This window comes from Triticum aestivum, chromosome 1B, assembly GCF_018294505.1.
Source record: "Triticum aestivum cultivar Chinese Spring chromosome 1B, IWGSC CS RefSeq v2.1, whole genome shotgun sequence".
Lineage (NCBI taxonomy): Eukaryota > Viridiplantae > Streptophyta > Magnoliopsida > Poales > Poaceae > Triticum > Triticum aestivum.
The window spans coordinates 109,471,015-109,543,103 of record NC_057795.1 but is presented as its reverse complement, the minus strand read 5'-3'; the positions used below and the strand labels follow the sequence as shown (position 1 = coordinate 109,543,103).

At 48.0% G+C, this 72,089-nt stretch overlaps 1 long non-coding RNA gene across 6 annotated transcripts; it reads right to left on the bottom strand.

Annotated features, from left to right (window-relative positions):
- Positions 1-63,662: 63,662 nt before the first annotated feature.
- Positions 63,663-67,636, bottom strand: LOC123110754 (uncharacterized). 6 transcript variants are annotated; one of them, XR_006453696.1, is made up of 4 exons: positions 67,154-67,636; positions 67,016-67,065; positions 65,829-65,976; positions 63,663-65,720 (listed from the first exon to the last, which is right to left on the bottom strand). It is a non-coding gene; the product is annotated as an uncharacterized lncRNA (long non-coding RNA). The 6 variants fall into 6 exon arrangements; XR_006453690.1 differs by having other exon boundaries at positions 63,663-63,919; positions 64,290-65,720; positions 65,829-67,636; XR_006453685.1 differs by having other exon boundaries at positions 67,016-67,636.
- Between the last annotated feature and the right edge of the window lie 4,453 nt (positions 67,637-72,089).

Below are 72,089 nucleotides of genomic sequence, written 5' to 3'. Positions count from 1 at the left end.
TACGTGCCTTGCTGCCCCTGCTGTCACTAGGAAAGGACACCGCAAGATTGAACCCAAAGCTAAGCACTTCTCCTATTGCAAGAAAGATCAATCTAGTAGGCCAAACCAAACTGATAATTCGAAGAGAATTGCAAAGATATCAAATCATACATATAAGAATTCGGAGAAGAATCAAATATTGTTCATAGATAATCTTGATAATAAACCCACAATTCATCGGATCTCGACAAACACACCGCAAAAAGTATTACATCGAATAGATCTCCAAGAAGATCGAGGAGAACTTTGTATTGAGAATCAAAGAGAGAGAAGAAGCCATCTAGCTAATAACTATGGACCCGAAGGTCTGTGGTAAACTACTCACACATCAATGGAGAGGCTATGGTGTTGATGTAGAAGCCCTCCATGATCGATTCCCCGTCCGGCGGAGCGCCGAAAAAGGCCCCAAGATGGGATCTCGCGGGTACAGAAGGTTGCGGCGCTGGAAATAGGGTTTCGTGGTGCTCCTGGATGTTTTCGGGGTAAATGAGTATATATAGGCGAAAGAAGTAGGTCGGTGGAGCCACGAGGGGCCCACAAGGGTGGGGGCGCGCCCTCCTACCTCATGGCTGCCTCGTTGCTTCCTTGACGTCCACTCCAAGTCTCCTGGATTGCGTTTGTTCCAAAAACAATTCTCCCGAAGGTTTCATTCCGTTTGGACTTCGTTTGATATTCCTTTTCTGCGAAACACTGAAATAGGCAAAAAACAACAATTTGCACTGGGCCTCCGGTTAATAGGTTAGTCCCAAAAATAATATAAGAGTGCATAATAAAGCCCATTAAACATCCAAAACAGATAATATAATAGCATGGAACAATAAAAAATTATAGATACGTTGGAGACGTATCAAGCATGCCCAAGCTTAATTCATGCTCGTCCTCGAGTAGGTAAATGATAAAAATAGAATTTTTGATGTGGAATGCTACCTAACATAATTTTCAATGTAATTCTTATTATTGTGGCATGAATGTTCAGATCCAAAAGATTCAAGATAAAAGTTTAATATTGACATAGAAATAGTAATACTTCAAGCATGCTAACCAAGCAGTTTATGTCTTATCAAAATAACATAGCCAAAGAAAGCTTATCCCTACAAAATCATATAGTCTGGTTATGCTCTATCTTCATCACACAAAATAGTTAAATCATGCACAACCCCAATGACAAGCCAAGCAATTGTTTCATACTTTTGATGTTCTCAAACTTTTTCAATCTTCACACAATACATGAGCATGAGTCATGGACATAGCACTATATGTCACATGGGTGACCCGGGTTCGTTCCCCAGCAACGGCGCCAGAAAAAAGCTTGATGTCTACTACGCAACCTTCTTGTTGTAGACGTTGTTGGGCCTCCAAGTGCAGAGGTATGTAGGATAGTAGCAAATTTACCTCAAGTGGTTGACCTAAGGTTTATCAATCCGTGGGAGGCGTAGGATGAATATGGTCTCTCTCAAACAACCATGTAACCAAATAACAAAGAGTCTCTTGTGTCCCCAACACACCCAATACAATGGTAAATTGTATAGGTGCACTAGTTCAGCAAAGAGATGGTGATACAAGTGCAATATGGACGGTAGATATAGGTTTTTGTAATCTGAAAATATAAGAACAGCAAGTAAACTAATGATAAAAGTGAGCGAAAACGGTATTGCAATGGTAGAAAACAAGGCCTAGGGTTCATACTTTCACTAGTGCAAGTTCTCTCAACAATAATAACATAATTGGATCATATAAAAATCCCTCAACATGTAACAAAGAGTTACTCCAAAGTCACTAATAGCAGAGAACAAGCGAAGAGATTATTGTAGGGTACGAAACCACCTCAAAGTTATCCTTTCTGATCGATCTATTCAAGAGTCAGTAGTAAAATAACATGAAGCTATTCATTCCGTTCGATCTATCATAGAGTTTGTACTAGAATAACACCTTAAGACACAAATCAACCAAAACCCTAATGTCACCTATGTCGTGGAATTGTCAGGGCAGATGTCCTAGTGTGAGGACTTAGTCGTGAGGCCAACATATCTATGTGATAGCTTGAGGGGGGTTGATCAGGACGAGACACGCAACACACAAGACAAGGATTTAGACAGCTTTGGGCCCCGGGAAACATCATCCGGTAATAACCCTACATACTGTTTGTGGCTAGGTCTCATTATGCTCATGAGGGAGACACTGTAAATCCGGCTCTCCTCTACTTGTGTCTAGCCTTAACAATTATTTTCTTTCTCTCTCCTCTTGGTGTGCCCCGCCCCTCCTTATATAAGTTGAAGGGGCGGGTTACATGTAGAGTCAAACTCGGATTAGGACTTAACCTATTTTGACGTCTTACCATGGGCTTCTCACCATGGGCTTCGTAACATATTGGGCTTCTTAACATCTTGGGCTTCTTAACGTAAGCTGGTTTACAATCCAGACTTACAATCTGACTTACAATCTGGCTTAACTTTCTGGCTTAACTGTCAGCTAGCTTACATGACTGTTTCTGCCGGCTTACATGACGGTGTCTACCGGCTTACATGATTGTGTCTGCCGGCTTACATGACTGTGTCTTCCGGCTTACAATGCTTAACTGTCTCCGCCGGCTTACAATGCTTGACTGTGTCTGCCGGCTTACAATGCTTCACTGTGTCTGCCGGGTTACACGACTGTGTCTGCCCGGTTACATGACTGTGTCTACCAGGTTACATGACTGTGTCTGCCGGCTTACATGATTGTGTCTGCCAGCTTAACCTGCTTAACTGTTCCCGCCGGCTTATAGTCTATCGGGTCACCAATGTAACATCAAATCCCTGCCGGGTCATATCTCCGGCCGGGTCAAACTGCGGGGTATATCCCCGACATTATCCCCCAGTTTAATTTGGATGCATCCATCTTAAACTGATCCTGTAAAACAAACACAAGAACAATTTTGACAGATTATGCTCCGGGTTAAGAGCTCTTGTAAACCGACACCTGATCATCCTTAACTCCTTGGTATTTCCTTCTTCTAGAAAATCCAGGTTAATATGACAGCTTCATAATCTATTTGCTGACGTTGGTTTCTCACAGAAAAAATATTGGTCATGAAATACTCATCTGATTTTCAACCAGCTTGAAGATGTAGAACTTGCCAGTTTATCATTGCCAAAATATCCTGTTTGTAAGTATTGATGGCACCGGGTCATAATTGTTGCTAACATAAAACTTGAAAATGTACCTCCCTTATATGCATATCACTTGTAGCCCCCAAGTACCGGGTCATTATGAAATAATGAGCAGGGACTTTGTATATAATTCATTGATAATAACATCATATGATGTAATCTCCACCATGGGGCTTGAACCTTGAATTTTTGATAGGAGAAATTGGTAGCCCCCAAGGGTCGGCTCATTACAATGTGATGAGTCGGATCTTCAATAAATTGAGCAAAAAATGACTTTGCATTAGCCCCCAAGTGTCATGGTGCATGCTGGTAGTGACATGGGACTTACATATTTGACATAATCTTAATTTGAATAACGTAGCCCCCAAGTGCCGGGTGGTAAGCCTACAGCGACTCGGGACTATTACCTCCATTGTAAAATAAATCATGTCCATTAATAAGATAATAACCATTGCGCTGCAGCGACTTTGAAGACCTCCATCATAATATTGGCTATTGCTAACCATAATAAAAATCCAGCCATGTTGGCTATTAAAGATTTGAATAGTATAACCCAGTTTGAAAACCAGCTCCTAATGCAGTAAGGGTGATAACCCAATCTTTAGAAGCCAAAACTTCCAAATATTTTTGATTGTCATATGCTGGCGACTTATCATCCAAAGTCAAGCCGAGTTAATCGAGACCATGGGTATGCTTCAGATATGAACAAAATGGTCTCAAAACCCAAAAGATTGTTTTCAAAAAACTTAAGTCAAACATAGAGAAAAAAGTGAGGCTTCTAATTCGAATACGACCAGTAAGCGGGACCAAAAGGGGTTAAGCTATGATTCGAATATGATCAAGAAGCCCCCTAGTGGGTTTTGCATTGCGCCGATCAAGAGGGTACCGACAACTATGTTCTCTTTGGTTCGAATACGACCTATGTTTGAACAGGAAGCCCCCAGATGACCTTGAGCCTTTTTTAACGACTCTGATTCGAATACGATCAAAGTCGGACCCGAAAAGGGGTTAAGCTATGATTCGAATACGATCAAGAAGCCCCCTAGTGGGTTTTGCATTGCGCCGATCAAGAGGGTACCGACAGCTATGTTCTCTTTGGTTCGAATACGACCTATGTTTGAACAGGAAGCCCGCAAATGACCTTGAAGCGGGGTACCTATGTTTGAGTTGTGCTTTGCAACAGACTCTCTTTGGCCCCTTTAATTTTTCTGAGAACTCAAACTTGTGAGTAATGAATTCTTCTTGAACCGGGCGTTGAGCCGGATATTGAAAGCTTCAGAGCTTTGTGGGAGACAGATTTCCCTTGAGCTGGATTTTAAACCAGATATTGAGAGATTCAAAGCTTTGTGAGAGACATATTTCTCTTGAACCGGATTTTAAACTGGATATTCTTCATTTTGAGCCGGAAATTTTTCTGACGGCCTTTAAACTGGCAACATTTACTGAGCCATGTTCATGGAGCCCCCGAGTCTTAAGATGACTTAAGGAGTTGGCTTGAGATTCTCCATAATTGACCGTGATAAAAACCGGTTTGAATCCTGTATGGGAGAACTTGCAAGCCAAAATAATTTCTTTTTAAAGAAAATAATATGTAATATAAAATATACTGGATGGATTTCACCTGATACATTAGACTAGTAATTATCCACTGCGGAGTTGATGATCACTAGGTGAAGCTGAAGTCAATTGTGGGCGGGTCGGCCGTGGGAGCACACAGATGAATCAACCACAACGTTTTAAACCGGTGCGAACGAGAGAGTCGGCTGCGGTGTTGTAAGTCGGTGCGGTCGCAAGAGATGGCCACAGTGTTGTAAGCCGGTGCGATCGCAAGAGTCGGCTACGACATTGTAAGCCGGTGCGGTCGCGAGAAACGGCAACAGCGTTTAAGCCGGTGCGGGAATCCGTTGAGTAACAACGACCATCTGTGCTGAATGATGTTGGCGCACCTCCATCTCCGCGGTATAATGCCATTTTGTAATGAATAATTCTCCTGCATATAAAATACAGCAGGGCAAAGTAGTTTTGCTCGGATGAATTAATATGTACTTACAAATAAATAGGGTAAATAGCACCTGGTATTTTTTTATTAGATGAACACAGACATCGGTGCTGGATAATGCTGGACATATTCAAATCAAAAGATAGCCAGACAGACGCACGCCTGATGTAGTACCAACACCAATGACGGGTCTTTATTTGTCTTTTCCACTTTTGTTTCTGAGTAACAATTGCTTTTGAATACCTTGCTATCCCTACGGATGTGCCAGCATTATCCACACCCATAATTCCTACTACTCCCCTTTCTCCTCTGCCGCACGGGAGTTGACCATGGCCACAAAATCTGGTGACAGGGGAAGGGAAGCATCGGGCATGAAAAAACCATCAGCAAAAGTGAAGGCAGCTCGGCCATGCAATAGTCTAGCGGAGATGGCTCAGGGGCACAATGGCCTAGTGCAAACGGCTCAGAGGCGCAGTGGAAGAGGTGGAGAGCAGCAGTGGCTCAGCAGGGCGCCAGCGGGTCACGGCAGAGGCAAGGCCGTGGGATGGCGACTCGTGGTGGCGGAGGCACGGGCGGCTCATCATCAGGTTCGTCGAGGTAACAACAGCGGCCTGCGGCGGGCCGTGGGGACGATGGCTCGACGGTGGCCGGCTCGCGAGCAAGGCCGCGGCCATAGGAACAACTTTTGTCCTGGGGCACAGCGACTCGGAAGCCCCCCAATAGAGGCACGGACGACGGCAGCTTGGCCGGGGTGGGGGGTGGCTCACCAGCCGCCGATTCGACAGGCAGCTCGACGGTGACTGTGTCGGCCTGCAGTAGCAGAGGCGGACGACGGAGGCTCGTCGGAGGCTCGACGACTGCTCAGGATGGAGGTGGCGCGGTGAGGCTCGGCAGTGAAACGGTGGCTCAGAGCAGCAGCTCGGAGGCGGCATGCAGTGAAGGCGGCTCACGGTGGTGTGGCGGCGGAGACAAAGCGCAACGCAAGCGGTCGGGTGGCTCGAAGCGGGGACCGGCCCCGCACAATTGTGTCGATGAAGGCGGCTTGAAGGGCGAGTGAGGCCAGGTGCGGTCGACGGCAGGCTCGACGTAGCGGTCCAGAGCCGCGGGCACTAGCTCATGCGAGGACGGCTCAAAGACGACTCGCTAGGACGGCGGCTCGATGGAATCTGGCTTAGCATGAAGGTCGCGGGGTGGCGTGAAGCCGCAGTGGCAGCAGCCTGGGTCAACGCACGATGGCAGTGTGAAGCGACGGAGACCGCGGCCCAGCGTAAGGTCGCGAAGCGAGACATGCCGATGACGCGGTAGAGGCCCGGCAGCGGCCGGTGGCTCGCGGCGGCAGCAGGCATAGCTTGCTGTAGTAGTGATGCAGAGGCGAAGAGATGCTGAGGCGACAGGTCACGACATTGAGGTGAGCCGCGGACGGAGCGCCTGTTGCGCGGGAGCGGGGACTCGCACGGGCGGGCGAGCGTGATAATCCAGCAAACAGCCGGCGAAGAGAAACAACAACGCCGGAGGCAAGCCCGTGTATGCATCTCCTCTTCTTCTTTTTTTTCCAGCACTTGGACCCTTGATCCCTTTGGGTATGCCCGGTTGACCCAGAGATTACACGGGGCTGAAGCAACTGTCTTGATCGCCGCTGTACTGTATTGAGATGCATCACACCGAATCGGTCAACGTGATTGAGTAGAAAACAGATTACCCCTATTCCCTTGATTTCGACTCCATACGGATGGAAAGAACAAACTATGGGTCCTCCGACAGAAGGATTTTGCGAGGTCGTCACGTGATTTTTTTGTTCCGTCGGGTTATCCTCGAGATCCATTCTGCCAGGTTTTTCCACTGGTTTGTCCGGCGAGATTATTCTTGATGAAATCCTTTGCAGCAAATTCATGATCGGACCCTAGTCAGATCTGACTATGAGATACTTCCGTGGCGGCTCTTTCTTCGTCTAACCAACCGCGATTTTCTTGAACCCTAGAAAAGCTCCCTTCAAGAACTCAACACCACCATGTGCGAGCCCCACTATGGGTGCCAACTGTCGTGGAATTGTCACATCAGATGTCCTAGTGTGAGGACTTAGTCATGAGGCCAACGCATCTATGTGGTAGCTTGAGAGGGGTTGATCGGGACGAGAGACACAACACACAAGACAAGTATTTAGACAGCTTCGGGCCCTGGAAAACATCATCTGGTAATAACCCTACATGCTGTTTGTGGCTAGGTCTCATTATGCTCATGAGGGAGACGTCGTAAATTCGGCTCTCCTCTAGTTGTGTCAGCCTTAACGATTATTTTCTTTCTCTCATCTCTTGGGCTGCCCCGCCCCTCCTTATATAAGTTGAAGGGGAGGGTTACATATAGAGTCAAACTCGGATTAGGACTTAACCTATTTTGACGTCTTACCATGGGCTTCTCACCATGGGCTTCTTAACGTCTTGGGCTTCTTAACGTAAGCTAGTTTACAATCCGGAGTTACAATCTGGCTTACCATCTGGCTTAACTTTCTGGCTTAACTGTCTGCCAGCTTACATGACTGTGTCTGCCGGCTTACATGACTGTGTCTGCCGGCTTACAATGCTTAACTGTCTCCGCTGACTTACAATGCTTGATTGTGTCTGCCGGCTTACAATGCTCGACTATGTCTGCCGGGTTAAACGACTGTGTCTGTCAGGTTACATGACTGTGTCTACCGGGTTACATGACTGTGTCGCCGGCTTACATGACTGTGTCTGCCAGCTTAACCTGCTTAACTGTTCCCGCCGGCTTATAGTCTGCGAGGTCACTAATGTAACATCAAATCCCTGCTAGGTCATATCTCCGGCCGGGTCATACTGTGGGGTATATCCCCAACAACCTAGATACTCCAATGTCACCTCAATTATCTGTGGGCATGATTATACGATATGCATCACACAATATCAGATTCATCTATTCAACCAACACAAAGAACTTCAAAGAGTGCCCCAAAGTTTCTACCGGAGAGTCAAGACGAAAATGTGTGCCAACCCCTATGCATAGATTCCCAAAGTCACGGAACCCGCAAGTTGATCAACAAAACATACATCATGTGGATAAATAGAATACCCCATTGTCACCACGGGTATCCCACGCAAGACATACATCAAGTGTTCTCAAATCCTTAAAGACTCAATCTGATAAGATAACTTCAAAGGGAAAACTCAATTCATTACAAGAGAGTAGAGGGGGAGAAACATCACAAAATCCAACTATAATAGCAAAGCTCGCGATACATCAATATTGTGCCAAAACATGAACACGGGAGAGAGAGAGAGAGAGAGAGATCAAACACATAGCTACTGGTACATACCCTCAGCCCCGAGGGTGAACTACTCCCTCCTCGTCATGGAGAGCGCCGGGATGATGAAGATGGCCACCGGTGAGGGATCCCCCCCTCCGGCAGGGTGCCATAACGGGGTCCCGATTGGTTTTTGGTGGCTACAGAGGCTTGCGGCGGCGGAACTCCCGATCTAGGTTTCTTTTCGGGGGTCTGTATTTATAGAAATTTTTGATGTCGGTCTCACGTCAGGGGGTCTGCGAGTCGTCCACGAGGCAGGGGGGCGGTCCTAGGGGGTAGGGCGCACCCTCCACCCTCGTGGACGGCTCGGGGCTCTTCTGCCCAACTCGTTTACTCCAGGGGCTTCTTTTGGTCCATAAAAAATCGTGAAAAATTGGCACGTCAATTGGACTCCCTTTGGTATTCCTTTATGTAAAACTCAAAAAACAAGGAAAAAACAGAAACTGGCACTTGGCTCTAGGTTAATAGGTTAGTCCCAAAAATCATATAAAAGAGCATATTAAAGCCTATTAAACATCCAAAACAGATAATATAATAGCATGGAACAATCAAAAATTATAGATACATTGGAGACGTATCAGTGGCACGGCCCGCAACGCCAGTCATGGAGGCCGACCGCCCCTTGGGCCGCGAGCGGGGCGGAAGCGGTCGGCGGCAGCTAGGGTTGGATCGATTAGGGTGATACCATGTTGAAGTGCATGCTCTAGCCAATACAATCAAAAGACTGATCTGATGAAAGAGACTAGACAATACATTTATACGTCAACACTACCCCACACGTATGGCTCCCTTAGGACTAACATGGATTGAAAGGGGGTTGCAATTTAATTGCGCCAGCCGGGCCTTGAACTCAAGACCTCTTGGCTCTAATACCAAGTTAGGAGGGATATAAAGGGATTGGTGTAATATGATGGATGTATTATTGAGTCTCTAGGCGAGTATATATTGAGTACAAAACATAAAGGGCAAGAAGCCTCTCATGGAGATAAGGTAGGAGACGGATTACAAATCCTAGACTAACAAATACATGTAACCCAAATATATCTCTAACAAGCATGAATTGGCATGTTAACTGACCTGTAGTTATCGGCCGTTAGTTGCCATTATTCCATTGTGATTTACATCCTCGATCGCCAGTGAATGGATTCCAATCGATAGTGGACGCTTCGCTTCCTCCACCACCGCCCCATGGCGTCACCCAGCGAGATGAAGCTATCACTCTCGTCGGTCGGATAGATGTGCAATCGCTATGGGAGCCCTGCCCGGTGAGGCAAACATCAGTTGCGAGGCTGCTGTTTTTTCTGAGAAGATCACGGGGATGTTGTGTGTGGACAGGGAGTCTAATCAACCAACTGATTTAGCCCATATGTCCCAATTCATAATAGATCTCGGAAATTGTTGCTGGAGTAGTGGCCCAATAACATGGAGCACTAGGTGGTAAAAAAATGCCCATGTACTGGACCAGGACGGAACCAAATAGTTAGAAACTCCCAAAGCAGCACATCCTACGATTAAAAGGGCTAATGGCCTCAGAGGACAGGATTAGCGCATAGTTATAATGTATCTAAATTGCACCTCCCTGGTGACCTATCTGGGTGAATGAAATAGCTTGATGTGGATATTCTATGTTCCATTCCCAACGGCGAGCACTATTTGCTGGTATTTCGTCCGGATCGTTTGTTAGTCTATCATGGTTGCTGGTGTGAATTATCATGTTGGCGAAGCACGAAGGAGTGTGCCATATATGTACAGCTGCTCAGTTGCTGTTCTAAGGGCGCATTTCAGTTATTTAACAAGCAGTTGTATCTTCATGCAGTGTGTAAGAGTATTCAATCAGAACTCCTAGATAAAGAAATACAACGGTTGCAACCATTTATTATAGGCTCTGTTAGGAGTCTATAAATTGAGCTCCCTCTGTTCCATAATATAGTGCGTATAGATTTTTTGATAAGTCAAAATTTGCAAACTTTGACCAAGTTTGTGGAGAAAAACATTTACATCTAGAATGTCAAAACATATGTCATTAGATTCACCACAAGATGTAGTTTCATAGCTTATATTTTTTATGTTGTAGATATAAATAGTGTTCTCTATAAACTTGATCAAAGTTTGCCAGGTTTGATGTTTCAAAAAATATATACGCACTAATTTCTCAAAAAATATATATACGCACTACAATATGGTACAGAGGGAGTACTATGTAAACCTATACCCCGCATCGAATATCACAAGTTGTGATTATTCCAAACTTACATGGTACTATCAGATTATCGTTGCTAGGGCATGGCCCGTCCACCTAAGCGGCCGCTGCCGCCTTCGGGCTACTCCGCCCAACAAGCCGCCGTCGCCACATCACAAAACTCCTCCACCTCCATTGCTCCAACGTCAACCTTCATAACTGCTCCAATGTCTCTTACCGACACCTTAGCTGATGTAGCCTCACGCCATAGCTGATGTTAGCCTCTATATACCCATTGTTCTTGACCTAGCCTTCCACAACTATTACCATTGGCGACATCTTTTTAATCTCCATCTTGGCCGATGCAATCTTCGTTCTCATGTGGCTGCCAATAGCGTTCCTCGTCCAGATGAACCTCAATGGGTCAAGGATGTTCTTGCCATCGTTCAATGGTTCTATACCTGGATCTCCACTGAAATCTTCAACATGCTTGGCCATCAAGGTGCCACTGCTGCTGCCAATATCTTGGCTGCTCTGCACCAGATTTTTCAGAGCAACAACGACGCCCAAAAGAATGCCCTCCACACCAAGCTCCGCAATATGGTTCAAGGCGATGCTCCGGTCAACCTCTTCTGCCAACTCATCAAAGCTATCGGTATCTGAAGAAAGCATAATGGAGTTGGAATCTTTGTTTTGATGAATTAATCAAATAATATGATTTCATGGGTAGAAACAAATATGCTTGTATATACAAGAAATTAAGTGGGATCATGATTCTAAACACTGTGTGTGCATGACACATTGTTGATTGGAAATAATATAAATTTCTTGACATGGATTAAGATTTTAGTGAAAATAGTTTTCCAGTATAGTATGTTGGCGCCGCCTCCTCGCAGCGCCGCTTCTTCCACCTCTTGCTGCCTCTCACAGCTCAACCTTCTCTCTTTGTCTCATAAGAACACACACAGACATGGTTGTAAACTCACACGCACACACACTAGCCAAAGAAAAGAACAAAAGCTTCGTTGAGACTCTCTCCTTTGGCAGCCACAAGTGCTACATTTTCTATCTTCTCATTGATTCAACCAAACGGGATTACACTGCTTAAATAGACTCACACACGTATTGCCCAGCGGCCACTCTCGGCCACTAACATCACGTACAGACTAATCTCTAACAAACTGACCCACTCACGCCACTTCACATGCACCCATCTAATCTTATCTTGACCACTTCTTCCTCCTAGAATCACTCTAGGCACACGACCCTCACGCAGCTAACAAACTAACTGACTCTCTCAGCTCGGCTAGACAAGATTAATCCTAACATTCACCTCCCTAATCTTGTCATGTCAACTCCTCTAATCTTGATGCAGATCACCTGCAAACCTCTTGCCATGAACTTTGCCTTCGCAGCACCAAGACCACACAGGGCATCTCGCTGTGGATGACGCCGTCACAGCGCCTGTCACCGCGGCATGGATCTCCACTTGCACCGGCAACGCACCTGGTCATGTACGTCTTGCCGCCGGCGTCACAGCGACTCATCTTGGGGATGGCATCACACCACCGAGGATAACTTCATGACGACGATGGCATCACACCACCGTCGACTAGCTTTGCGCTGATCCTCATGACGACCTCGCGCCGCCGTACATCTTCTCAGCAGCATCTCACTGCCGTCTTCTTGGAACGGCATCTCACCATCGTCTTCTCGTGGCAGCATCACACTGCCGTTGCTAGCGCCCAACGGCATCCTGCCGCTGCCGCACCGAGAAGCATCGCACCGTCTCCTTCTTGTGGCGGCATCACACCGCCGCCTCCTCCTCGCGGCATCGCACCGCAGTCTCCTTGTCGCCACAGCATCACGTCGTGGCCTCCTCTTGATGTGGACGACGCCTTCGCTACGCCGATCACCATGTCGTGTTGCCGCACGCAGCGACCACCTCTTGACGTGCACGACACTTCTCGACGCAGATCATCACGCCGGCTGAATCTAGCGGCATCACACCGCAACCGGCCACCAGCGGCACCACGCCGCCGCCGATCTCCACCTCGCGCCATCGACCTCCGCGTCACATGGAGTCCACCGCGCCACCACGCAGGAGCTCCATGGCCTCCATGCCGCCGTGCAGCGCCGCCGCGCTCGCCGCGGTGCCGCGCACCTCCATAGGCCGACACACGGCCCGGAACTTCATCGCGCGCCGCCGACGGACGCCGCCATCGTCGGCACGCCTCCGGCCGGCAAGAGCAACGACGCCCAAGACAACCTGGCTCTGATACCAATTGTTGGCGCCGCCTCCTCGCAGCGCCGCTTGTTCCACCTCTTGCTGCCTCTCACAGCTCAACCTTCTCTCTTTGTCTCATAAGAACACACGCAGACATGGTTGTAAACTCACACGCACACACACTAGCCAAAGAAAAGAACAAAAGCTTCGTTGAGACTCTCTCCTTTGGCAGCCACAAGTGCTACATTTTCTATCTTCTCATTGATTCAACCAAACGGGATTACACTGCTTAAATAGACTCACACACGTATTGCCCAGCGGCCACTCTCGGCCACTAACATCACGTACAGACTAATCTCTAACAAACTGACCCACTCACGCCACTTCACATGCACCCATCTAATCTTATCTTGACCACTTCTTCCTCCTAGAATCACTCTAGGCACACGACCCTCACGCAGCTAACAAACTAACTGACTCTCTCAGCTCGGCTAGACAAGATTAATCCTAACATAGTACTTAGGCAATATAGCCCTTGGATTAGACATAATAATCTATGGAGGTAGTAGTGTCTAATTGGGATTAGCCAAAATACATTTGACAAAGTACTAGACAAGTTTAGTATATGAAAAGACGCCAATAAGAGTTTCTTGTCAAAGTCACATGGAAGGAGTTCTTAGCAAGAATCGATATCTTCAAATACTGATGAATGAAAGACATGATTTCAGTCAGACTTGTGTTAATTCCATGGTAGGTAAATAACCAGATATGTGCAGTACTCCAAGTAAGTTGTGAGTAAAGTTACTCGAATGGTCAAATTTTGATCATATGACAACAGTGAAAATGTCATTGAGTACCGACGACATGTTTCTCGCATACAGAGAAAATGAAGAGATTGCTATAAGGAGTTACATCAATACATGCTTGAAGTAGGTAGTACATCGACAAAATCTTCAATTGGTGCTCTAAGCGAATTTCAATTTAAATAATTTATGGTGGCACGGTAAATTGGAATTGATCCAAGAAAGTTACTGTGGTGAATTCTATAACGGAAGGCCGAGTATATTGTTGTTTTAGAAGAAACAATAGAGGGTAGTGAATCAAGGTTTCATTTATGAAATTGGTATGGTTTCTAGATAATTGCGCAAATAGAACATTGTTCTCAAATAGTGGTTCTATAGCTCAATCTAAGGAATCAAAGGTCTTACCAGCGATTCAATATTTAATTATTTACTAATCTTGTTTCACACAAATTATGAATTTATGTGAAAGCATGACGTATGGGTTGAAATGCAAATGATACAGACTCAAATCTGAAGTTGTCAGATTTGATAAGACAAAGTCTATACACTGCAAAAAATAGACACATCCTTGACATTTTGGGCCGAACGAAATTTTTTCTGTCATACTTATGACACTTGTATGACGATAATTGTGATGAAACCCAGTATCATCATAGATGTGGTGGGTCCTACTTCTATGACAAACAATCATGACAGAAAATGGGCTTTTCGTCCTGGGCGGGCCGGAGATGCAGCTGCATGACATTCTTTGGGCCGTCCATGATGGAAAAAACTGTGGTAGAAGCGAGGGCGAGGAAAATATCGAGGTGTTCTCGGTTACGGTGGGTGGTCGGGGCCGAGCGATGCACAAAGGTTTGCGTGTTTTTCTTGTACACGCACGTTCGTGGGTGCGAGGCGTGGGGCCCCTAACTGAACCTGAGCGAGCCGTTCGCCTACTGAACCCGAGCGATTGCACTGGAGGCTACGCGTTACTAAACCTGAGCGATCGATCGATGGCTGTTAACTGAACCCGATCGAGCGATTCCTTAACTACTGCTGCTAACTGAAGCCGATCGATGTTGCCTCTGGATGAACAGTGAGCATTGCTGGGGGGGGGGTGAATGAACAGTTCCCAGTGGGGGTGGATAAAGAGGACCCCGTGGTGTTGCCTCTAGATGAATAGGACCCCGATCGATTGAGCCGGTTGGGGCTGGATGAACAGGACCCCATGGAGGGCTGGATGAACAGGACAACCCCGTGGAGGGCTGGATGAACAGTACACGATGGAGGGCTGGATGAATAGTAGCTCGTGGAGGGGTGGTTGAACATGAGCCCGTGGAGAGATCTGGTTGAACAGTAGCCGGTGGAGTAGCGCGCGGTGGAGGTTGGATGAACAAGAGCCCGTGGATGAACAGTCGCAGGCGGAGGCTGGAGGAGGTCGACGGTGGAGATGAACAATATCCCGTGGAGTCCTATTTTGCGGTACGCCACACCCTTCCCGATGAACAAGACCCCCGTTTCGACTGTAGCGCTCCACCACAAGTCCGTTTCCTCGATTTTGCGGTATGCCACACCCCTCCCGATCAACAGGACCCCATTTCGACCGTAGAAGGTCCAACACAAGTCCGTTTCCTCCATTTTGCGGTACGCCAGACCCCTCCCGATGAACAGGACCTGTTTCGAACGTGGCCAGTCGAACACAAGGACGTTTCCTCCGTTCTGCGGTATGCCAGGCCTCGTTTCCATCGGCTGTTCCGTCCAAGCCAGTTGGCTCCCATGTGTTCCGTTGCCTCCCGATGAACACGACGCGATCCGTTGCCTCCCCATGAACACGACGACGATGCAGTTTGTCCGTTCTGACCCAACCATGTACACGAACCCTGGCTGTACGTATGCACGAGTAGGCGTTCGAGACCCCGCCCGTATGTACGTATGTGGCCGTATTTACTTTCTTGCACCCTGGCTACTGTATGTACATGTACATGCTATGTGCACGCCTCTACTACAACACGTGCGCGCCTCTACATCGACCAGTATGTACGTACACATTCGCGACCAGAATGACAACGCTATGTACGCTTCGACCAGGTGGGTCCCGACTGTCAGGCACTTCCTTGTGTGCGAAGATGTAGCTAGTGGGTCCTTACAGTCAAGGGGGCGAATCATTTTGTTCCCGGATGCACTTCCTTGTGTGCGAAGATGTAGCTTGTGGGTCCCAGCAGTCAGGGGGAAACATTTTTTCGTGAAATACGGTTGCCCATCCAGTGGGTCCCTGCTGTCAGGTGGAGGAATCATTATTTTCCATGTAATAAGAAGGCACTTTCTTGCTGCGACCGTGGACCTAGCTGTCAGCCTCTCCACGTACAGTACTCTTCTGATGGAAGTCGGTCGTTGACCACATTGACCACGCCGCGCCGAGAGCAATAAGGCGGTGGACGGCGGCGAGTCCTAGTAAGGGGACGACGCGGAGCCAGGGAAGATGTGGCAGTGGATGCCCACGCGGAGAGGAGTACAAGGGTTAACTGGTTCGGCTATGGTGTGAGGCTGCCGTCACCGCAGAATAACAGGGGCTGTGGGTGAGTAGAGGGATGGCCTGGCCATCGGTAGGAGTAGTAGGGGGCGGTGAGGCCTCCGCGGCATCATAGCCGGCCATCAGAGGCAGGAGCATGCGGCATGACCGGCACTGGTTTGGGTGGCTGGAGCAAGAAGACTAGAGGTTGAAGAAACACTACGGCCGTTGGATGAACATCGTACGATAACTGGAGTGAGAGTCATTCATATTGACTAAGTTGACAAAGCCCTCTGTCCCCGTCAACTTGGTAGGCCCATAAATCAGCCTCCCACTATGCTGGGTTCCAGCTGGCAGGGGGAGTATTAATTTTTTTGTGCGTAATAAGGATGCACTTCCTTGCGTGCGAAGATAGCTGGTGGGTCCGACCTGTTAGCGGGGGCATGTTTTTTTCACGAAGCACAGAGGCCCTTCCGGTGGGTCCTAGATGTCAGGTGGAGGAATTATTATTTTGCGCGTAATAAGGAGGCATTTCCTTGTGTGCGACCATGGACCCAGCTGCCAGCCTCTCCACGTACAATCCACGTCCGATGGATGTCTTTCGTTGACCATGTTGACCAGGCCGTGCCGAGAGCACCATGGTGGTGGACGACGATGAGGCCTAAGAAGGGAACGACATGGAGCTGGGAAAGACTCGGCAATGGTTGCCCACGCGGTGGGGAGTACGAGGGTTTACTAGTCTGGTTGCCGTCGCCGGAAAATAACAAGAGGTGTGAGTGAGTAGAGGAATGGCCTGGCTAGCAATGGAGTAGGGTGGGGCGGTGCGGCCTGTGCAGCACCACAACCGACCATGGGAGGTGGGAGCAGGCAGTCCCACCGGCGCTGGTTTGGGCGGCTGGAGCAAGAAGATCAGATATTGAAGAAGCAGCACGGCCGTTGGACTAACATCCAATGGTCACTGCCGCTAGAATCGTTTGTGGACTAAGTTGACAAAGCCTTTCGTACACGTCAACCTAGTGGACCCACAAGTCAGCCTCCAAATCTGTCCCAAACAGCATACAGCCCGAAACTTCTAGCCAGATTAAAATTAATTTTAAAACTAAATATACCTTAATTTAAATTCAATGAAATTTTACCCACACAAAAACAATGAAATTTGAAATATCAAAATCCAAAAGAAAAAAGTATTTTGATTGCCTGTTTGCTGTATTTTTTCATTTTACAGCCCATTTATTATCACTTATAGCCCATTTCTTATTACTCATAGACCATTTTCTTGGCAAAATGCATCCCTCCTCGTCTTGAAAGATTTCCGGCCCGGCAGGGCGTAGAAAAGCAAGTAGGCCTACGTTGGTTATTATACAAAAAACAAAATAGCTGGCTAGCCATTTTCAGAAAGGAAAAAAACAAACTGGGCTGGTCATGTGCTAAATATATGAAATAAAAGCCTGGGCTAGACAGGCCATAGCCCCCGCACAACCCAGTTGATACCCTTCTCCGCCCCGAAAAAATGAAATTACTGCGCGCGCTGCTGGGTACCTACTGTCATCCTCACCATGTACAACCATCTCCTTATTCCTCTCGGTTGTTGACCATGTTGACAACACCGGAGGGCGGTGCCTGTAACGCCCCGGATTCGATGTGCCAGGTGTCTGCCAGTTATTCGCCGTAGTTGCCATGTCATTTGCTTACGTGTTGCATGATGCCATGTCATCATGTGCATTTCATTTTGCATACGTGTTCGTTTCATGCATCTGAGCATTTTTCCCCGTTGTCCGTTTTGCAATCCGGCACTCCTATGCCCTCCGGCGTTCCCCTTTTGTCTCTCGTTGTGAGCGGGTGTTAAACTTTCTCGGAATGTCCCGAGGTTTGCCAAGCGGCCTTGGTATAGCACCGGTAGACCGCCTGTCAAGTTTTGTGCCATTTGGACGTTGTTTAATACTCCAACGGTTAACCGGGTAACCGTAAAAGCCCTCTTTGTGTTGCAGCCCAACAACCCTCCAAAGTGGCCCAAAACCAATCTTAACCCCCTCCATGCTCTCGGTCGTTCGATCACAATCGTGTGGGCGAAAACCGCTCTCCATTTGGAGTCTCCTAGCTCCCTCTACCTATATATTAGCCCTCCCCCATGCAAATCGCAGTCCAAACCCTAGATCCATCCCTTCTGCGCCGCCGGACATGTCCGCCGACGGCCGGACACATCCAGCCGCCGCCCCCAGCGAATCCCGTGCCGCCAAGTGGCGCGCCGGCCTTCTCTCTCCTCCAGCTCCCGCCGCGGCCCGCCGCGGCCCTGATCGGGCCCTCCCGGCCCGCGCGCCGCCCGCCGCCGCCCGGGCACCTCGCCCCCGCGCGCCGCCTCCGCGCTTCGCCAGATCCCCGCCGGCGCCTCCCCGCTCACCGCCCCCGCGGCCTGGCGCCCGCCGGCTGGCCTGTTTGCCGCCCTCCAGCCTCGCCGGCGGCGCCCAGCGCGCCCGACTTCCACCGTTGTCCTTCGCTCGCCGCTGCGCTTCCTCGCCGGAGGTCGCGACCGCCCTGCCTCTCTGGTCACCCACGCCGCCGCCGGAGCCCATTCCAGCCCCGGCTCCCTCTGTGCCAAGCTCCAGGGAGAGGAGCTCCCTAGCCCGCGGCGCCACCGCCCGCAACTCCGGTCGCCGCCCTCCGCGTCGGTGCCCCATCCCCGCCGCCTCGGCCTCCCTCCGGCCGGATCCATCCTCCCCGTCTTTCCTCGCCGGTGTCGGAGTAATAGGCCACGGGTAGGCTAACCCGAGCCCCAGGACATTTCAAGACATCGGGGGAGGTCGCGCCCCTCAGGCCGAGTCCCAGGAGCGACTCCAAAATATGCCGAGTCCCAGACGGCGACTCCAACATAAGCCGACTCCAGGCTGGCGACCTCCAGAAGGGCCGACTATGGAGAGTCGGCCCAAGACTCCTCCCTCATCTCGAAGTACGATGCGGGGTACGGTCACGACATGGCCGTTTCCCCCTGCTTACGTAGGACCGGCATGGCTACAGTGAGCCGTATCGCTGGAAGATCTCCGGCAAGATGCGGCACTGTTGCCATGCCTGCCCTGACCTCAGCCACAGTGCGCAGTACACTGTGCCCACGACGCCGGCCTGAACGGCCCGAAGACGGCGGGGCCGCCTGTCAGTGGGTGGGCCGAAGGCGGCCTGGGCACCCCGAAGACGGACCTTTGGGAGTTGGCCCCCCAGGAGTCGGCTGACTCCTCCCCAGGGCCCCGTGAGCCATTAACCAGATAGGATGGGAAATGGCGACGGTGATCGCCCGATAGACGGCGGCACTGTTGCCACGACCCAATGACCGAGCCTGTGTCATCAAGGGTGCCGCTACAGTATCAAGCCTGTCCACGGGACCCGCCAGTCGGTGGGCCCCAGAAGCCGGCGGGAAAGACGGCGGCCTGAGAGACAGACGGCTGGGACCCGCGCCCAGCCGGATTACTATTGTACCCCGGGGGGTAGGCCTATATAAACCCCCCGAGGCACCCATGCAAAGGGTTCGGACCTAGATAGAGATAGACCAGATAGCACAGGGAGGAGAGAGCTAGCCTTGCCCTCTCCTGCCTCCCGAAACAGCTCCAGGAGCACCATTGTAGCTACTTTGCCTTAGTGATCATGCGGAGACCCCGCAGAGCAGCAGTAGGGGTGTTATCTCCTAGGAGAGCCTTGAAGCTGGGTAAGTTCCACCGGCGTGCATGTCTTCGCCTCATCCCGCTTCCAGGCACCGGCGACGTTCTACTCGCTCCCACCATGATAAGCCATCCTTTGGCATATGTCGTACCCAACCCCCGACATTTGGCGCCCACCGTGGGACAAGGTGCACCGTCGTCGAAGATCTGCTCTGGACGGGAACCCTGTTCCTCCCCGGCGAGCACAGCCAGCCCGGCACGCCGGATGGCGTCTGTGCCGATGCGCTGCACGGCGCTGAGATCGCCTGTGCGGCCAGCTGCCTCGCCGATCTTATCGGCGAGGTTCGCCTCTCTGATGAGCCTGCGTCCGATGTAGGCACGCGTGTTCTCGAGAGCCTCCTCGCGGGCCTCCTCGACCAACTCCACGTCGCCGGCGAGCCTGCCGTGGACCTGGAGTCCATAGGATCCACCAACCCGATGCTGGTCGACTCCGACACGGTGTCGCTCGACGCGTTCCCCACCAACGTGGTGGTCTACGACGAGCCGCTCCCTTGCGCGGGGAGCGGCGGAAGCACCATCACTGAGGTCCTCGTCCTCAAGCACGGCGAGCACTCCGGCAAAGGAGCGCACGACCCGCTTGACACGGCCCTGCGAGGCCTTGCAGCGCCGATTCCGGAAGACGCCGACGTCGAGACACTGGAGGCGCTCCGCCTTCAGCTCGTCGAAGGCGCGAAGAAGCTGGCAAGCATGAGGCGCTTGTCAGAAGCTTACCAACGCGAGATGGATCGCGCCGTAGGCGGCTCGCCGGCTCCGACCGGGCCTAGCCACCTAGGCGCGGTCCGACAGCGCGGCGCGGCGATCGCCAACCTCTTCGGGGCCGATCGCCCTGTGTATGCCACGCCCGCAGAGAATATCCGCGCCGCCCAGGCGGCGGCAGACGAGCTCGACAACTTCGAAGGCGAAGAGCGCTGCGTAATGACAGAGTGAGTTCAGCAGCTCCTCGACGCGGCCGCCACGCAGAATGATGTCGGCTGCCGTACCAAGGCGCCGCAGCGCCAAAACGACGACCCACCGCCTCGCCGAGATCAAGGTGCGACATCTCGGACGCTGACTGGCGGGGCCCGCGGGAAGAAGGACAAGGAGCCGGCTGTCAGCCACAGTCGGACTCACATCACCATCAAGCGCGACCAAGACGGCCGCCCCAAAGCGGTGGAACGGCGGGATGACTACCTGCCTCCCCCCCCCCCCTCGCAGAGAAAGGCGAGTCTCCCCACCGCCCGTAGAACATCCGACTCTCGGCGACCGCCTTGGCCACCGAGAGGGAGTCGGAGAGAACGACGCCACCACCGGATCGACCGACTCCACCGATCCCTGGCGCTGGAAGAAGAAGACGAGTTGGGTCCCCCCTGCTTTGGACCCCGCATCCGAGATGAGCCCTTCCCCAAAGGGTTCACGTTCCCCCGAGACACGCCCAAATATACCGGCACCGTGAAGCCGGAAGATTGGCTGATTGACTACTCCACCGCCGTCAACATAGCGAACGGCAACAAGCGTGTCGCCGTAAGATACGTCCCGCTCATGCTCCAGGGCTCGGCCCGGACGTGGTTGAACAGTCTGAAGCCTCGCAGCATCAACAGCTGGGTCGACTTCACCGAGGCTTTCGTCCACAACTTCACCAGCACATACAAGCGACCTCCCAAGCCGCGCCAACTCTCCTTGTGCGTGCAAGGCCCTGACGAGTCTACTCGCGACTACCTTCGCGTTGGGGTGAACTCCGGAACTCCTGCGAGGGCGTGCACGAGGTGCAGGCCATTGAGTATTTTACTGCCGGGTGCAGAGAAGGCACCCTCCTCAAGCACAAGCTCCTCTGCGATGAGCCGGAGACCCTCGATGAGCTGCTGATCACAGCGGACAAATACGCCACGGCCGACTCCTCCATGAAGGCGGAGATTCGGGTCAGCACGACTAGCAAAGTCGCCCCTCAGGCTCCAAGAACTCCGGCTGGAGACACCAGTCGGCGGCAACAGCAGAATGACCAAAAGCGCAAAACCCCGCAGCCGACTTCCAACAGTCGGCAGGTGGCAACAGCAGAAGACCAGCAGTTGGAGGGACCGCCCCCGGCAAGGCGACAGAAGGGCGGCAAGTCCAACTGGCTGTCGGCCTTCTCCTATGAGCAGACTCTAGACGGTCCCTGCAAGTTCCACAGCGGCGCGAAGCCGTCAAACCACGCCACCAGGAAATGCCACTGGCTGACCAGAATCGCCAAGGGGGACGGCCTGCTACCTCCCCCTCCTGCTGGGCCGCCTCCTCCACAGCCGCCCCAGCAGCCGGCCGTCAGGCCAGTCGGCGCAATACAAGACGAGTTCCCGGATGAGCACGGAGCCTATGTGGTGTTCACCAGTGTAGCAGATGACCGAGGCAGCAGGCGCCGGCAGCAGCAAGAAGTGAATGCGATTGCATCAAGTCCCCCAGAGTTCATGCATTGGTCCAAAAGGCCTATCAGTTGGAGCAGAGCTGATCACCCAGAGGTGATGCCGAGTCCGGGCTCCTATGCCTTGGTCTTAGGCGCCACACTCGCCACTGATAGGCGGGCCGCTCGCTTCTCGCGAGTACTGATAGACGGAGGCAGCAGTATCAACATCCTGTATAAGGATACAATGGAGAAATTAGGAATCAAGCGAAGACAGCTTCAGAGCAGCCGGACTGTGTTCCACGGAATCGGCAAGATCCTGATAGATGTCCTCTTCGGAGACAAGGATCATTTCCGCCGAGAGCCAATTTGGTTTGAGGTGGTGGACCTTGAAAGCCCATACCATGCATTGCTTGGCCGACCCGCCTTGGCCAAGTTCATGGCGGTCCCCCACTACGCCTACCTCAAGATGAAGATGCCGAGCTCCAAGGGAATCCTAACCGTAACCGGCGACTACAAGAAGTCGTCCGCTTGCGCGGCCGAAAGTAGTCGGCTGGCCGAGTCCTTGGTGATCGCGGCTGAGAAACGGCTTCTTGATCGGGTCGTGGCAATGGCCGGCAAGCAGCCCGAGTTATCGCCCGACCCCAAGGAGTCGGAAGTAGAAGGATCATTCAAGCCGGCCAGAGAAACAAAGAAGATACCGTTGGACCCAGAGCACCCGGAGAGGTACGCTGTCATGGGCACAGGCCTTGACAGCAAATAGGAAGGCGAGCTCATCGATTTCCTCCGTGAGAATCGCGACATCCTCGCATGGTCCCCCAAGGACATGTCTGGTGTCCTGACGGAATTCGCCGAGCACAAATTACACGTCCGGTCTGATATGAAGCCCGTCAGGCAGCCCTTGCGTCGCGTGTCAGAAGAAAAAAGAAGAGTTGTTGGAGAAGAGTTGAGGAGCTGCCAGCCGTCCTCTGGAGTCTGCGCACGACTCCAAACAAGTCAACCGGCTTCACACCTTTCTTCCTCGTCTATGGCGCCAAAGCCGTCATCCCAACGGACATAGAATTTGACTCCCTGCGAGTCACCATGTACACCGAGGAAGAAGCAAAAGAAGCACGTCAAGACGGCGTCGATCTGCTGGAAGAAGGCCGGCTGTTGGCACTCAGCCGGTCCGGCATCTACCAGCAGAGCCTGCGTCGATACTACAACAGGAAGGTCAGGCCAAGATCTTTCCAAGAAGGCAACCTTGTGCTCCGGCTGATCCAGCGAACAGCCGGCCAGCACAAGCTGTCGGCACCTTGGGAAGGCCCCTTTATCATCAGCAAGGTGCTAGGGAACGATGCCTACTATCTGATTGATGCTCAGAAGCCCCGAGCGCGCAAGAGGGACGACTCCGGCAAAGAGACAGAGCGCCCGTGGAATGCAAATCTTCTTCAAAGATTTTACAGTTGATGCAGTATGTATCGCACTACCCCTTTTTGTATTAAAGTACTAAGACTTTGGGCCCCCGAGACGAGCTCGGGGACTGCCCTTTTTGTTATCTGTATGATAAGAATTATGCCTCCGAGTACATTACTTTCATTGCAAGCCGCTTGGCACCGGGCCAGACTAGTCGGCCCGGGGACTCGCCGCCTTGCGCTATGAGAGCTTCCCGCAGTCAGAAAAGTAGTGTGCGGTGCCCAATCCGCCTCCCGGCAGAGCCACAGTTCGCAGAGCGACTGTGAGGCGGGCGGAAGCGAGGAAGAACGGGCGCCCACACGAAAAATGGCTAAGGACCTAAAGCACGAACATAGCTAAGACCGCCTCCAGCATTTCCGAAGCGGAAAGCCGACTCATGGGTAGCCGGCTCGCCGTCTTTATTAGCCCCTATTAAGAACGGCCGACTCTTGGGTAGTCGGCCTGTCGCTTTCTATCCGACTTGCTAAAGAAACTCTAAACGGCAAAGTACTTGCCTTCCCGAAGTAGCCAAGCACTTGACCCAGCGACAGTCCGCAGAGCGGCTGCCCGACTGGCAAGGCAGCGACTAAAGGAAGGCGGCAAAAGGAAAAGCCTAAAGAGCAGTAAGCAAGGAAAGACGGAAAGCAGATTAATATTTACATAGGCCCTTGGCCGAATCTTTGAATAGAAGTTCAAGATACACCCCGCGGGTGGAATTGTTCAAATCTAACAAAGTCCTCAAAAGATTACTTAAGACAGACAAGCAGAGGCGGAAACAGCAGCCTAGGAGGCGGCATCTGGGATTGGAGGATCGGAGGAGATGGCGGTGTCAGGCGCCGGGGCAGTCGGCTGGGCGGTCTCGGTTTGATCGCCTCCGGCGGCAGTCGCCTTCTCTTGACGCGGCTCGTTGCTGGAGGCGCAGTCAAGCTGAGGCTGGCCGCCTGCTCCGTCTTCTGGCACCTCTGCCTCGCCTTCGGCCTCCGCCTCGTCCTCCTCCTCGGTGCTGGAGTCGATCACCTCCACCGAGTCCTCGCCATACTCCGGCTTCACCCCGAACCACTCTGCCGGCACTTCCTTGCCGCCTTCAGCCCGCTCGGGCACGAAGACGCTGGTGTCCATGTACTCGGCGATGGCCGCTGCACGCTCGATAAGGGCGCCCTCCACGGCCTCCAGCTCGGCCTAGGCTTCTGACCGGAACGCGGCCAGACGGTCCAGGTCTAGCCCTGGATACCATGCCTTGACGAACTCCAAGGCCCGGCGTGCTCCGGCCCGGGCTGAGGAGCCCTTCCAGGCCTCAAGACGGCCGGCAGCGACTTCTAGCCAGTCGGCGGTCCGACTGGCGGTGCGCAGAGCCGGCATGTCCGGTCACAAAGTGGCAACCGCCTGGGCGCCGACACGCTGAAGCCGGCGCATCTGCCGGTGAGCCGGACGAAGACGGGCTTCAATGCTCAGGAGCTGTTCATCAACGGTTCGGGGGGCATTGGCGGCGATCTCCTCACCATTTGCCCTTCGCGCCTCACGAGCAGCCTCGATGGCCAGAGGGACCTCCTGCGAGTGACCAGGGAAGAATTCTGCCAAGACAAAAAAAAGAAGCAAGCCGAAAAATCAGAAGTCAGCCTGGCACATAGTCTGAAGCCCGAAGAAACGAAAGAAACGTACCATCCACAATATCCTCGATCTCGTGGAAGCCGGAGGTCAGCATCGCCTCCCTGTCAGTCCAGGAGGAGCGCTCGCTCTTGAACTCGGCCAGGAGAGCGGCTTCCTTCTTCTCGGCCTTGTCCTGCGCCTTCTTGAGCAGCTCCTTCTGCTCGGCCAGCTGCGCCGCCAGCAGGTCGTGCTCCGTGGCGAGCCTGCCACACTCCTCCTCCTTGGCACGACGGGCGGTATTGGCCTCGCCCAGCTGCTCCTGAAGAGCGGCATTGGCTCCTGAAAAATGAAAGAGGAAACAAATGAGTCGTCAACAAAGAAGATCGCCGGGAAGATCTGGCCCGACTGCTTAGCAGTCAGCCCAAATCTCGGGGACTACAGCCCGCGGGTGCGCCAGCGTGCCCCCGTGAAGAAGAACTCACTCCGGCTTTCCGACAAGTCGGCAGCCCGCTTGCTCAACTCCTCAACATTGCGGTTGAAGGCAGTGGCGCGGAGGTTGTGATACTCCTGCAATAAGTCATTGAAGACAAAGTTAGTGTTTGGAACTCGCCAGAGGGAGTTCTGAACCGCCTGCTCAGCAGCCGGCCCGAAACTCGGGGACTACACCCAGTGGGTGCGCTGGCGTGCCCCCACAGAGAAAAACAAGAATCAAAAAGGAAAAGAAACTTACTTGAATGGCCGTTCGCGCGGCCAGGTGCGCTCTGGTGCAGGCTTGAAGGGCGTCGCCTTCGGACTGCAACTTTTCCTGGACTTCTAGGAGCAATTGATTTAGTGGCCCAGTGCCGCCTCCGCGCACCCACCCGATGGGCGCGGCGCTTGTGGCCTCGACGTCTAGGGCTGCCATGCTGGCAGCGCCGGTCTCCTGAGGTCGTGGCGCCGAGGTCGCCCTCTCAAGACGGCGGCGCGCCGGCGAGGCGACTTGGAGAAGCAGCCATGCCTCGGCCTCGTCCATGGCCGGCGGCTCCGACGGACCCACCGGCTGATTGCCGTGCGGTCTCCCAGACGGCGGTGGAGGCGGCGGTGGCGGCACGAGAGTGTCCGACATGTAGGCCTCGCCGCTCTCCTTCTCCACGACAGGGTTCTCGGTGCCGGCCTCCCCGGTCTGCACCGTGAACTCCGGAGGCGGCGGTGCTGACGATAGTGGGGGAACGAGCATCGCCGATCGGCAATGCGCGGCCTCCTCGGCACGCTGTCTCGCCGCAAGGGCGGCTTCGGCATCATCCAGCTTCTTCTGGGCGGAGGCGGCCGCCCTGTCGGCCTCCGCCTTCTCCAGACGTTCGGCCTCCTCCTCCTCGCGCTTCTCCCGCGCATTTCGCTCCGTCGCCTCCCGGAGGTCGGCGGCAGGGTCGGGCCACCGAGTATTGGTGGACGTCTCTGCCGACCCCATGACGGAGGGGACGGCGACTCTCTCAAGGGAAAGAGGGGCCCTGAAGAAGAGTGGAGCGAATAAATAACAAAAAGACTCGGACAAGATTCAACAAGGGAAAATAAAAAAGCATAAAGACTCACGCAGAGACTAGCGGCGGCTTTCTCACTTCCCTTCAGAAGCGGTTGGCCTTCGCGGCCGCCTCCTCCCGTCTGGTCGCGGCAGCCGCCCCCTTGAACTTCTTCAATTTGCCGCCGGGCGCACTCGGCCCGGCATGACGCCTCTTCGCGCCGCCTTGGCCGGCCGGGGCGGCGAAGGAGCCGGCGCCCGACGGGCCGATCCTCAGCTGGTGGCGCGGAGCGACTTCGCCTTCGACGTTGTCGTCAGGCCAGTCGGCGAAGGTGGCCGAGGGCCTGAAGTCGCCTTCTGCTCCTCCTCCCCCGCCTTCGGTGTCGGCTTCCATCGCCGCCGCCCCCAAGTCGGGGTCGTCGACCTCGCTCTCCGTGCGGTCAGGAACATACTCGCGGGGCTGTCTCGTGGCGCCGGCGGCAGGCTGCATAAGAGGATTCTAGTTCAGAAGAGGCCAACAAGAGTCAGAAGCCGGAGTCGGCTGCGAAAAAAGACAAAACGATAGGAGGACGCGACTTACCAGTGGCGGAGGATTGTCGCGCGAGTATGGCTCCTTGCCGAACTGCCAGTCCTCCTCGAACTCGCAGTGCACGATGTAATTCACCATGTTTGCCACCTCCTTGCGGGGAATCTCCTTGGTGCTCATCCGACTTGGGTCTCGGAGGCCGCTCATCTGACAGATCAGATGAGGCCGGCCTTGGAGCGGGAGAACTCGGCGCGCCATGAAGGCGGCCAACAAGTCGGCCCCGTCCAGTCCCTCCGACTACGTCAAGACTCGGAGTCGCGCTACGGCCGCGGCTCCGGCGGGAGTCAGTGTCTTGACTCAGTGGGACCAGCTGGGGAGCCTCCCAGTCAGGGGGCGGCGTTGTAAGGCGGCAAGTTGACCCAGTCGCCGTCAGAGGCGAGGTTCTTCATGTAGAAGTACGAGCGTTGCCACATCTTCACCGACTTGATCAGCATGATGGGAGGAAAGGGGTTGTCGGCTGTCGAGCGCCGCATCGCGATGAAGGCGCCGCACTAAGCCGGCACGCCGGCGATGTGCGTGTCGAGCTTAGAAGAGAAGAATTCTCCCCACAGCTCGATGGTGGGGAGAACGCCGAGGAAACCTTCGCACAGAGTGGTGAAGACGAAGACCAACACCACCGTGTTCGGAGTGAGGTGGTGCGGCTGAAGACTGTGGAACTCCAAGAACGAGCGGAAGAAGCAGCTTGCCGGCAGCCCCAGGCCGCGCATGAGGTGCGAGCGGAAGATGACCCGCTCGTCCTCTTCCGGCGCCGGCCGGATTTCCCCCTCCGGCGCGGCGCGGGAGACGGCGTGTCTGGCGGAGGAACTCGATGTGTTCTTCTTCTACCTCCGAGCCATCCCATACGCCGGAGTGCACGGCAGGGGCCGCGGCGGAGGAAGAGCTCATCGCCGCGGTATGGTGTGCTCTTGCTCAATGGCGGTAGCAGGAGGGAGAGAAGGCAGGATGAGGCGGGGGAGCGGGGAAGAAGGGCGCGCGTGCTGTGCCGCTCCGCTTCCCCCCGCCTACTTATAGCCCTGCGGGCTGAGAAGCCGAGGGGGCGGGCGTGGGATTAACTGCGCACGATGCCCCACGCCGCCCCACGATTTACCCCACGAAGTTACTGCGCGCAGTAACAACGTGGGAAAACCAACCGTCCACGGCCGCAACTGATCCGTTCGTATGCCGAGACGCGGTAGTGGCGGGCCCCGCCTGACGGCCCGTCCCGTCGCACGCATGGGCAGGCAGACTGTTCTCCCCACGTGGCGCCATGCGATAGGACCGCCCTGATGGCTGCGGGGAAGCGTATCAGGCACGCCGCCTGTTTCCCGCCGCGACTTTCAAGCTTCGGCTCTCCACTAAACCTCCGACTTTCGACAGTCGGCCCAAGGGAAGCCGGCAGCCGAGTTCCAGAGTCTGCTCCTTGAAGGTTGAAACTGTTGAAGCCCCACAAAGCAGCGTCCGCGGGGCTTCACCAGCTTCGGGGACTACTGTCAGAGTAATGGGCCACGGGTAGGCTAACCCGAGCCCCAGGACATTTCAAGACATCGGGGCAGGTCGCGCCCCTCAGGCCGAGTCCCATGAGCGACTCCAAAATATGCCGAGTCCCAGACGGCAACTCGAACATAAGCCGACTCTAGGCTGGCGACCTCCAGAAGGGCCGACTATGGAGAGTAGGCCCAAGACTCCTCCCTCATCTCGAAGTACGATGCGGGGTACGGTCATGGCATGGCCGTTTCCCCCTGCTTACGAAGGACCGGCATGGCTACAGTGAGCCGTATCGCTGGAAGATCTACAGCGAGATGCGGCACCGTTGCCATGCCTGCCCTGACCCCAGCCACAGTGCGTAGTACACTGTGCCCACGACGCCGGCCTGAACGGCCCAAAGACGGCGGGGCCGCCTGTCAGTGGGTGGGCCGAAGGCGGCCTGGGCACCCCGAAGACGGACCTGTGGGAGTCGTCCCCCCAGGAGTCGGCCGACTCCTCCCCAGGGCCCCACGAGCCATTAACCAGATAGGATGGGGAATGGCAACGGTGATCGCCCGATAGACGGCGGCACTATTGCCACGACCCAATGACCGAGCCTGCGTCATCAAGGGTGCCGCTACAGTATCAAGCCTGTCCACGGGACCCGCTAGTCGGTGGGCCCCAGAAGCCGGCGGGAAAGACGGCGGCCTGAGAGACAGACGGCTGGGACCCGCGCCCAGCCGGATTACTATTGTACCCCCGGGGGGTAGGCCTATATAAACCCCCCGGGGCACCCATGCAAAGGGTTCGGACCTAGATAGAGATAGACCAGATAGCACAGGGAGGAGAGAGCTAGCCTTGCCCTCTCCTGCCTCCCGAAACAGCTCCAAGAGCACCATTGTAGCTACTTTGCCTTAGTGATCATGCGGAGACCCTGCAGAGCAGCAGTAGGGGTGTTATCTCCAAGGAGAGCCCTGAAGCTGGGTAAGTTCTGTCGGCATGCATGTCTTCGCCTCATCCCGCTTCCAGGCACCGGCGGCGTTCTACTCGCTCCCACCATGATAAGCCATCCTTTGGCATATGTCGTACCCAACCCCCGACAGCCGGCGACCTCCTCCGGCAGCTCCGGCGAGCGAACTCCGACGAACTCCAAATCCAGATCCGTTTTCAAGGTTGACCCCGTTTTCTTCCAAGTCCCTGTAATTTTTGCATTTTGGTCTCCTATTCATCGCATCATAACTTGTTTCATACTGCTCCATTTTGTGTGTGCAATATATAAAAATGTTCATCCTGTGCTCTATATTTCATTCCATTGTGCCATGCTTGTTTGAGGTCATCTTGATGCCCGAATCATCGTTGCAAGAGTGCTATATGATGTTGACCTGCTGAAACTGTTATAACTTGGTGATTTGTCATTTTTGTTGCATTTGATGCGTGCATCCTGTGAGCATGAGCTCTACATGTGTTTTGAACTACATCATGCCATATTTACATAGGTGCAATCCATGTATTTTTGTAAGTCTTGTACTGAGTGGATCAAGCTTGTTAAGTAGGGTACTTGTTGTTACTGTTTTGCTAGGCTGAATCTGTTATTTCGTGATGCTATGTAAACTTGCTGCTAGAAGTCATTCCATGCATAATCTGGAGATGTTCACTAATGATGTTTTGTTCTACATGTCATGATATATCCATCCATGCCCTTGGTTACATTTATAGCCTGTTTTAGCTTGTTGTAATATTGCTCTTAAGTTGCTAAATAATGTTGTTGTCAGCCTGTTAACATTAAGTTCAATTTTGCCATGTGTTTTGTGAGTGATCCATGCACCCTATGAACTTTTTCTTGCCATGCTTAGCTTCATAAACATGTATTATTATTGTTGGTTGCCTTGTCATGCCATGTAATGCTCTGTGGTGAGTGGTACAAGCTCACCAACATGCCTACTTATCGTTGTTCCTGCCATGTTTGAATCTGTCATATAACTTGCTATGTTTACATGGGTGCCATCTTATCTTCTGATCCTTTTTGGCTCATGGACAGTAAAGGACTTTTGTTATATGAATTTAGTAGTATCATTCCATGCCTTTGTTTGCCATGATAAGTTCCTGTAGAATGTTGTTTGATAGCTCTAAACATTGCAACCTGATGTTATTTCTGCAAAGTCTGAAACTGTTATTATTTGCAATCTTGCCATGTCTTTTTGAGCATGTTCTAGTGATTTCTGGAGATAGTTCAGTGTTCATGTTTTGTTATTCTTTACCTGTACATCATGTCCATTCCTTTTGTTATCATGTTGAGCTGCTGTAGCATATTGTTTTGATGCTTGCAATATGCCTAGTTGCTGTTTTGGACAGATTGTTGTCATATCTTATATAGAGTGTATGTGTTGAACCGTTGCTCCGTTTTGAGTGTGCTCTATATGAAACTTGCTTGATTTTGCAAGTAGCTTCATATTATCATGTTGCATCCATGTTTTGAGGTGTTTGCTTGATGTTTGTATGCATTTTGCATCAATGCCATGTTTAACTTGCTTTGCTCATATCTTCTAGGTCGTAGCTCCGAATTAAATGAACTTTATATGTAACTTGACTAGAATCTCGTGTAGATCATCTTGGTGCATCTTAAATTTCTGTTTAACAACTTGAAAATAATGTTTATTCAGATCTGGACCAATTTCGAAATTTGCATATGAGGACTTACCGGAATTGTTATATGTTGTTCCCGGCCTCATTTAAACTTGCCTTGATGTGTTGCTCTTGTTTGCATCATCTATTGCCATGAGTAGCTTCATGTAGCCTTGTCATGCATCATAATTGTTTGTGCATCATGTCATGTCCATGTGTGGTGTGTTTACTATGTTGTGTGCTTCTTCTCGATAGTTCCCGTTTCGTTGCGATCGTGAGGATTCGTTCGTTTACACTTGGTTCGTTTTCGTGGCTTCATCTTCTTCATGGACTCGTTCTTCTTCCTAGCGGGATTTCAGGCAAGATGACCGTCACCTTGGATCTCATTACTATCATTGCTATGCTAGTTGTTTCATTCTATCGCTATGCTGCGCTTCCTATCACCTATTCTTCAAGTCTCCCCAAATTGCCATGAGCCTCTAACCTTTTCACCCTTCCTAGCAAACCATTGCTTGGCTATGTTACCGCTTTGCTCAGCCCTCTTATAGCATTGTTAGTTGTAGGTGAAGTTGAAGATTGCTCCATGGTGGACATGATTATGTTGGGATATCACAATATCTCTTATTTAATTAATGCATCTATATACTTGGTAAAGGGTGGAAGACTCAGCCTTATGCCTGGTGTTTTGTTCCACTCTTGCCGCCCTAGTTTCCGTCATACCAGTGTTATGTTCCCGGATTTTGCGTTCCTTACGCGGTTGGGTGATTTATGGGACCCCCTTGACAGTTCGCTTGGAATAAAACTCCTCCAGCAAGGCCCAACCTTGGTTTTACCATTTGCCTCACCACCACCTATCCCCTTCCCTTGGGTCGGCCAACCCGAGGGTCATCTTTATTTTAGCCCCCCCCCGGGCCAATGCTTGTCTAAGTGTTGGTCCGAACCGAGCCGCCTACGGGGCCACCTCGGGGAAACTCGAAGTCTGGTTTTACTCGTAGCATGTCTCATCCGGTGTTGCCCTGAGAACAAGATATGTGCAGCTCCTATCGGGATTGTCGGCGCATCGGGCGGTCTTGCTGGTCTTGTTTACCATTGTCGAAAAGTCTTGTAAACCGGGATTCCGAGTCTGATCGGGTCTTCCTGGGAGAAGGTATATCCTTCATTGATCGCGAGAGATTATCATGGGATAAGTTGGGACACCCCTGCAGGGTTTAAACTTTCGAAAGTCGTGCCCGCGGTTATGGGCAGATGGGAATTTGTTAATGTCCGGTTGTAGATAACTTGACACCACATGTGAATTAAAACGCATCAACCGTGTGTGTAGCCGTGATGGTCTCTTTTCGGCGAAGTCCGGGAAGTGAACACAGTTTTGGGTTATGTTTGACGTAAGTAGGAGTTTAGGATCACTTCTTGATCATTGGTAGCTTCACGACTGTTCTGCTTGCTCTCTTCTCGCTCTTATTTGCGTATGTTAGCCACCATATATGCTTAGTTGCTGTTGCAACCTCACCACTTATCCTTTCCATACCCTTTAAGCTTTGCTAGTCTTGATACCCATGGTAATGGGATTGCTGAGTCCTCGTGGCTCACAGATTACTACAACAACAGTTGCAGGTACAGGTTATGCGATGATCATGACGCGAGAGCGTTGTTTGCTTGTTTTGGAGTTCTTCTTCCGCTTCTTCTTCGATCAGGGGATAGGTTCCAGGTCGGCAGCCTAGGCTAGCAGGGTGGATGTCGTTTGAGTTTCTGTTTGTGTTTTCATACGTAGTCGAATGTTGATCTTATGTAAGATGATGTTGTATTCTTGTGGCATTGTATGCCTTTTGTATGTATCCCCTTCTTTTATGTAATGTTGATGTAATGATATCCACCTTACAAAAGCGTCTTCAAGATGCGCTTCTATCCTTGGTGGGACCTTCGAGTTCCTTTAGGATAGGGTCGCATCTTGGGTGTGACAGTGCCGCAGCGAGCGAACCAAGGCGGAGGATAATGGTGAGGCCTTGGACGGGAACGAACAGGAGCCGGGGAAGATGCGCAGAGTTTTAGGGTGTGATGTGGCCATGATGCATGTGCGGCAACACAACCAGCCATGGGAGGCGGGAGCAGGCGGTCCCGCCAGCCTGGTTTGGCTTTGGCGGCTCGAGGAAGAGACTAAAGAAACACGACAGACGTTGAATGTCAATTCAACTTTCAAGGTTAGCACTATCGTTTGTTGACTAAGCCGGCACCAAGTAGCATACTTTTTTATATATAGGAAGAAAAGAAAAACTGGGCTCGTTCGCCTAATAACATTCCCGAAACTGCGACCTTTCGATCTTGTGTCGCAACTAAAACTACGAGGAAAATGTGTTCGTCTGCTGTCCTCCTCCCAGGGAAAGTTCGCCACATAAGTGACTAGCACCCTTGGTTTTCAACCGAGAGGTCTTGGGTTCGAGTCCCAGGAACTCTCAATTTTGTAGCTGGTTCGAATCCAAACCTAGACTATGACTATATATGGTGCTATGCTACTCTGCAAGTAATGAAACTGACATATCCAATGTTCGCTTCTCCTCTTCTCTACTTACTCTGCCTAGCATCAGAAGCTCTGGCCGCAGCAACCATGTTCGCTAGCTGCTCGTCCACCTGCTCTTCAGCAGGCAACAACCAGATATGCGCCAAGTCGCCACCTGTACCATCGCTTGTGGGTCTCATCACACCCCCGCCGGCATGCGCACCGCAGCCGATTGCTCATCACAACTCGCTGTCGTTGGTGTGGTGCTACGGCTAGAAATCACGGAGAGTCATCCGTCGCGTCTCAACCACAATCGTCAACCCTGGCTGAGTGTTCTACAAATGCCCGAATCATGGGGTAATAATATATTTAAGTGTTGTTCTGCTGCTTTTAGTTGCTGATTTTTTTAATAGTTTGGTCGATGATCTTCCAATTTGATTTGTGCAGAAAAGGAAAGATTCGTGTGATTTTTATTTCTGGGAAGTTGCTGATGTGGGGGAATGCAACTACGCTGATTATTTGGTTAGCCGAGGAATCCCAATACCAGCATGTTGGGGTGTTGGATAAGTAACTGAAGGAACGACAGAAGAGGAAGATGCAGAGCAGAAGGTTAAAGATGCAGTTCCGCTGATCACGGCCAAGCAACAGCTATTTAACGGCCTTGACAACAATGAGGAGATGAAAGGGCTTGTGAAGATAATGGGCAAAATCGATGTGCTCTGTTGGATGATTGTCTCTTTATTTGCAGTGTATGTAGCACTCGTGATGTATTCAGTGGCTATGACATAAGCACTTTGCTGAAACTAGTAATGAATGAAACCTGTGTAGCAGGCTGGGTGTAGTGTTGTGAACATCTAATGATTTCTATTAACAAAAATCAGGGGGTATCCCCTTTTGCTCATAAATAAATAAATAGCAGAGGCCCTTTTGGTAATAAATAAATAAATTAGCAGAGGCCCTGTCGGGTCAGCTTTGTTCTCATTCGAAGACATCGAGCAAATTGCAGTCCAACAACAAACTATGTCATCAAATTCAAGTTTCACAGCCAAATATGAGTACAACTAAACAACAATGTCATCATGTTTTAGTCGTCATACAATCACCAAACACAAATCAGCATACATAACAAGTGATGTTCTCACAACAAAATACTAAACAACGTGTTCATCAGGTTTCAGTTGTCATAGCAAACACAATTTCACATAGTAGATAAAAAACGTCTTCTGACAGGCAAATACGACAAAAGCAATGTAATCATCATCCGCAGCAGCAGCGTCAACATCTCCGCCATGTGTATCAGTCTGAATCGTAATTCCCCATGGTGTCATCTTCTTCTTCGTCCTCAACGTCCTCGAACGTTGGCTTCTTCTTGATCAACTCTTGTATGTCCACAACACGACAGACAATCTTTTCACCGACGTCATTGGCGTGATGGTTCTCAAAGATATTAGGAACATCTGTGTTATCTTGTACATCAGGAGCAGTGTAAGCATCATCTTGTTGTGCAACTTCATTAAACGAAATCCTCTGCTCAAACCTTTGCAATACTCTCCACTCATCACTACGTGCAAATGTGTCTTCCAAGAAAAATATATGTGTTGCTTGATTTGCCAAAATAAAAGGCTCGTTGGTCTGGTTCGCCGCCTTGACATTGATGGATTTGAAATAATCATCAGCTCTGGGTTTTGCGATCCTGGGAAACAGGTTATACCAATGACAACACAACAGAACCACACACCAATGATCCTCGAAACTGGAGCTATACTACAATTGAACAATGTTATGTTAGCATACATTTCAGTTGTCTCTTTGTCATACGTATCCGTGCCCATGACGGCACTGTTTTGTGTTTTCCTGCCTTCGTCTCGTGCAAGGGTGTTGTAGCGCACATCTCCAACAACGCAAGATTCATAATGTCTTTCTTGAGTATCAGGACCCATTGCTAGTGAGTAAAGGGCATCATCAATTGCCTGGCCATCCTCCTGCATCTTCTTAACCTATGGTTAGAAAATAGACAAGCTGATCATCTGATGTACTCAATATATTAAAAAACTAACAGTGCAATTCAAAAACTTACATGGCTCTTGAACCATTTCGCAAATCCTGCCATAACCAGTTTGTCAATGTTTCTTGGATTTTGCAGCAGTAACTCCTTTTTGTAGATGCTGCACAACATAGTGATCGCGTCAAACATCTAAATATATAAGAATGTGCTGCAAGTTTAGTAGATTATGATGTATAACCTGCAGTACATAGCACTTACTTGATATAAGGTAGTATCTCATGACAGTTATTCAACACATACCAAACCATTTTGTACACATCTTTAGGTTTGTCCTCTTGTCGACTCTTCCCTGTAACTCGAACAGAATAATCGAAAACATTGAGCCTGTGATTGTCTTCACCCACCTCTTTGCTAAGCTGATCAGCTGTTTCAATGTATTTTGAGCAGAATGTCAACACTTATGTAGCAATGTAGGCCTCTGCAATGGAACCCTCAGGTCTGGCTCTGTTCCTAACATAGCCCTTGAAAGTGCCTAGCCGCCTTTCAACAGGGTACATCTAGCCATACTGTACTGGACCTCTAAGTAGTGCCTCATCAGGTAGATGAACATCCAAATGCACCATCACATCAAAGAAGGCTGGAGGATATATCTTCTCAAGGTCGCATAGGATAGCTGATATCTTGTCTCTAAGACGCTCCAAAGCATCTATCCTGATATTTCTACTGCAGAGTTCCCTGAGGAATTGTCCCAACTCTACAACTGCTCTATATAAGTTAGGACGGCCCAATCCTCTAAGGATCACAGGTAAAACCCTTTGAAGTAGGATGTGGCAGTCATGAGTTTTCAACCCTTGTACCTTGTTTCCATCTGTACTGACTCTCCTTTCAGGGTTGGAAGCAAATCCATGTGGGAATCTCACATGTGACAGGACCTCGCATAATTCTTTTCTTTTTACCTTGTCCAAGACGTACACAGCCGGTGCCATATCCCTTGGTTTACCTTCATCTTGCACCTGCAAATCCTGTCTGATACCCAGGTGTGTCAAATCCATCCTAGATTTTAAGGTATCTTTTGTCTTGCCTTCAATATTAAGAAGTGTGCCGATAATGTTGTCACATATATTTTTCTCGATCTGCATCACATCAAGATTATGCGGCAGATCCAAATCTTTCCAATACTCCAAGTCCCACAAAGTGGACCTGCGGGTAAACAATAATCTCTCTTCTGCCCTGACACGCTTCCTTTTCCCGCTACCATTACCAGGATGGTTTCCTGGTGTAATATGCCTGACCTTCTCTAATTCCACTTGCAACTCATCGGCGATGAGCCTCTTTGGCGCATCACGGTTTTCATGCTTTGTATTGAACACATGTCTTCGGTATTTTTTAGGATGCGGCTTGTCCTTGGCAAGGAAATGGTGGTGTCCAATGTAACAGATCTTGCTAAGTATTGCGTATGACAACGGATTCCTGTCACAGCGAACACATGCATTGTAACCATGTGTCGTTCGCCCTGACATAGAGCCCAAAGCCGGATAATCATGGATGCACCAAATTATAACATCACGTAGAAAGAAATCAGCTGGTGGGCTGCTATATAGGTCTCGAGTGAGAACACCCCTCCATAGTTGTTGAAGTTCCTCCACAAGAGGCTCCAGGAACAAATCAAAATCCTTTCCAAGACTTTTTGGACCCGGGATGAGAAAGGCCATCATGTAGTTTGATTCTTTGGTGCAGATATTTGGAGGCATGTTGTAAGGGACAACAAGCACTGGCCACATGCTATATGTGGCGCTTTGGTGGCCAAATGGGTTAAATCCATGTGAAGCAAAGCCAAGTCTAATGTTTCTCGGGTCAACAGCAAAAATTTTGTGTTTATGATTGAAGCTTTTCCACTCACTACCATGAGATGGATGGCTCATTACATTCTGATCTCTGTACTCCTAGTTCCTATTATGCCACAGTACATCCTCTCTTATTTCAGCATCATGAAACAACCTCTGCAATCTTGGTATAATTGGAAAATGTCTCAGGACATTATGAGGAATCCTATTCACAGCATCGCCATCTTTCCATCTTGATGATTTGCATTTCGGGCATTCACTTAAGTTGGCATAATCCTTCTGGAACAGAACACAATTATTCTTACAAACATGGATCATATCATATCCAATTCCAACTGCATGAAGGAAATTCTTCATTTTACTGTAGGTGTGTGGCAGCTCAGACGCATCTGGGAAAGATTTGCGGAAAGCAGCCAACATCACATCGAATGATTTGTTAGTCATTTGCTCAGATGTCTTCACCTGAAGAAAGGTGACCATAACTGAGAATACTGACAGCTTATTTCCTGGGGTAACAGCCACGTTGCATTGTTCCAACATGCGGGTCCACTATTTTTCTTCTGCAGGTGAAAGTTCACGGAATGCACGAGCATTTCGTAGCATTGTTTCAATGTTGGTCAAACTCACTGGCTCCGCCACCACCACCTCCTCCTCCTCTTCCACCTGAGCATCAGGCAGATCAAGATGGTGATCTGTTGCTTCCACGTAGTCAATAACATTGACGTTCACAGCTTCACCATGATCAACCCACCTAGTATATGTGACAGACATCTCATACAAGTGTAGATGATTTTGCACAGTTGACTGGGGTCTTGTAACTGAATTCATACAACTGCTACATGGGCAGAGCACATCTGATTTCGAACCACCGTACTCAGCTCTGATAAAGTTCATGAAGTTTTCAACCCCCTCGACATATGCAGCGGAGAATCTTCGAGCAGAAGTTATCCGAGTCCTGTCCATCTGTTAGACATACAAATTATTTCTTCTACTAGATATTGCAGGAAAAACATATATGCTTTTTTATGAAGTCCAGAAAAAAATACCTACGTCAATGTCTAAAGCTATGGCAAGATATTTGGACGAGAAGATCTAAGTAACAAAATATATGTAAAGCTAATTCAAGAAATAGATTTGAGTGCTAAATTATGGCAGGTTGTTTCAGCAGTCAATGAGGCCGAGCACACAGCCATCGAACTATCGAAGGCCATCGCAGCAACAAAGATCGAGTATAAAACGGTGTAGAGCTATTTCACGTAACAGATTGGCTACTAGACCATGGCAATCTACGTCACAATAAATATATGGTAGGATATTTTAGCAACTAATCGGCCTTGGCATGCCATCTCAGCTAACAGATTGAGTGCAGAACAGGGCAAGGAAGCTTCTTAAGCAGAGCATATTGATTGTAAACTACTTCAGCAAACAGTGAGATTAACAGTCTATCAGCTAACATTCAACGCTACACCGACATGCACGGGGCCTCAGTCTAGAATGTGTGTACCATGGGAGAAGCTGACCGCCGTGCGTCTCCACACGAACGTCACCAGCGGTGGCGGCGTTGACTGTTGTGCGCCTCCACAAGAACGCCGCGAGCGGTGGCGGTGCGACTAGAGGATGGCAGTCTATGAGAGTGTACTGTGGGAGCGAGAGGATTGCCGTGCGTCCCCTCGATGAACCGTGACACCGACGTATCAGCGCGGCGGGGAGGGCGGCTTTGGCGGAGCGAATGGAGTGGAGGGGGACGGGGGGAGGGTGGTTTGGGGAATATTATTGGCTAGTTGGCCAAAGGGCGGTTGAATCTAGGATTTGGGGGAATTTTTGTGTGGGGGGAGGAGGATTTTCGCGCAGTGGGCGGGGGGAGTTTGGCGCATGGTCGTTTTTCTCCAAGTGCAGTCCCACGTTTCAGTGAAGAGGCAAGCAGAAGCGCGTTTCGTCTGCGTGAGCCGTGTGTAGGACCGAACATGTGTGGGGTGCAATGCGACCGCGACAGGGGTGCTGTCAGTGTACTGCCTTTTTTCCTTTTAAACTAGGTGCTTCGCCCCCTCAATAAAAAACTTGTTGCTTCGCGCGATCCATCGATACTACTACTAGTAATCCGGTAATCCTGACTAAAACGGCGCGACCGGGTCTTTTCCCGCGCGATATGCTGGGAGGTTGGCTTAGTTGGGTTTTTTAGGACGAGTAATGCTACACCTACATAATACCAGCTACGTAATTAACGTAATGTGAAATGTGTGAGCTGTTCATTGTAGATTGGGGGGAGGGAGGGGCCCACCACCATGAAAATCAAGGGAGGAGAGAGAGAGGCAATTTACGTTAAACCTTTCGTAGGTTCCCGTAGATGTAGAAAGATGTGAAATGCGTGAATGTGTAGTGGACATACTATTGGAGTGCCTAAGATAAATTGTGTATGTATAGACCCTATGTGTTTATTTTACTTCGCATGTTAGCTTTGTCTCGGTTCAATAAAAAGCAGAGTTGGTGATGATGGTGTGCCTATCATCCTACAATATAGGCCATCCGATCTATATCTAACGGATAGGAAGGAAACTATGACAATTTACCCGCACTCCTCTCCGCATTTGCAGATAAGGCCTTCCCTCGTTCATCCTTTTCTCCCACAAGATCTTGATATTCTATGCAACGCATGGGCATCTTGCTAGTACTCCTACAATATAATATATTATTGTGAAAGTTCATATACACCGGCCGAGATTAATGCAAACACGGCAAATTTTCATTACATTTCGAACATTTATAGGATAGAAAAATAAAACAAACCCGACCCTAAACCTATTCTACGGCGGTGACCGACGTCCTCCATCTGCGATCTCTATGTACGGGGGCGGGGTTCAAGACCCATGAAGTGAATGTGCGGTCTCAGGCGAGGAAGAATAGAACACGGGATACGGACCGGCCAATTGGCACACCATGCCCTTCCGCCTCCCATGCCCTACTCATCCTCGGAGGAGTGACCGACCTCGGTGGTGCCGGACGTTGGACGGCAGCAAGTTGGACGCGTGGCTTATGGTGCTCCCGTCGTCGGCCGCCAGCGTGGCAACCTCTTGTGCGATTGCGTCCGCGTCTGGCTACGCTGCTATTGCATCGCGAGCGGTGAATTAAGCGAGGGCGGCGACCTCGAGCTTCATCCCCGAAGACAAGCTCTCCCGTAGAGCGTTCGTGCTTGTGGTCATGGCGGATGTGGTGCCAGGTAGCGGGACGATGCACTATGGTGTGGAGGTTAGCTGGGCGCTGCCGCTTTAAGTAGCGCATTCCGGTGAGGCCAAGCGTCCGGGTGCGTCATTAAGTCGTCGGAGTTGGTTCCTCGGGCACCGAGCCTCTTAACGACGGCATACGGACGGACGGCATGAATGCAGGTAGCTGGCGCCTGCTGGGTACGCACCGCGCGACAACGTGAGGGACGAGGGTTTTTGGTGTGCCAGGGTAGTCAGCTGCGGTCGTGGCAACGTTGGAGATTTCCTTTGCTCACATGCGATCCCCACATGTCATTGAAAAATAGGGACGACCAGGCATGGTCTTAGGTCCTGGGGATGCAGTTGGCCGTGCTACACCACTCCGCGGACGCATCGCGGCGCGCGCGCACTTCTGCACCCCGTGCATCCTCGACGGGCCGTGTGTTGATCTGCTGGTCGTGCCACAGCGCTAACGCCACCCTCGGCACACTGAAACCGATTGTGTCAAGTGACAATGAGTGTGTTGCTCACCGCGGTCACCGTGTCCAGAGGCGGTGCTGGAGCTGCGCCACGTTGTTGGCCCCCACGACCCACATGAACGATTGTCGGTGGCGAGGAGGTCGTGGGCCAGCTCCTCCATTGGACATGTCGGTTTCCCTGTTTTCCCAGCCATATTCGAGCGTCAGTGCTCCGTGTTGCGCATTAGGCCTTTCACTATGTAGGCCAAGCGATACAACTTATTGTTTATTTGAGCCATTCAAGTATAATCATGTGGCGTTTGCTTATTTCTCATTCCTCTCCAACCCTCTTCTCCATCGATCATGTCGCCCTCCGGTTGAGTCCATCCTCCCGCATGCCTCATTTGAACATTCCGCCGAGTATCATTCACATGTGGGCCTAGACCATGCTTGTATTTCCAATGTTGTAATTTGTCCAACATGCATACAAACAAACGATCAGAGCGAGTATATTGTATGTTCATAAGCGAAACGAACGTATTGTACCCACCCTAGTCCTTTTTCAATATATCTCCGGACCCCGAGATGAAAGAGAGAACAAGTGGGGGCATGTGTGATACCTAAGGCGGATTCAAAATTTTGAACCGGTGGTCATAGCATCCGGGAATCATATATAAAGGGTATTCAATGTTTGTTTCATTTTTGAACCAACAATATACTCCCTCCTATCCTTTCTAGTTTACATATAAGTTTTATGTGTAGTCAAAGTATCTCTACTTTGTTCAAAAAAGTATCAACATTCAACAACGCCCAATCAATATTGTTAGATTCGTACGTACTCCTAGATTTGTACTCGAGATGGTTTCCAATTTTTTTTCAACCACGTGAATGTGCTTGTTCTTGCGCATGCTCTTCCTACTAGGATTTCGCCACGCATAGCCAGTCTAATAGTAACTTATTTTAAGCTCCCTGTCCAATAGTGCTAGTGGAGTACTCACAACATCTGTACTAGAGTATGCAGTGCTCATAGTAGTACTCCCTCCTTCCATTTATATAGGGCCTATGTGGAGGAGAGAGATGTGAAAAAGTAAGGGGAGTGAGCTCTCATGCAAGAGCCTAGCTATATACGCATTCCTAGTTAAATACAATAAATATGAAGAAAGAGATAGAGAGGAGATGGAAAAAAGTACTAATACAATAGCCAACCTTATAATTTTTTTTGTGGGGAAGAGCCAACCTTATAGCCCACACTACTGTATGAGTGCATATAATAGATGATGGCTATAGATGACATGGCAGTTCCTTATAGCGATCGACTGGCTATATTATTAACCATGCTCTAATGCGTTTTTCAAAACTGCATTTAACTATTGACAAGATTAATAGTACTCCCACCGTGTAGGTGAGTAAGTCATCTTAGGTTGTGCACCATGACCAAGGAGGAGGGGAAAACAAGAGACATTAATGTTTATTTGCTAATTAATAGTTCTGATATTACTATTCATCGAACCTAACTTTAAGGGGCATGCTACAGAATGCTCTACTAGAGTGAGCTCTCATGCAAGATAGCAGAATTGTGAAGGACTCTGTGTCCACTGTCAAAGCCGACTAGGATTTGTAACCCTAGGTTCTTGGACTAAGGTAACCCCTTTATCTCTTATATTACTATTCATCCAACCTAACTTTAAGGGGCATCCTATAGAATGCTCTGCTAGAATCATACTCGTCAATTAGGAAGAGAGGTGTGAGACAATGCGTGAGAGACAAGCCTAAAGATAATGTGCGTACAGGAGACACATAGGCAGGTCTATGTATATAGAAAGGGTCGACGGGGATTGTGCGTGTGTATGCTTGCGAGAGGAAGAGTGCTTGTGATAAAGGTTAGTGAAAACAGTCGTAAATGGTTACGAGAGAGAGGGAGGGTTATATCGAGAGCATGTATGCGAGAAAGACACCTCGGGAGAGAGTGTGTGAGCATGTGTGAGAGACCACCGATGGAGAGTGAAACTACACGTAAAAGAGTGATGTACACATTGATTAAAGATATAAATTGTATCCAAATATTAGGATGGGATCATGATAAGGAACGGTCATTGATCCATCAGACATCTAGATTCTATAGAATTTGAGCATGTCTATGTTATTATTCGACACAATTGATCCACATAGTTAGAATTTTGAACTCCAGACAATGCATCTCTTTAGCAATCAAATATAAACGTGAGTATAGTTCATGTTGTGTGTGTAAAGCACATTATACATACGAAAGTTACACAATGAACATTATAAATTGCTACCTATGAACTAACATACATTTGAATTCAACTTAAGGTGGTTTAAAAAAATCAAATTCAACATGAAGTCCATTCAATTATTTGAATTTGACATCACGGCATTTGTAAATCATAACTAAATTATGGGGGCACCAATCTTTGCTCTGATTTTGTACATAATAGCATATGTAGTCATGTACAAAATAGATTCAAATTTAGCTCCTCCATTCAAAAATATTTGTAGTTATAGGATTTTCAAGTGTCAAAATTTCAAAAAGAAGCGGATAATTTAATGAGGTTTTCAAACATACAAGGTCAAATTTAACGTTGTCCATTTAGGTCAATCCTCAAAGTTCAAGAGTACTCTGAACGTGAATGCTTGTGTGTCAAAATTTTGAATGAAGCGCCAAAAGAGCGTCTACTCGCCCGAAACCGCGTGAGACCAAGGTTTGGTAGTACAAGGAAATTACTTTTCTATAATAACTCTGACCCGTGAAACCTACCGGTCCGACGCCCAAAGGTCTAAACTGGGGTAGGTTTGTAGCTTCATCTAGACGCCACACAACCGCCTCCGAAAACATTCATACAGAATGGCCGCCTAAGCACACATGCGCGCGGCCAAAATCGCTCCCTCCCACTATTTGGTACACCTGGGATTACCATCCTACCCCTGACCCGCAGTAGGTCCAAAATTTAAGAGGGGGCAAAGTTTGTACTTCCCCAAATTTCAAACAAGCGTGTCCCATCTTCTGTTCAAAAAGCAAAAAACAAGCACGTCCCAGATCGAAACATGGTTCTCCCCCCCCCCCCCCCCCCCCCCCGCCCACCACTACTAGGGAAAATGCTATACACAGAGGTATAGCAGTAGCGTTGGTTAAAACTCGGCGCTAGAGCTACTTAGTAGTAGCGCTTGTTGCAAAACCACGCTACAATCATAATTTTAGTAGTAGCGCGTCTCCACAGAAAAGCGCTACTACTAAAATTCTCTCACTGGGGCCGGTAGGCTAAGAGTAGTAGCAGCGCTTCTCCCAGAAGTACGCTACTGCTAAAAACATTGTAGCAGCGTGTTTCTTCTTTACAGCGCTACTGCTATGTAGAAGAAAATAAATAGAAAAATAAGTAGAAAAGTAAATGAAAATGAAAGAAATAGAAAAAGGAGAAATGAAAAAAAGAAAATGTAAAGAAAACAAAAGAAAAAGAGAAAGAAAACAGAAAGGGTTAGCTGCAACGCGTTTCTCTGGAACACGCTATAGCTATTTTAGCTATAGCGCGTTTCATCAAAACGCGGTGCTGCTAGTTTGACTCAAATCCCGACGGCCCTGGCTCAAAATTTCACTAAGTCCTTTTCCCCCCCTCTCTACTCCCCCCTATCCCCCAACTGCTCCATCGCCGCCATTGCCCTGCCGCGCGCCTTTGACCACACCGCCACCGCCGGAGGCCGCCTTCGACCACACCGCCGCCGCCCGCCGCCTTCGACCACACCGCCGGCGCCCGAGGCCGCCCCCTCGACCACACAGCCGCCGCCCGAGGCCGTCGTCGACCTCACTGTCGCCTCCCTCGAGCTCGCCGCCGCCGCCCTCGACCTCACCGCCGCTGCCCGAGCCAGAGCCTGCCCTCGCCGCCGACCGTAAGGCTATGCCTCTCCTGTCCCTACCCTCCTATTTCTCTCTGCTAGGGCAATTATATATATGTGTTAATACTGTGTTGATGTTCATATGAACCCTAGGTGTTCATATGAACCCTAGATTTTTTTAGGGCAGTAGGCATTTTATAGCATTTAGGAAAAATGATTTACAATTTTTTTTAGGAAATTAGCTAGGGCAATTTTTATGAAAATTCCTAAACAGTAATTCCATTTAGCTTTAAAGTAATAGAGGGCATATAAATAATAGTAGCATTTAGATTTAAATTAACAGAGGTATAAACAAAAACACTTAGCTATAAATAAATATTTTGACTACGGACCTGAATTTGTTCCAAATTTCATTCAAATGAAATTTGAATTATTTGGACTATGGACCTGAATATTTTTGAAGAAATTGGGTGTAGGTACTAAGGTCTTGCTGTGGAAATTCTGGTGAGGTCAAAAGGGTTAGAGAAAATGTAGTTCCTAGACTTTTAGCTTTAGACAAAAAACAAAAGTATTTAGCTATAAATAAAAAACAGTAGCTATGGCATTTAGCTATAAACAAAAAACAGAATTGTTTTTCTTTTCAAAAACTTGGTCAAACAGAACAGTAGCTATATGTCATTGATGTTCATTTGCATATCCATTATTGTTGATTATATCTTTTCATTGAAGTGGCCATCTTATATGCAAATTCCTCAATAGTGTTTGCTCATGTTATATCTTTTCATTGAAGTTGTTCGATTGTGCCCAAGTGGCTTTGTTGTTTCCAGGGAATGATGCTGAGCGGCCTATGTTTTGCCGGAATGTTGATTGATTTCTGTTCCGGAAAATTTCAGGTTCCCGATTTGTCCACTTTTTAGCAAAGGTCATGCCGGAATTTTCCGTGAATTTCGGCATGACTTGTGCTACAAACTAGGACATATCGAGTGCCCGGGATTTGCTGCACCAGGAATGAGTCAACATTCCTGCAAAACAATAGTCCTTTTTTATGTCATTATTCATTTTATTAGGTCTAGAATTAATTGACTAGATTTAATCATAGGAAACATGGCTAGCAACGATGAAGGACAGGATTCTGGTGATTGCGATGACGTCTACCTGGCGGCAGACGAATATTTTAGCCTTATCGACGATCAACCGATGTTGTTGCTGGGCCCACTGGTGGCATCGGGGACTGAGACCGACACGCTGACCGGTGCTGAGACTGAGACCGGCGCTGAGATTCAGACCGGCATCGAGACCGGCGCTGAGACCGGTGCTGCCTCGGGGAGCGGAGCCGGTGTAGAACCGAAAGCAAAGAGGCAACGGGTTCCTAACAAACTCAGGACTACTAGACTGGTGGTCATGGAGGTGGACAATGGCAATTTTGAGCCAAAGGCGCCCGAGGAAGCGCGCGCGTGCTACGGCAATCAAATAGGTTGCATCGTACGGACAACCACCACCATCAATGAGGAAACTACAGAAGATAGAAAATATGAGGAGCTCCCTCCCAAAGAAGTTTCACCAGATATTCTTGTTCCCGGGCCGGAATGAGAAGGATTATGAAGATCCAGACGAGGACCCGGCAATGAAGAAGATAAACAAACACGCCATGACCAAGTCTAGCGACGTGTTGGCCGCCTGGAAAAATTGAGTGAAAGCAAAGATCAACGATGGGGAACCCTACTCCGAGATTGTAAAGGATAATCCGACAATCACGGAAGAGCAGTTTCAAATATTCAAGGAGGCTTGCGAGGCCGAAGCTGCCAAAAAAGTCTAAGTACATGAAGGGGCTTCAAAAGAGGAACATTGGGAGCCACCACCTCGGAATCCGTGGTTACAGCGGAAAGAGGTCCAAATGGGCCAAGGAGGACGTGGAAGCCGTGAGTCCGGGCATCCCAGACCCCTTGGCGGATTTCACCGTCCCGCAGGAGCGTGACGTCCTGAGGGCCCGGCACCGTTGGGACCCAGTGAAGAAGGTTTATGAGACAACACCGGTCATTACGGAGTTCATGAGACTGCTGGTAATTTTAGTTTCTGATCAATTTGACTGCACACGTTAGTCATATTTGTAAACGATCCTTGTGCCTTTTGCAGAGAGAGCAACACCGGATTGCGGCCGAAAGCGACTCGCCGTCTGAGGCATTGGCGAGGCCCAAGTGGGACACTCCATTCAACCGGGCATTGAACATATTGAAACGACAACCGGTGGATACTCAACCGTCGTATGGACGCGTGCACGGTGTCGGAGACGGCGCCACGTGGAAGAAGTACTATCGTGAGACCATGGAGGAGAGAAAGGAAAGACGGAGGTTAACTAAAGAAAACATCGACAAGAAGGTTGAGATTGTGGTTGAGAAGAAATCATCTCAGACAGTCGCAACAGCGGTAGCTGCCGCAAAACAAGCGGTTGCAGATTTGTCTACTTCCTTGGTGACGGGCGTCATCACTTGGACAAGGAAAAATCCAGAAAAAAATGCAGAGGACTTTCCCCTTGCTGACTTCTTGGGAGCACCTGCTCCCGCACCGGCTCCTGCACCGGCTACCGCACCGGCTCCCGCATCGGACGTGCTCGGCGGTGCTTCATCTTTGGCTGAGCTCGATGCCCTCGCGGTATCTGTCACACCGGCCCCCTTCAATATAAATGTATAATCTCCCATTTTTGTTGCCTTTCGGATGTCTCACATTGCAGACTTTTCTTTGCAGGCCGACGAAACCCCGTGCACCATATTGTACACCATCGAAGACCAGAAGGTGGCCGTGGGGAAGGCGACGATAATGAAGCCGAAGGAACCATTGTTCCACAGCCGGCCGATCCCCCCGAACGTCTTCAAGGTTTCCATGGCCAGTGTCGAACCGGGCCACGAGAATTTGCCTCCTCCAACACTACTGGTGGATGATGAGGAGACACCGCGGCAGCTTGGTGATTGTTGCAATGGGTGGGTCATGTTGTGGCCAAAGAGTCTGCTTCGTTTGAGGCGGCCAGGAGCACACCCACGAGCACGCAGCCTCAGCAAGGTATGAACATCAACACCCCACCTACCCAATTAGCGTCGGGTGTCGGGTTGGGTGATAGCGGACGGGGTAAGGAGGAGGATCCATTAGTCGCTGATGACGTCGCCATGGATGAGGATGAGGATGACGATGGCGCTGAACAGTATGTCTATACTGGCGCCTCCTCAGGGTTTGAGCGTCATGAGTCGGTGCCTGAATTACCATCTCAACGTATTATTGACGACCTTCCGGTAGTAAAGAAGTCTAGGAAGAGAGCGAGGAAAGGCAAAAAAGCTGATTCTATGATCCAGCCGCCTCAGTAGCCTTGGCTTCAGGACCGTATAGATATCCCCGATGCCGATAAATGGCATATCCCCGATCAACCAATCCTACCTGCAACAGCGCTACGGGCCAGATTCGGCGATCTAAGGAGACTTCATGATGATGTGCTGCGGGTAGAGAAATGCCTCATCGCCTCGAAAGATCCAGGATACCCACTCTACGTGGTTAACATTCCGCGGCAAATGTCGTACGTCGACAGCTTCCCTGCGGATAAGTTCTTCCTCCGATTCGATTACATATTCGACATGTTTCACGTGAAGAAGCTGGATTTTACGTTTGTCCGCCTTTATGCCTTGCACATGAACTACATCATTGGGGTTGAGCAGATACGTCATATCTGTGTCGCTGACCCATACTACATGCATGAGAGCTTCTAGGGAGTCTGTGCAGAGCAGCATGAATATGCGAGGGATTACATCGTCAGTTTCATGCTCGCCAATAAGGACAAGGAGGCGATTCTCGTGCCTTATCATCCCGTGTAAGTCATCTGCGCTGCTATCCTTCCTTCGATTTCAATAATTCATTTGCACGGTGGAGGCTAATTAATTTGAGGTGTACTTATTTTGCGCAGCGGCGGGTGCGCCGTCCTCATCATCCTCTACCCCCGATTCTCCCACGCTCTTTACTTGGACTCGTCGAAGAACATTCACAAAAAGGATTACACCCACATCAAAGATGTTCTCGACAGTGCTATGTTTTACTACCAAGCAAGGGGTGGAGAGGTTAGGGAAAAGAAGAGAAGGGGCGGCAGGGCTGCCTTCAGCCATAAGACCGACTTCTGCTACATCCAGCAACCGAACGATTCTCTTAATGATGGATTCTATGTCCTACACCACATGCTGGAGTACAGACGGGATCACCAGAACCTTCACATGTCACCTAGATCTGGCGATGCTCATATTCTTCAATGGGCAAAGGACATAGGAGATATCGAGGATCATCGACTTCGAGCTGAGTTCTATAACATCCAGCGCGAACTTGCCCAAATCATCATGAAAGAGGTCGTCGGAAAAACAGAGATGTTCTACGGAGGACAAATGTCATGGGAAGACGTCCAAACATGGATAGCCTCTCAGCGTCTCGACATGAAGCCTTTCACTAAGCTCGGGGACTATCTCCCTGACCTCGATGGATGGCACGGCATGTTGGAGTGATTGTCGATATATGACAATGTGTCTGTTTGGTCCATACTTTCTGTATGACAAAACTTTGAGTTATGCGCAGTGAAACATTATTTGTGATGTTATTAAACTGTCCTCCTCCTCGACTAGCGAAGATCACTCTAGTTAGGGCATTTTGGTTACGATGAACTTTGTTATTTATGCTTATGATATGTTGTTTCTATTTTTGTCAAGTCTGTCTCTTTCTGTTGCTCAACTATATATGTTGCATATCATCGACTCATGTGACGATGCAGGTGCATAGATCATCGATGGCGAAGAAGTGCTACGCCAGGAGTATATATACGATGAGTGGCTGGAGTGTCAGGCCCAGGTGTTGCCGGTTTCCGGTTTCCGAGCGACAGGAAGTAGTTAGTTTAGGTTCACGCTAATGCGAGAGAGGGATACGAACTCATGTACTCAAAGTGATAGCTCTTCTCGCGTATACCATTGTTTAGATGGATGACGATGTATTTGCAAGTAATCAAGGACTTGTATCGCTATTTTCGAGATGATGACGAGAGACCACTTTGTGTTGGATGATGATTATGATGAGACTATTTGTATGTATATGCTATGATTATATTCGTGGTCTCGCAGGCATTTGTATGTGTATCATGATGACATTTCTATGTGCTAAAGATTCTTCTATAAAGTCTGTTCAAATACAAAACAAATATGCCCAAAAAAACAAAAAAACCTGTTAAATTAGCAGTAGCGAGTGTATAGAAGTTAGCAGCAGCGCCTCTATAGCAGTAGCGCGTTGCTGCAAAGAGCGCTAGAGCTACTAGCAGTAGCGTGCTCCCAGTAACCGCGTTCCTGCTACACTTATGTAGCAGTAGCGCCGGTGACCACGCGCTACTGCTATATGTTAGCTGTAGCGCCTTATTAGTAGCGCCCCACCCCACGCTACTGATACACCTAAAACCCGCGCTGCTGCTAGCCTTTTCCCTAGTAGTGCACCCATCCGATTCCCCATTCGTACTCCGTGGGTGCAAAAACTATCCTCCACCAGCCGCGAAACACCAGCGTCCTCCATCCGCCAACCCATCCCACCCATCAACCGCCGCCCTCCTCCATCACGCTGGAGCCGATACCTCGACGACGTCGTCCACCGCAACCTCAACTGCAACACCCTCCACGGCTAGTAGTTGAAGCCGAGGCTGAGCCATCCGTACTTGAGCCAGTATAACCACGTCGTCCGTACTCGAGCCAGTTCAACCACGCCGTCCTGTGCCTCACCTTTACCGCTCCAACTTCGCCACTGTCCACCACACCGGAGCTATTCCTGCTACGCCGTCCTTCGCCGCCTCGGATCTGCTTCCCCTCCGCCGATATATGGCCACGGCAACACAGTCAACAATTTGGTCATGGGTTTGTCCAAGGATCCATGATTCTCCAAAACATCGGTCCCCCGGGAGAAAAAAGAAGATCGCCGCGACATATGGAGGAGACCACATTGGCAACCGATAAGGGTACTCCTCTTCCCTTATTCGTGCAAATCTTACATGTCTGCTTGGATAGTATTCATCCCACAGAAGACACTAGTTGACCGCTTCTTCTTGATACTAGATGTTCCTAGTAACTCGTGATGCACAAGGTTTCTCCTCATATACTATTTCACCTTAGCTAGAGGTCCATCGCCCAACTGAATTTCAATTCCTGGTTAGTTGATTCCTAATTAACGAAAGCATTCCCCGTTGTAAAAGGCGCTGGTCCGCCTATTACGTCGGGGAAGCAGCGCCTCAGTGTTTATCTTAGGGGCATGTGGGGCCTAGAGCTACTGGCGCCCGATCTGGAGGTTGGCCGGGACTAAAGGGATGGCCTGGGGGCGCTGCCAAGCACGACGGTGGTGTGAGGTCGAGGGGAGGGCGGGGCGGCGGAGGCAGGGGTCTGGGCCGGTGGTCACTGGCGGTTCGAGAAAGATCGTCAACAGTGACTGGCGGGAGGTAGATGAAGGGCATCTGCCCGTTCCTTATAGATAGGATGGTTCATTAAAAATAATCGACTGTCCTATTTATTTTCAGTTGACTGTTATCTTGATATGACCACATGTGGTGGTGTGCTGGAGGAGTACCTGCATTTCCTGTGCTCATATATTACAAAATTATACTGAGTTGAATCCAATTTTGTTTGCCATGCAATGTTGTAGAGCTAACATATGTCTCGTATCATTTATTTTTCACCCACCTACTATCTGCTACTTTTACAGTTCACTAGTTCTGCACACACTTCACCCATACTCTCACTATTGTGTTTTTATGCAAGGGTATTTCAGAGTTTGCCTCGAGAGAAGCAGAAAAGAAAAGAGAGAAGTTGCTCCAGCTTGCTACGCGGGTAGGCACGACACGTTACAACGCTATAAAGGGTGCAGTGTCAACAGATGGAGACGGTAAACGTAGCTCTGGAGTTGATGACCTTGCTCGCAATGAACCACCATCCCAGGTGCTTGCTTTAAATTCGTGGTGTCATATGTGGTTTCATGTTCCATATGGTGTCTAGATTGTATTCAAAAGGCCGAAGTCGGTCTTTATTAAGATAAGGAAAGATATGTTTTACATGAACCACCATCCCATGAGCACTAGAAGACAAATAGCTAGTCAGGGCACTAGCTGAGCCAGTGACAAGCCCAACAAAGACAGGCATAACCTGGAAGCCAACTAAAAATCCGCGATGGAGGCAAAGAAGCCCACCTTCCACCAGGCTCTTAGGTCCTAGATGATCATGCTCACCACTCCAGCTGGATGTCTAGCTTGTATTGCTTTCAATTTAGTTAAATTGCATCTGCTTAGCTTACACATTATACCTTTGAATATGACATGCCTTTCTGCTTTTGGTACATACTAGTACATCTGTGTATTAACGATGTTCTTACATCAAACTTATGTTCTTGTGTATCCCTCATAAATAACTTATGATGAGGTAGTCATGCAAGTGCACTACTCCTCATTTAACGAATGCACCGTCAACCTCCCGACATGATTCTCAAGAAATAGTAAGGCTAGATGAAGATAGTGAACATAACTATGTAGTTTATTACCGCATTTCCCCTACAGTAGCATCACAGGTGCTTGCTCTAACTTGGCAGTGTGATATGTGGTTGCATGTTGCATATGGTGTCTAGATTGTAATTCTTCCAATATGGTTAAACTGCATGTGCTATTCTGCTTAGCTTATACATTATACGTGTTAATGTGACATGCCTTCTTGTATTTAGTACATAGTACATCTGTCTATTAAGCATGTCCTTACATAAAACTATTGTTTTTTTTGTATCCCGCATCAATCAATATGACGAGACACCTTTAGTATATGCAGTGCGATATTAGTTGCATCTTTCATATGATTTATAGCATGCGCTGCTTCTAACTTGTTGAAATTCCATTTATGATGGGACGCTTTTAACTTGGCAGAATCATATTGGTTGCATCTTTCATGTGGTGTCTAGCTTGCATTGCTTCTTATATGTTGGAATGGTTTCTGCTTAGTTTACACAAACAGTTGTGAACATGCCATGCCGTCCTGTTTTTTGTACATATTCCATCCCGGTATCTTGTGTTTGCCTTACATCAAAGTAGTGATTGCCAGTATCATGCATGAATGAGTTCTTAAGAGAGAATTTTATTGCTTTTTCTTGTCGGTTTTACTTGACAATTCAAAATAAATAAAGCGGAAGGAAGTTAGCAAGGCAGCGGATGAAGGTGCTTCTTCCAAACGGAGGGCCTCTATAGTTTCTACTCCTCCATCCCCCCAAGATGATTTCCAAGACAGCACATGCATAGACACTCAACGTAGTTGTGTTTATGATGAGCACGTCTCCCCTAGTGCACCATCACCGGTGCTCCCTCTAACTTGGCACTGTTATATGTGGTTGCATGTTATGTGTGATTTCTAGCTTGTATTGCTTCTAATTTTGTTGAATTCCATCTGCTTACTTTACACATTATACTTGAATAAGACACATGTCCCTATTTCTAGAACATACAATATCTGTCTATCACACCATGTTCTTACATCAAATTACTACTGTTGTGTAACCTGCAACAATCACTTATCATAAGACACATTTGACTTCGGAGTGTGATATAGGTTACATCTCACATTCTTTTCTAGCTTGTACTACTAATTTGTTGAAATGGCACTTATAACGAGACAGTTTTAACTTGGTAGAGTGATATTCGTTGCATCTTTCATATGGTGTTTAGCTTTCCTTGCTTCTAATTTGTTGAAATGCCTTCTCCTTAGTTTACACATCATAAGATATGAATATGCAATGATGTGCATATGCAATGGCACTAATGATGAGAGACCTATAACTTGGTAGTGTGATGTTCTTTGCATCTTGTATATGATTTATTTCTTGTAGTGCTTCACATTTGTTTAAACGCAATTTATGATGAGACACTGTTAACTTGGTAGAGCGATATTTGTAGCATCTTTCATATGGTGTCTACCTTCCATTGCATTGCTTCTAATTTAGTGAAATGTCTTCTGCTTAGTTTACAATCATAGTTCTGGTTATCTCTTCCGTCCTGTTTTTCGTGCATATTACATCCTCCTATCATGTGGTTGTCTAACATCAAAGTTCAGTTCGTCTATATCATGCATCAATTTGTTCTGAATAACTAAATTGTTATTCAGTTTTCTTGTCAGCTTGACTTAACATGGCACAGAGAAAGAGGAAGAAACACCGAATGGCAAGGAATGGGAAGCGGAAGAATCCTGCAGATTCTGCTGGTAATGATGGTGCAATAGAATGTCAAAGTCCAGCGGAAAATTCTACAAACAAGGTATCTCGTGCGACCGCGGCGTGCAAGAGCGACCGTGTGAGGGTGCGGTGCGACCGCGACAGTTGTGCGCAAGTGTACCTCCTTTTCATTTTGAAAACTTTAGGCAAGCTTGGCAAAAATGTGTGGCGAAGTATGGCAAGCAAGGCCTAGACCCAAACAGGATAAGTATGTACGTACTAGGAGTACTAGTGTTAAAAAAGAAAAACGGGGTTTTCCTTCGCAGGATTAATCAATACAAATCCTCGTTTCACATGTCAATTAATGCGTATTTGTTTCTCCAAAGCCCAAAGAGCTAACCATCTCACTCCTCATCGCTTGATTAATGCAACGCCATGCAAACCAACATTTTCACTTCCACATGCATGCAGGGGATATTAATGTCCTTGGTTGCTAGTATGAGGCAAACCCCATCAATTTTCCCTCGATTAGTGTTAGTTGCCTTTTGCAAATTGTAATTTTGATATACTGGCCTTGTGTACAAAAAAATGGAGCTAGTAACTATATTTGACTTACTTCCCCATTGCGGTGACATCGACAATATCTCGAAAGTTGTAGTTTGGCGAAGTGCGTTCGACGGAGAACACCATTGAGGAGACCACGGTAAGTCGTTTGCAAGTGCCGCCTGCAAGCTGAGACAACTACCTTATTTGCATCCACGAAGTCCTTTGAACCAAAGGACACGTAAATGTACTAGTACTACTAGTACACAATAGCGTCGTCTGTCCAGCTTAGTGCGGTGAGATGGTTTCTCGAAGAAGACGATGGAGAAGTGGAGTCAGGGAAGAGTGAAATGATGGTTGCTTCGACCGTTCTTTGTGATTTGATGCCTCACTGCTTTGTGATTTGTGATAGAAAGGACAAGGGAGTAGACTCTGTGCTCTATACTGTACATGCGTCCAAGCATGGGAGAAAGAGGAGAGACGTTGCATTTTTCTATTCCTTCAATCAATCAATCAAGGAGCTTCGGTTCCATCTTTTTGGCTTTGGCAACACCGTCCACAATGGTTCCCATGATGCCAAAAGCTATTTTCACATTTGGCTACACATTGTGGATGCCCTTAACCATACCACTTGGTTTTGCTCCTGTGTGCTATCTATACAAATCTCAATTATATTGATCTAAAAAATTATAGAATCAAGATTAGTAAAAAGGAGGTGATTTTGCCGCGCGGATGGCAGGGGAGGTTTCTTATTTTTTAGAGGACGTTGTCCTGGCGGTTTGCTAACATGCGGTCCCACGTGTTAGTGCTTTACCAAGCCGATCCGCATCCCACATGAGGCAGAACAACAGTAGAAGCAACACATGGTTAACTTGAAGAAGATGAGGGAGAAGCGGATTCAACAATGAGTGAAATGATGGTTGCTTTGTCCCTCCAACTTATTTTTTAGCATTATTACTTCGTCCCTCCAACTTAACTGCGGGAAAGGTGCAGCTTTGTGATTTGACGCCTCATTGCTCATTACTATGCCGGCGCCATGACTGGGGTGCTTCACCCCGGCTGCTCTGCACTGTATTCCGATATGGCACGTGGACTCAGTAGCTTGATGTCCCACATGTCAGTGAAAGGGACTAGAAGATTTATGAAAGCGAGCGCTCCACTCTTATGACGGAGGAGTACACGACACGACGGCCCAGTGAACTGTCACTTGTACTATATAGTACTATAGTTTTGCTGTTTCGCACGATCCATCGATACAAACCCGATTAAACAGGAAAGGGCAGGATTTTTCCTGCGCGGTAGATGATATTGGCCATACATTTCAAAGGCAATTTTAATGTATGCAAACTGAATAATTAAGTAACAATATGATATCAAGTAAAACTAAAAACACATATGATTTATTGTGTTAGAGTGTAGTAGTAGTGTTGTATTGCATAGTTGTTAGATGTAACATGCGAGAACGTGTAGAGATGTAGTTTTGGACGGCCTACAGAGAGAAAAGCGTAATACGGTCACCAAACTTTAGAATAAGCTGATTACGGTCACTATATACGTTTTGCGGTGATTATACGGTCACTTGCTCACGGTTCAGCATCAGATTGCACTCTGTTGACCAGCCAAATAGTCTGTGTGGCACCAAGTTGACTAGTTAAATTGACCATGTTCCTTGTGGGCCTCACCTGTCAGTTCGCATAGGGAAAAGGTCAGATAAACACAAATTTACGCAGGCACGACAAGACTCCAACCCATGCGCGGGAATCACCTGGTTGTGTATGTGTCTGTCAGGGCCTGATGTGTGCGCATGTACGTGTAGGTTGAGCACTTGAACGTGAGAGTGTGTGTTGGTCGTGTGGTGTACTGGTGTGTGCGTGCATGCGTGTGTGTGTGAGTGTGAGTGTTGCGTGCGTGTGTGGCTGCGTGTGTATGTGTGAGTGTTGCGTGCGTGCGTGGGTGCATGTGTTCGTGTGAGTGTTGCGTGCATGCAGTTCGTGTGCATGCGTGCGTGTGTGTATAATCACCACACCAGCTCCTGTGTGTTAAAATAGACGGCTCAGCATACCAATACAAGGCCACCTTGTCTGTTGTGCCCGCGGTCATGACTTCGAACCACCGTCCAATATTTTTTGTCGGTTGTTTTTCATTCTTACTAGCAAGATGCCTGTTGCACGTAACATCAAGATGCATTTGTAGACTAGTTTATCTTGTGAGAGAAAAGGATGAACGAGGGAAGGCCTTATTTGCAAATGTGGAGAGGTGTGTGGGTACCTTTTTGCAAAATTGCCATAGTTTCTTTCCTATCTGTCAGATATAAATCGGACGACCTGTATTGCAGGATGGTAGACACACCAGCATGACCAACTCTGTTTTTTGTAAGAGTGTATTTTATAAGAGTGTAGATGTAGAGTAGATACAAGCCGACAGGTGGGCCCGATGGTAGTGAGATAATGTGATGCAACACTAGAGGTGCCACGTGGAGCGTTTAACTGGTCAACTAGTCGTATCTTGAGCAAATACAGAGTTTTACGGTGAGCCCGTGACTGTATAATAACCACAAAGCATAAATGGTGACCGTAATGAGTGGATTCTGAAGTCCAATGTACCTATCATGCTTTCACTTCAAATACAATGATCGTCACTGTATATATCGCGAGAGAAAGATGAAAAATGCATGAATGTGCTGGGGGCTTACTTTTAGAGGACCTGGAGATAGTTTGTGTGCGTACGTGAAAGGGGCTTAGGGGGGTATGCGATGGAGAGAGAGTTGCTCTTCATTTCTCTTCATTATGACTAACTTTATATATAGTATAAAAATATACAAATTCATAGTGCGGAATAAATATCATTGTGGGCACCATGCAATGCAAATTAGGGTTCATACTCCTCCATATAACTTTGTAATGTTGTATATATGTAGAAATTCTAAAATAATTTTTTGGCCACACTTTATTCAAAAGGAATGTTGTATGCGAAATAAACGTGAAGAGAGGGATTTTTAGATCAATGGGGTACATGATGTAACATGTGTGAATGTGTAATTGATGCATTTGGCAAGGCCTAGAGAGGTATGTGTGTGTATCAAATTCGAGAGAGGCATGGATAGAGGGGCCGGTGGGGGGGATAACATGAGAAATGAGAGTGGTCTAGAGAGAGAGACGAATATGACGTCATGGCGAGAGATTCCCTTGAGTGTGTATATGCAAGGGGGGAGGGGATAGAGGCACTAGGAGAATATATTTTTTGTGTGTGGTGTCTGTGTTGGTATGTGTGGGTGTGAGAAGATAACGAGACATGGGAGCAGAGGGTGTGTCACCGCGTGAGGTCTGTTGGGTCGAGGTGAGGCCCTTCGTTCGGTTCCGTCCTGCGCCACATTGGTTGGCCCGTCACACATTTAGGGAGACCCATGGATGACTAGTCGTACAAGACAAAGATAGCAGAATTTTGAAGGCCTCTGTGTCCACTTTCAAAGCCGACTAGGATTTGTAACCCTAGGTTCTTGGACTAAGGTAACCCCTTTATCTCTTATATTACTATTCATCCAACCTAACTTTAAGGGGCATCCTATAGAATGCTCTGCTAGAATCATACTCGTCGATTAGGAAGAGAGGTGTGAGACAATGCGTGAGAGACAAGCCTAAAGATAATGTGCGTACATGAGACACATAGGCAGGTCTATGTATATAGAAAGGGTCGACGGGGATTGTGCGTGTGTATGCTTGCGAGAGGAAGAGTGCTTGTGATAAAGGTTAGTGAAAACATTCGTAAATGGTTACGAGAGGGAGGGAGGGTTATATCGAGAGCATGTGTGCGAGAAAGACACCTCAGGAGAGAGTGTGTGAGCATGTGTGAGAGAACACCGATGGAGAGTGAAACTACACGTAAAAGACTGCTATACACATTGATTAAAGATATAAATTGTATCCAAATATTAGGATGGGATCATGATATTTGCAATTCACGTAAGGAACGGTCATTGATCCATCAGACATCTAGATTCTATCGAATTTGAGCATGTCTATGTTATTATTCGACACAATTGATCCACATAGTTAGTATTTTGAACTCCATACAATGCATCGCTTTAGCAATCGAATATAAACGTGAGTATAGTTCATGTTGTGTGTGTAAAGCACATTATACATACGAAAGTTACACAATGAACATTATAAATTGCTACCTATGAACTAGCATACATCTGAATTCAACTTAAGGTGGTTTAAAAAAATCAAATTCAACATGAAGTCCATTCAATTATTTGAATTTGATATCATGGCATTTGTAAATCATAACTAAATTATGGCGGCACCAAACTTTGCTCTGATTTTGTACATAATAGCATATGTAGTCATGTACAAAATAGATTCAAATTTAGCTCCTCCATTCCAAAATAATCATAGTTATAGGATTTTCAAGTGTCAAAATTTCAAAAAGAAGCGGATAATTTAATGAGGTTTTCAAACATACAAGGTCAAATTTAATGTTGTCTATTTAAGTCAATCTTCAAAGTTCAAGAGTACTCTAAACGTGAATGCTTGTGTTTCAAAATTTTGAATGAAGCGCCAAAGGAGCCTCTACTCACCCGGAACCGCGTGAGACCAATGTTTGGTAGTACAAGGAAATTACTTTTCTATAATAACTCCGACCCGTGAAACCTACCTGTCCGACGTCCAAAGGTCTAAACCGGGGTAGGTTTGTAGCTTCATCTAGACGCCACGCAACCGCCTCCGAAAAACATTCATACACAATGGCCGCCTAAGAACACATGCGCGCGGCCAAAGTCGCTCCCGCCCACTATTTGGGACACCTGGGATTACCATCCTACCCCTGACCTGCAGTAGGTCCGAAATTTAAGAGGGGGGGCAAAGTTTGTACTTCCCCAAATTTCAAACAAGTGCATGCCATCTTTTGTTCTAAAAAGCCAAAAAGAAGCACGTCCCAGACTGAAACATGGTTCTCCCCCTCCCCCCCCCCCACGCCCCCCGCCCACCCGTCTGATTCCCCATTCGTACTCCGTGGGCGCAAAAACTGCCCTCCACCAGCCGCGAAACCCCGGCGTCCTCCATCCGCCACCCCATCCCAGCCATCAACCGCCGCCCTCCTCCATCACGCTGGAGCCAATACCTCAACGTAGTCATCCACCGCAACCTCAACTGCAACACCCTCCACGGCTAGTAGTTGAAGCCGAGGCCGAGCCATCCGTACTCGAGCCAGTTCAACCACGCCGTCCTGTGCCTCACCGCTGCCGCTCCAACTTTGCCATCGTCCACCGCACCGGAGCTGTTCCTGCTACGCCGTCCTTCGCCGCCTCGGATCTGCTTCCCCTCCGTTGATATACGGCCACGGCAACACAATCAACAATTTGTCCATGGGTTTGTACAAGGATCCACGATTCTCCAAAACATCGGTTCCCCTGGGAGAAAAAACAAGATCGCCGCGACATATGGAGGAGACCACACTGGCAACCAATAAGGGTACCCCTCTTCCCTTATTCGTGCAAATCTTACATGTCTGCTTGCACGGTATTCATCCCACAGAAGACACTAGTTGACCGCTTCTTCTTGATACTAGATGTTCCTAGTAACTCGTGATGCACAAGGTTTCTCCTCATATACTATTTCACCTTAGCTAGAGGTCCATCGCCCCCCTGAATTTCAATTCCTGACCAGTTGATTCCTAATTAACGGAAGCATTCCCCGATGTAACAGGCGCTATTCCACCTAGTACACCGGGGAAGCGGCGCCTCAGTGTTTATCTTAGGGGCACGTGGGGCCTAGAGCTACTGGCGCCTGATATGGAGGTCGGCCGGGATTAAAGGGATGGCCTGGGGGCGCTGCCAAGCACGGCGATGGTGTGAGGTCGAGGGGAGGGCGGAGCGGCGGAGGCAGGGGTCTGGGCCGGTGGTCGCTGGCGGTTCAAGAAAGATCGTCAACAGTGACTGGCGGGAGGTAGACGAAGGCCATCTGCCCGTTCCTTATAGATCGGATGGTTCATTAAAAAAAATCGACTGGCCTATTTATTTTCAGTTGACCACATGTGGTGGTGTGCTGGAGGAGTACCTGCATTTCCTGTGCTCATATATTACAAAATCATACGGAGTAGGATCTAATTTTGTTTGCCATGCAATGTTGTAGAGCTATAATATGTCTCCTATCATTTAATTTTCAGCCACCTGCTATCTGCTACTTTTACAATTCACTAGTTCTGCACACACTTCACCCATACTCTCACTATTGTGTTTTTATGCAAGGGTATTTCAGAGTCTGCCTCGAGAGAAGCAGAAAAGAAAAGAGAGAAGTTGCTCCAGCTTGCTACAAGGGTAGGCACGACACGTTACAACGCAATAAAGGGTGCAGTGTCAGCAGATGGAGACGGTAAACGTAGCTCTGGAGTTGATGACCTCGCTCACAATGAACCACCATCCCGGGTGCTTCCTTTTAACTTCGCGGTGTCATATGTGGTTGCATGTTCCATATGGTGTCTAGCTTGTATTCGAAAGGCCGAAGTCGGTCTTTATTAAGGTAAGGAAAGATATTTTTTACATGAACCACCATCCCGTGAGCACCAGAAGACAAATAGCTAGTCAGGGCACTAGCTGAGCCAGTGACAAGCCCAACAAAGGCAGGCATCACCTGTAAGCCAACTAAAAAGCCGCAATGGTGGCGAAGCAGCCCACATCCCACCAGGCTCTCAGGTCCTAGATGATTATGGTCACCACTCCAGCCGGATGTCTAGCTTGTATTGCTTCCAATTTAGTTAAATTGCATCTGCTTAGCTTACACATTATACCTTTGAATATGACATGCCTTTCTATTTTTGGTACATACTAGTACATCTGTGTATTAACCATGTTCTTACATCAAACTAATGTTTTTGTGTATCCCTCATCAATCACTTATGATGAGGCAGTCAGGCAAGTGCACTACTCCTCATTTAAAGAATGCAGCGTCAGCCTCCCGACATGATTCTCAAGAAGCAGCAAGGCTAGATGAAGATAGTGAACGTAGCTCTGTAGTTGATTACAGCATTTCCCCTACAGTAGCATCACAGGTGCTTGCTCTAACTTGGCAGCGTGATATGTGGTTGCATGTTGCATATGGTGTCTAGATTGTAATTCTTCCAATCTGGTTAAACTGCATGTGCTATTCTGCTTAGCTTATACATTATACCTATTAATGTGATATGCCTTCTTATATTTAGTACATAGTACATCTGTCTATTAAGCATGTCCTTACATAAAACTATTGTTTTTTTGTATCCCACATCAATCAATATGACAAGACACCTTTAGTATATGAAGTGCCATATTAGTTGCATCTTTCATATGATTTATAGCATGCGCTGCTTCTAATTTGTTGAAATTCCATTTATGATGGGACGCTTTTAACTTGGCAGAGTCATACTGGTTGCATCTTTCATGTGGCGTCTAGCTTGCATTGCTTCTTATTTGTTGGAATGGTTTCTGCTTAGTTTACACAAACAGTTGTGAACATGCCATGCCATCCTGTTTTTCGTACATATTCCATCCTGGTATCATGTGTTTGCCTTACATCAAAGTAGTGATTGCCAGTATCATGCATGAATGAGTTTTGCAGAGAGAATTTTATTGCTTTTTTTTGTTGGTTTTACTTGACAATTCAAAATCAATAAAGCGAAGGAAGTTAGCAAGGCAGCGGTTAAAGGTGCTTCTTCCAAATGGAGGGCCTCTACAGTTTCTACTCCTCCATCCCCCCAAGATGATTTCCAAGACAACACATGCATAGACACTCAACGTAGCTGTGTTTATGATGAGCACGTCTCCCCTAGTGCACCATCACCGGTGCTCCCTCTAACTTGGCACTTTTATATGTGGTTGCATGTTATGTATGATGTCTAGCTTGTATTGCTTCTAATTTTGTTGAATTCCATCTGCTTAATTTACACATTATACTTGAATAAGACACATGTTCCTGTTTCTAGAACATACAATATCTGTCTATCACATCATGTTCTTACATCAAATTACTACTGTTGTGTAACCTGCAACAATCACTTATCATAAGACACGTTTGACTTTCGAGTGTGATATAGGTTACATCTCGCATTCTTTTCTAGCTTGTACTACTAATTTTTTGAAATGACACTTATGACGAGACAGTTTTAACTTGGTAGAGTGATATTCGTTACATCTTTCATATGGTGTCTAGTTTTCATTGCTTCTAATTTTTTGAAATGCCTTCTCCTTAGTTTACACATCATAAGCTATGAATATGCAATGGCACTAATGATGAGAGACCTCTAACTTGGTAGTGTGATGTTGTTTGCATCTTGCATATGATTTATTTCTTGTAGTGCTTCACATTTGTTTAAACGTCATTTATGATGAGACACTGTTAACTTGGCAGAGCGATATTTGTAGCATCTTTCATACGGTGTCTACCTTCCATTGCATTGCTTCTAATTTAGTGAAATGTCTTCTGCTTAGTTTACAATCATAGTTCTGGTTATCTCTTCCGTCCTGTTTTTCATATATATTACATCCTCCTATCATGTGGTTGTCTAACATCAAAGTTCAGTTCGTCTGTATCACGCATCAATTTGTTCTGAATAACTAAATTGTTATTCACTAGCACAAATGCTCGTGCATTGCAACGGGAGAACAAAAAACATAACACTCTTTAACCAAGTAACCATGGGCTAAAACATAAAAAAAATTGGAAATAAATTGTATCACTCAACTAATCAGGAGTAGTCTGCCATTACAGTACTGGAGATACTATCTGGGTAAGATCCCAGCCAACATGCAGTGCATTGCTGGGAGCGACTAAGAGCGTCGCTCATGGCCAGCTTGAACTTGCGAACGAGCCACCTTCTCTATCTCCCTGGACCAAGGCAGGCTCATTTTGACGCAATGGGTGGCTACATAATTACAGTGTATAAATCAGTGTGACAAATGATAAAGTCCAGTTGCATATATAGTTATGCAAGGAAGAATAAAGCAGGTAAGATGCCTTGTTGTTCTCTTGAAATTTATGGCACTCAGGATATAATAAGAGGTCAATCTATAGATTTATATCATTTGTAGTCCATGACTTATGACAACCATAGCAAATTGATGGTGAACTCCTGAATGAACTTATGTAACCGTTTATTACTTAGCATATCACACGTTGTTGTTCCATAAAGTAACCTCATACAATTCCAAATAAGCTTTTATGAGTCCTTTAATAAAACATTTTCTACTTAACTAATCTTAGGAGCACTTTGATGATGGAAACTGAAGTCTCACCGGAAGTCTACTGCCAATATGCTTGCCAGGCAGTTCTTCAGCATTTTCAGTCTTTCCAATATGAAGGGCAACACTGGCAGATGCCAATATGTTAACCCGATAGTTTGCAATTATGGGAAATTACAACACTATATAGGTCAGCCAATCAATGGAAAATAAATGAAGCTAAGAAAGACTATGAAAGAACACCACAACAATTCAGATGCTACAACTTGGCACTAATAAGAGGTGTGGTAACCAATAGCTTTCATCAACTACTCCTCACCTGCAGACGTCTTACTCCAAGATTGATAGTGAAAAGTGCATACCCTTGCCTTTCATAAAAGTAATTGAACAAGAATCAGTAGACAAAAATGATTCATATATCCACTAATGTGCTTTGCTATGCATCTAGGATTTTGGAACATAACCAAAAATAATAATGCACAACAGATTTCAAATAATAGTCATTTGCTCCTTGTTTCCAGAGAGGAGCTTCTGTAAAGGTGGCCATCAAATGCATGTCATTGCAAGTAATATACGTACCTCAGTGCTGCAGCACCACCGTTCTTTCATAGCTCGCCAACACAATAATAAATTCAGATTGTGCAAAAGATAGACCTTCAAATGGTGTAATTGTCATGCCCGTGTCTCCTTTAGTTCTAACTTTGAAATGCAGTACAAACAATCACTACTAATTTCCTGTAGAAGTTTAAATCCTGCCACGATCAATGAATTAACAGAATGAAATTCTATGCTCTGAGCACAACGCAAGAAAAGGCAGATGTGCATCTTTAATCCAATTAAACAGAGGCTGCAGTGTGTTGTTTGTCTAAACTGCGATGTTTTAGCTCGTACAACAAAATGTACAGAAGAACAAATTTATTTTACCAAAAATACCTAAGAGTTTATCGCCTCTGTTGCGACTCTAGGGAGCGCATCACATGTAACCAGTCTGGCTAGTTGTCACTTGTTAATATCAAACACTTTGAGTACAATTGCTCCAGACTCAGAGGTCAATGCCACACTCCATTTAAAAAAATGGTAGCTAGTTTGCCCTCTAAAAATGATTAGCATGTTATTTCTTCACCCCTTTGAATAGTACTACTCACATTTTGTGATGCTTGAATGGGATGATAAACTTAAGAAACTTGCACCATCTCTCATTCTTCGTACGTCTTACCTTTGCAAGTCTCATGAAGATGCGACCTCTGAATAATCAACATATATAGTACTCGTAGAAAAGAAATAATATGATTGGTTCTGGACAAAAATCATTGGGTAAAGGCGATGTGATTTATTTTCATTACGAAGTAATGCACCAATAGAAACCAGCCCTACTATCAAGCTACTGGATGAGATGACTTACCGAAAAAACTATCAAGCTACTGGATGAGATGAATTACTTGAAGAATGCCTTGCTCTTAACCTGGTGCTCCAACCGCTCATGGACTAAAAGAAACAAAAAGATCAAGATAAAAACACCCAACTGCATGCAATTTATTATTTTATAGGCTTGTTGATTGATTCACAAATGAGCAAATGTCGAATGGACCTTACCGGACTGCAGGAGGACGCTTAAGGCGAGCTCGGGGCTGAGCACACCACTGAGCATCATCTTGTCCAGTGTCTCCATGAGGGCCCTGCCAACAGGTGACCACCGATACATCTCGAACACCACCAACGTCCCTCTTCTGACCCCCACTCCCTACCGATCAACATTATCATAAGTTAGAACAGGACCAACAATCTCAGTAAGACTGACCATAGAGTCATGCTAGAACCCCAAAAAAGGTCGAGCAGCAAGGGGCACAAGGGCACGAGCAAACGCATGTATTCCGCCACCATTAATTCCCTTGAATACTTGGATAGATAGATAGTGCATTGAGAACATGATTCAAAATAAAAGTAATGTGTACACCTGATATCCTAATTCCCAAGAATTTAGCTTCTGTAGTTAAAGAAAACTAACATGTACCTCGGTTGTCCAAGAGCACACAATAGTCACAAATCTGAACCATGTCCCCTTCTATTTACGATCTAGTACAAAGGAGCAACACCTTCATACCGATTGGCTCTTCAAGCTGTTTTCTGAACCCTCAAAGTCTGAAACAGCCCATGTGCAATTTTTGACGGTGCAAATGAAGAGGCAGTATAGGTAAGCAATTTGACTGCAAGATGAAGGTTCACTACATCACCTAATTATAGAAAAGTGTCTAGTGGTCTTCCTTCTTGAATCATAAGGAGCAAACCATGAAGAGAAAGCTTTCCTTTATTGAACTAAAGTGGAACTCAAGAGGTCTAAAATCTGAATGAAAAAACTTGCTTTGTTGGAAGGGGGGTGGCTGCACCAAATGAGTAGCCTAGCATGTGCACCACCGTAGCTTGGAAGGATATGCGTAGAGGCCAGGTCTGATAGAGGCTGGAACACACATTCGAGCCATGGTTTTGACGCACAGCAGCGAGGCCATATCTCGGCCTCATCATCTCAAAGCGACACATAAGACAAACAAAAAGGAAATCCAAATCGCACTTGTTCCTACTATATATCTGCAGATCACAGACCATGGCTTCACAAGCTTCCGCCGCTCTAGCACATATGCCCGTTCAAGGTTCAACTATCATTATTCTCTTCTGTACAATCAGGACAGAAATACTCTGTATTTTCTAATCCTTAAAAAAACTGTAGTCAGCAAAGCCTATACATGGAAGCTCATCCACAAACTACTCGAGAGAGCAGAACCCACCTATTTGGAGTTCAGAAAAACAAGCTGGGCTAGGAAAGCCTCCTCGATTGCTGCGCGAAACTTGCTTGAGTTGAGATTATACAGAGGTTAAACCTGAAACTTTGTGGAAGTAAGAGGACTTCAGACATCACAACACACCTTCCTCACCGAGCGGCGGCCTCCCGGATCTGTCGAGGTCGAGGAGGTTGGGGAAGGGCCATCAGATCGAAGCCAAGGAGGGGGCTGAGCGTGGCTCGCGGCCCAGGCGCCGAGAAGGAGGACAAGGGCGAGGGCCCTGACCTGGCAGCCGATGGCGAGAGACAGGGCAAGGGCCAGGTCGAGCCGCGACGCGAGAACGCCGAGAGGCAAGGCAGGCAGGCGGTGGAGGATCCTTCCTTCTTATGGCCGCCAAGTCCAATCCGGGTCGGGCACTCCATGATTTTGTGTTGGAGACGGACTCAAACTCGATCCAAATCAGAGAAGAACAACACTGGAGCAAGAGGTTGGAGATTGAGGAGACTGCGGGAGACGCCGGAGAAGATTAGGAGCGGATATTGAGGGGAAGGAAAAGAGGACGCTGACGGCCGGAGAAGAAGACCGGCCGGCGGTGGCGCCATACCGTACAGATCGAGGAGCATCGAAGGAAGCCGTGTCTTTATTCAATTGCACTTTAAAAAGAACCGCGGGTTAAATATACTAAACAACGAGGAGTTTTGTGCAAAAACAAAACATTTTTCAAGATCCACTTAGAAACGGACTGCGGGTTGAATACTTAAAATAACAGGGACGTTTTGTGAAAAAAGGACGTGACGGTGAACCCGGAGGCTCAATCCGTGCTTTATTATTAGGAAGAGATTTTTCTTGTCGGTTTGACTTAACATCGCAGAGAGAAAGAGGAAGAAACACAGAATGGCAGAGAATGGGAAGCGGAAGAATCCTGCAGATTCTGCTGGTACTGATGGTGCAATAGAATGTCAAAGTCCAGTGGAAAATTCTACAAACAGGGTATCCCATGCTACACGAGCTGCAGAAAAAGTCAAAACAGAAACAAATAGCTGCCACCAAACAAGCAGAGATAACTCTAGTTCTTGCAACACCTTCCATAGTACTACGAGTTGCACGAGTTACTCGTGCGTCAACTGAGCTAGCAGCACGTTCTCAAGCTCCCTTGCCACCTGACACTACTTCCCAAGCACTCTTGAACAAGACGAGTTGGCAAGATCAGATGAACCTTGTGAGCTTCAACAGCAAGAAGGTAGTTGCTGGAGTCAAGTTACAGTTGCATGCTTCTTTATATGTAGTCTCATAGTTTTATGTACACTAACACTTCCTATGTTCGTTGTTAGACTAGCACCTAGGTGAAAGAGGAAACAAACATCAGGGATAATGCTCGATAGGTTAACTAAATCTAGAGGAGAAAGAATGGAGATCCGTTTTGTGGCAGGTTTAAAAAGGCCACGTGATGCTACAGAGTCAGCCAAGTTAGTATCAGAGGCAGCGGTTGCTGTTAGGTGTCATGTATGTATCCTCCCAACATGGATTCAGTACAGGAATGACAAAGACGAAACCCAGTTCAACACCTTCCTCGACCATTATCTGTAAGTATGGTTATGTATGGAAACTAGTAATATCGTTTTGCTTTGTCCCATACTTTTTAGGTTGATGATAATGAGACTCCCATAATTTTCAACAGATGAGGTTCAAGTTGAATAGCCAATATGATACAACCAGACAAGCTTGCATCCATGTTTTCAAGTCTGCTTTGCGACAGTATCTGTATAACTTGAGTAAAACTCACTTTGAAGGCAAGGCTAACAGTGAACTTTCCAAACATCTCTAATGGAAAATATATCGGATGAAGACTGGAGGGGCCTTGTTAAACATTGGTCTGATCCGAAGGATCAGGTACATTATATATATGTGATCAGATCACATGTTGAAGTCCTATTTACGCATGAGCCACACAAATCTATCTTCTTGTAGGTGAACTGTTCAAAGAACAAGGCCAACCGTACAAAAGTGAAATTCCAACAGACGACAGGATCTTGTAGCTATATTGCACACTGCGAGGCTCTTGTAATTAGCTGCTGTTTCACTCTTTTCGCTGTACCATATTATGAGATCTATATTGAATTGTTCCGAATGCAGAGGAAAGCCCGCATGGACCAAAAAGTACCTGAACCAAATGCTGTAGAAATCTTCAAGGACTGTCACACCAGCAAGAAGAAGGGCATGACTACACCAGTCAAAGCCGCTGTTGTAAGTCCTTAATCCTCATGCCTTTTAACTACTACTTACTCTGACTTGTGCCTTGAACTGCATGGTTTGCAGCCAATGTCTATTACTCTTTTCAATTTTATACACAATTGTCTTAGCGTATCATTGCACCTTACAAGGTTTAAAAGAGAGGAGTGATGTTCCTTTGATCTTGACTTGTAATCTAGTTCCGTTCTGGACTTGCCCACACAACATTACAACTGCCTGTTTGTCTGTTCTCAGTTGTTTTGTGATATAAATGATGTCATACTATGCTTACCGTATTATAAACTTTGTCTCTTTATCCTTAGCCCTCAATACAATGTGAAGAAATAGACAATACATTAGCGATGGTACATAGTCATATCACTACTAGGGAAAACCTTATACACAACATCCTAGCAGTAGCGCCGGACAAAATAGGGCGCTACTGCTACTTAGTAGTAGCGATTTTAGTTAGACCGCGCTACTGCTACTACTTTAGCAGTAGCGCGTTCTGCTAAAGCGCGCTACTACTATACTTGTAGTGGGCGTAGATGGCTAGCCCCACTTAGTAGTAGCACGTATGCACGACCAGCGCTACTGCTACATCCCTTAGCAGTAGCGCATATCTCTTAAACGCGCTACTACTTACTTACCTTATCCTGGAGCGGTTCACTACATCCTCTCACTCCCTCTCCCTCTCACTCTCTCTCGCCCGCGCCGAATCCGTCGTCCGCCGCCACCGCGCTACTCCTCGCCGAGGTACTCCCTCCTCCCCCTCATCCTCTGACCACCCTCCTCCCACCGCCCCTCCCTCCTCCTCCTCCGACCGCCCTCCTATGGCCGCCCTCCCTCCTCCTCCTCCTCCTCCTCCGGCCGCCTCCTCCCTCCTCGTCCTCCGGCCGCCCCCTCCCCCTCCACCCCACCCCTCCCTCCTCCTCCTCTGGTCGCCTCCTCCCTTCCCCTCCTCCGGCCACCCCCGCCCCCTCCCCCTCCACCCCGCCCCCTTCCTCCTCCTCCTCTGGCCTCCTCCCACTCCTCCTCTCTCCTTCCTCCTTCCTCCATCTTTTTTTTCTGTTTTCACTGTAGTTTTTTACTATTGTATAATGTACTTTTTTTACTGTTTTTAGTAAGTGTTTAAAATAATTAGTAAGTGAATTAATAAACTAGTTGAACTAGTTTGGTTTTAGTAAGAACTAGTTGAATTAATAGAACTAATATATTTTTAGTAAGAAAATTAATATAACTAGTTGAACTAGTTTATTTCTATTTATAGTAAGTTTATTTTTAGTAAGAACTAGTTGAATTAATAGAACTAGTTGAACATCTCACATTCGCTAGGGTTTTATTTATATTAGTGATGTTATATGTATGATACTATTCGGGATGTATTAATGATAACTTATAGGATTTTTATTTTTGCAGAAATCAAGGAGCCCCTCCATCATCCCCACCGCTGTCCTCGTCATCGACCCCCTCCGACCTCGAGGCGAGACCAGCCAAATCTCCATGTAGATAAAAACATGTATATCTTGTGTTGCTCAATTGGGATATTTGGTTGCCCAAGTGGCCGATCATGTTTGCAGGTTACACCTCCGAGTGGCCTATGTTTGGCCAGAGTGTTGATTAATTTCCGTTCCAGCAAATTTCAGGCGCTCGATATGTCCTGTTTTAGCAGAGGTCATGCCGGAATTTCCCGTGAATTTTGGCATGACTTGTGCTAGAATATGTAGGAAATATCGAGTGGCCTGGATTTAGTCAGACCCATAGTCAACCCGTGATGAATAATAATGATCTAATTTAGTTTTTGTAGTACATATATTTAATTGTAAAAGTTTAATCTTTGAATTATGAACATAGGAAATGTCGTCGGACGAAGAAGGTCCCGGGGAGTGCTCCTAGTGCGGCGACAACCGGGGTTTCTGCGACAGGCCTCACCTGGACGAAGGTCGGTGCTCCAGCATTAAGCTCGAGGAGGCCTTTGATTGTGAAACGGTACGCTATGATGGTAAGTGTTTTTTTGTAATTAAGCTCGACTTCTACTACTTCAACGTGTAATTTTCGTCTTTTACAATTCAGCTAGCTTATCCCATGCCATGCAAGATGCTATGTCTTGGAGAGGATGGGTTTTGAAGATCATGAGAGGAATGAAACAAAGAAAATTAACCTAAGGACCCATCATGGTATGAACTTTGAGGTAAATCTATACAATTCTGAGAGCGTATCCAATTTTGGTTGCCCGGGTTGGGAAGCACTCAAGATGTATGATTTTCAAGAGGGTATGTTTGTCACCATGGATATTGGTGATCCTGACATCGACCAAGACAATTTGGACATTTGGGTTCTTGTTGATACGCTTCCAATTCTACCGATATGTGGGTTCCTCAAACATAGTTATATTGTTTATTTCAAAATAATTGACAGCTTATTTCCATTGATAGCTTATTTTCATTCTTCAAAGAGTGTGAGGAAGATGGTAGACAGAACCAACTACACCGATGGCTCTGAGTTAACTTATCAAGAGAAAAATCATCCCATCGCATATTGTACTGAAATTGAGAATTACAATGCCTTTTATCGAACTCCTGCAAATTATGGTGAATACGTGCCACTAGTGCACGTGTTGAACCACGACAACTTCCATGGAGATATGCTGGTAAGATTTTTTACTATTACGACATCCATGCATCTTTTGCATACTTCTAAAACTGAACTACGTTGCTAACTACGAAGTTATTACTATGTTTTTCAACAAAAATCTTGATGGATTGTGTGCCTCATTTGATGTATCAGAATGGTCGCCTTGATGTTTTGAACATACAGCCAGGTCGTCCTACGAATCTCACCTGTGCATACC